This window comes from Bemisia tabaci, chromosome 4, assembly GCF_918797505.1.
Source record: "Bemisia tabaci chromosome 4, PGI_BMITA_v3".
Lineage (NCBI taxonomy): Eukaryota > Metazoa > Arthropoda > Insecta > Hemiptera > Aleyrodidae > Bemisia > Bemisia tabaci.
In genome coordinates this window covers 44,792,478-44,864,566 of record NC_092796.1, presented here as the reverse complement: position 1 = coordinate 44,864,566, position 72,089 = coordinate 44,792,478, and the positions used below count along the sequence as shown (strand labels likewise).

General features: G+C 40.1%; 2 protein-coding genes and 1 long non-coding RNA gene across 6 annotated transcripts in view; 2 read left to right on the top strand and 1 right to left on the bottom strand.

Annotated features, from left to right (window-relative positions):
• Positions 1-25,868: 25,868 nt before the first annotated feature.
• On the top strand, positions 25,869-41,707 carry LOC109037998 (inositol-3-phosphate synthase). Of its 2 annotated transcripts, XM_072299929.1 has the most exons (10): positions 25,869-26,021; positions 27,199-27,392; positions 28,193-28,365; positions 29,500-29,770; positions 30,564-30,668; positions 31,345-31,497; positions 32,570-32,812; positions 35,604-35,712; positions 37,947-38,192; positions 41,107-41,707. In XM_072299929.1, the coding sequence occupies exons 2-10, from the start codon at positions 27,264-27,266 to the stop codon at positions 41,322-41,324; spliced, it is 1,647 nt and encodes a 548-aa protein (XP_072156030.1). In that variant the 5' UTR covers positions 25,869-26,021; positions 27,199-27,263; the 3' UTR covers positions 41,325-41,707. The 2 variants fall into 2 exon arrangements, with proteins under 2 accessions (XP_072156030.1, XP_018908451.2); XM_019052906.2 differs by lacking the exon at positions 25,869-26,021 and having other exon boundaries at positions 26,936-27,392.
• A 12,997-nt stretch (positions 41,708-54,704) lies between these two features.
• Positions 54,705-64,783, top strand: LOC109032085 (uncharacterized). Its single transcript, XM_072299928.1, has 2 exons — positions 54,705-59,151; positions 63,998-64,783. Exon 1 carries the CDS (start codon positions 57,506-57,508, stop codon positions 58,529-58,531), a length of 1,026 nt encoding a protein of 341 aa, XP_072156029.1. The 5' UTR covers positions 54,705-57,505; the 3' UTR covers positions 58,532-59,151; positions 63,998-64,783.
• Positions 64,784-70,335: 5,552 nt separating this feature from the next.
• Positions 70,336-72,089, bottom strand: part of LOC140224507 (uncharacterized) — a 13,128-nt gene continuing 11,374 nt past the window's right edge. For all 3 annotated transcript variants that reach the window (XR_011899778.1, XR_011899777.1, XR_011899779.1), the window contains one exon: positions 70,336-71,751. This is a non-coding gene — a long non-coding RNA (uncharacterized lncRNA). The remainder of the gene's footprint in view (positions 71,752-72,089) is intronic.

Here is a 72,089-nt window from a genome sequence, read left to right as displayed (position 1 = left end):
TGACAGGTCTTTTTTATAGAAGATACGGCTAAAAGAGGGACATTTTTGCTCTGTAACATCTTAACTCGGCGTTATCCATGGAAGGATGCTGTTGTTTAATATTGAAACCTCAAATTTCAACCTGTATCACTTAAGTTGTTTGAGAACCAGGTAAAATTTCGTAGGAATCTTTTTTCCTTGCACGAGGCTACTAATCCGTCCACACTTCAACTTTTCAGACCAGGACCTCCTTCGAATCAGACGATTTAAAACATAAAAAAGACCCTAACAAGGGCATTCTCTTTTAACGAAATTGATGCTTTCCAGTTTGTGTACCTTACATTTGTGTTTTAAATTGAATTTAAGAAACCAGTGATTGTTTGATCAACAAAGGGCAAAGTGGCCATCGATAACAATCATTTCAAAAGGCCAAGGACCATTTTATGGTATGAAGAAATACTTCTGTTCCTCTAACCCACTCACAAACTTCGAAATTTGTCAAGAGACTTCAGCGTAAGGAACACGATTTTTCTTTAATAAACATACTGACATTATTTCAGTGCTCGGTTTGACTCAGGTAGGATTTTGCTATAGGTGAGCGGAAAGTTATTCACCTTCACAAACAACTGTAGTTTTTTACTTATGACTGGAATTAGGAAATTTGTAATGTGTTCACCGTATTTTACAAAACTATTTGATTCGAAATGGATAATAAAACACTTTTTGGATCCTTCATTCTGCTCCTAATCTAGTGATCCATAGCAAAGACGGTCGAAAATTTTCAGATGACAGAGTGTTATGAAATTGAAAAAATATTGACAATTAGTTCAGAGGCCTTATTGCTATACCTTCTCTGATGCTTTTCACGTGGATGACAGCACTGTCTTCACTGTAAAAAAATCAAAATTACTTATTGTTTCAGCACTCAGCTCGCTCTACGTGACTAATATTATCAGGGTGTCTACTAAAACAGGCTGGCCAAAAATCGGCACTTTTCCGGTACTTGTTCAGGACATTCCCAAGAAATTTAGTACCTCCCCAACAGAAAAATTCAGTACTTTTTCAGGCCCTTCATTTGACGAAATTCGAAAAATTTCAAAAATTTGAATTTCTCGCTCGAATTGCGACAAAAATGACAAAATTCCGGACCTCTATGCGGAATTTCCGCACTTTTTCAGTACTCCCGGACCGCCCTCAAAAAGCCAGTATTTTCGGACTTGTAGACAGCTTGGTTATCAATTTCCCTCTCTTTTCCTCCTTGAATGTCGAGACAAAAACGGGAGTAAATGGGTTGAGCAGCGCTGATTCTTTTGTGACATGAACATTTCGGTGGATTAGGAGAGAGGTAGAGCTTCCGCTCGCAACTACCTTCACACAGACTCGTGAGAGCGATAGCCAGTCGTGGAAGCCGGGGAAAATCCGGATCAGAACTAATATATTTTTGAATATTAAATAAAATAAAAAAAATAAAGGGAGATAATCGGAATGCTTGCACTTATCCGGCAGGAAAGCGAATAAATAAATAATAACATGAAAAACCTCCGAGCTGTTAATAGGAAGTCACTCCGCGATAAGCGCCACTTCTCCAGGAAACAGGAAGTCAAAGACAGCGAGCGCAGAGCACGGGCGATTGCATTTATGGATCGGAGCAGGCAAAAAAATGCCGTCGTATTTCTCGTGAATTGGATACGGGAGGGAGAGGTGGCGTGTATCATTGTTAAATTCGTTTTCGTATCAAAGTTAAATACGACAATTTATTCTGACAGATCGTGAAAATGAAATGAAAAAAACCGAGCTGAAAAAGTGGAAAAAGAGGCGGGTCTTTTCTCAACATCGTGAGGTACGTTTTCATTGGGCACACGGATATTGCATGCGTTGCGAGGGGTTGAGGCATTTTTGACGAATGCACGTAAAAATTTTGATGATGTGTAAATACTTAATGGCTTGAATAGAGTTCAATCTTTTAATACTTGTTCGCAAAGTTAAAATAAATCTTGTTCAGGAGGCATTTTTCCATAAAATTTAATTGTACACTGAAAAAAAAAAAGTCGAGCGGCGTAGACAAGATAAACTTGTTTCATCTGTCTTGTCTCGAGAAGAAGAAATTTACTTTGCAAAACAATTCAGTTTGTTTGGGAGACAACACCCGTTTGTTACTGTAACAAGACGAGTCTTGTTCCCCGTGGTAGACTGTCTAGTTACGAAAATCCGTTAGAAATGACGTTACAAGGCCGAGTACTGTGGGAGATTCTCGCTCGCAGCTCGAATCGTCTCACCTAAATAACACACTCTCGTGTCGCTCGTGTTGAAGAGGTGCCGTCATTTTAAATTTCCCACTCCTAATTTGAAATACCCTCCTATTTTTACTCGCAAAAAACGCGGGAACCAACGCAAGGTGGGAGGTATCGCGTGGAACGAGGATTGAGAGGTTAGTCACCGCCATGCATACCGTCTTTCGACTCTTTCGCTGGTCTTTCGTTTCAACTTTCCAAAGTGTACAGTGTGCAGTTGTATTACGGTATTTAGTATTTGTGATGTGTCAGTACTGTCAGTGGATGACCATGGATGAGGGTCTCCAAGACCTCCTAAAGGAATGGGGGCTACCTCCAGCCGTGATTAAGAAATTTGAAGGTAAGCGTGAGTTTACATATACTTGGGTCCCATCATTGTGAACCTTGGTGACAATCCAACTTGCCAGCCAGTAAATTTTCCTTTAAACGAACCGATTTGTAACTCCGAAGTTTGCCCTGACATTATCACTTATTGACTTAATTCAATCAAACTTTATGGCATCAAGAAAGTAGGCTTTTGCCCTTGACTGGCTACCTCAACCACTGTTGAAGCAACAAGTGTAATGATCATTCCTAAGTTGTGCTTACTCATCGCTGAGCTACTTATTGAAACTCAAACACAACCTGGAAACACTCATCAGAATGAGAAACATTTCCAGAAAGGACCGAGAGGAATTTTTTCTCTCCCGGGCAACTAATTTGTGTTTAGGAAAGGATACATTCTTCTCCTAAGCACCAACTAGTAGCTCGAGAAAGAAAACATTTCTCTCCTAAGCATGGACTGGTTGCTTCTTGATACCCAAGTTCCTAACCGGGAACCAACCAATGTTTCAAACCACAGAACGAGCGTTTCTACTCCAGATATATAAGTAGCTGTTAGTCAACAAAATATTGCTGTGTTACAGAGAATAGTTATTGTTCGACAAGGGAGGAATGTATCCACCTGTATAACCGCACCCCATTTCGCGGAACCCCCCCCCCCCCCCCGCCCTCCATTCGTTGAATGAGTAACACCGTTTTTCTTCATTTGAAGGAATGTAAAACAATCTTAACAAGGATACATAGGATCCCATTTTGGAAACTGAATTGGGAGCAGAATACATGCTTTGTCATTTATGCGTAATAATCAATACCATTGATAACCATTACCATCATAATCATTGTCATTTATGTGTCACTTAGATTCGATAATTACAATGAATTTGAAAGAAGGAATGAAGGAAATCATCGCCAACTTTCAAGAATCTCCACAGGCCCGTATTCTATATCAAGAATTGAATTTTATTGCCTGCTTGAGTGACTCTTCCAAAAAGTTATAAATATCGATGTAGCATACCCACAGGTGGAGAGTAGGAGTGTTGGGGCGACAGCCAGAATGATAAGTTGTGGGAACATGCGTTCTGAACAGCGAACGTAAAACGACACGATTAATCTGACCAGAGCAGTATCAAAATACGGAGTTTATGAATGATTACCAAAAAAAAGGTCAATCCACGGCTAGCCGTAAATAACCGGTGAAGATATTCGACGGACGAGGCCTTTGAATGAGGACCACGATGGAAGGGCAGTCTGCAGCGGCGCGGCGGTCCATTGAGAAAGAGCCGTGGTGAAAGAGAGAAATTTTCCACCTGAAATCACACTCGTTGCTATTGATTCGGAGGACAATAACCTACGTAGACGCATTCCCATGGGCTCATCCCTTTTTTATCACTTTGGCCAAGACTTATAAATTAGTACGGTCATCTCGATGATGACACTGAATTGAGCGCCGGGTACCGCAGATTCATTCTACGCCCAGCGGATCCAGCAATGCACACGGATTTTCTCCATTTAAACCTGTGCTAAATAATCGATGCTGTCAGCACTTGGCTCCTCCAAGAATCGATACATTTCCATGGGTTTAAATGGAGAAAAGACGATGTTGCCAAATCCTGGATCCGCCAACGAGCGGCATAGAAGACGTCGGAACGACGGAACGTCGGTAGGTATTCGTGTATACGTCGGAAGTATCGGGATTACTGAAGTGTCTTCAAATTTTGCTGAGATGGATGTCAAATTTGAATCAGTGAGTTTGAAAACACACCAACTCGGGTTTTTTTCGATTTTCACTTTTTTACGGTTTAGTAACACTTATGGATAGAAACATCTGCATGCAATAGGAAATTTCGAGATTGCAATCGGAAGTGCTCGAAACAGCGACGGGAAAACGGAAAAATCGAAGTATTTCATTGGAAATACCGATTTTTGGCCATTTCAAGGAAAACAGGTGACCATCCGATTTTGCGGTATTCTTTTTTTGGTTCAGTATACCTTGTACCGACGATTTATTTAAATATTCAAGCGTTATTCAGGTCGAAAAATATACATTTTTCAGAGCAGACTATGAAAAATCAGTATCTGAAAGGCGGTGAGAACGATAACACACCAGCTCGGAAATTTTTAAACGCTTAATTCTCTGTCATCAAACATAATATATCGATTTAAACTTGGTGCTTTACAAAGTCTCTACGTACTTGTCCTTTGGCACCAAAAAGGTTTTTCTGAATCTAACTTCTTCGTCCGCTGCGCAGTTTTAGGTGTTTCCTGAACAGGTTTTCTTTTTTCTTTTTTTTTCCGAGTTGGTGTGTTTTCGAACTCACTGATTCATTTGTTGTCGATGAGTCTTAAAGCTCATATGCGGCGAAAAAATTTAAGTTACAATTTTAAGGATAGTGTTAGTTCCTTGTGACCGTCAAGGTACTTGCGGATAGTATAATCATAATTTAATTTAAATCCTCAATTAAGACTACCAATCAAGATATTCATAACTATATTGTAGAACGTAATCCGGCCAAAGCCGTTTAAGAAACTCGTTATGGCCACACGAAACCAGAGGTTTCCGGCCAAAATCGGTTTTGACCATCGCTTTATGGTCGAAGGCCGAAATATGAGAAAAAAAGCGTGCGAGGCAAACGGAAATGTTGTTTACCATTATTTCTATTTCCACTTCTCAGTGCGGAATAGGGTGGCCCTTATTTTGGACTTTTCCGAATTTTTGAGGTGCGACCCCCTAAAAGGGTGCCTTTTGGTAAGTAAAGGATGGCAAAAAAAAAAAATTCGCGAAAAAAAATTTTTAAGTGGTGCCCCACGGGCGTTAAAGTTGGGACGCGCGTAAGCGTGATTTCCGCAGATCGCGGTTTTTTACGATTTGACGCCTCGCGCAAGGGATGATGAAATTGACTTAGACTTATGAAAACTTGGTAACTTACTTACTTTTTTACGTACTTTCACGTGGTGACAACAGATTTTTTTTAAAAAATTTAGAAATTCGATTTTTTGCCCCGTAAAGTTGGGGAAAAACACGATTCTTGACCATCGAAACGCGCGAAACGCACATTTCTTCAATTCGGCGCGTCTGTTTTGGCATGATGAAATCGACTTAGACTTATGAAAACTTGATAACTTACTTAACTTTTTACGTACTTTCACGTGGTGACAACAGATTTTTTTTAAAATTTTTAGAAATTCGATTTTTTGCCCCGAAAAGTTGCGAGAAAGCGCGAATCGCACATTCCTGCAATTTTACGCGTCGCCTCAAATATCGTGTAGTTCACGTAGAAATTTGGAATTTCAGTAAGGCATTAATCACTTATTAAGTTACTTGGCGATTATGATACCATGATTTGTGTAAAAAATGTCAAAAATCCGATCTTTTCTATTCAGAAGAGACTGCACTGAGTTGAGAGCGCGAGAAGCAAAACACGTTGAAACGCGTTGAGACACGAATGAACATGAAAAATCTAGATCGACGGATCTCTCATCATTTCAAGAATTTGTCTGATTCAATTCAGTTGCTCGTTTATGTCTCAACGGGAATGTACGTTCGAAGTGCAATGAAAGTCGAAAGTGTTTTTTAATTTTAATTTGAAAAATGTCCCCGCAAACTCGGAGGAACACCGATGTGTATTTAATAGGGAGTTATTTTTCTCAGATAGTTGGGAGCAAGTTGCTTTCAAATGGAGACGCTCTAAAAGTTTTGTTTTTTAATATTCGTGAAGTCAAACATTCTTTACGCGAAAGTGCACATTTAGTCATTGATGAAATTTTATCATTTTGGAATAAAGCTCGTATTCCAACGAAACATCGGAGTGATTGCGTGAAAAAACTTGAAAATGTGTACGGTGAGTGGAGAACTCTTCAGAAACATAAGCATCGAGCAAATAATAAAGAAAAAGAGGCAACTTTCGTTGAAGAATTAAATAATCTTTTTGATATCTCCCACGAAAATGCAATGAACTTAATAAAACTTGAAGAAGACAGAGATTTTTTGAAAGCACAAAAGAAGCCAGGACGAGAGGGTTTTAATTATGTACGGGATTGACTGGGAGCTAGTGAGGAAAGAAGAACGATCAGAAGCTCGCAGGATCAAACGGGAAGAGCAAGTGGAAAAACATCGTCAATCGCTTCAAAATTCCTACTTTTGTAAGTACTCATTTAATGAACAGCATAAATAAATTTAATCTTGTTTTGAATGTGATCTTTCTTCTCTCCTGCTTTTCGTTTCAATGTGTTTAACATTATGTTTTTAATAGCACTTTTTGAAGATCATGTTGGGGTTTTTTCTTTTCATTGAATGGTTCAAAGATACACTCAACAATTTTTACGATATTTGTGCTAAGAATCTAAGTCCCATTTAGGTAGGGAGTAAGGGGGGGGGGGCAGGGGGGGCTACACAAACTCGGTTCGGAAAGAACATAACTTTTGGCAATCTGAAAAAAATCCATTAAAACTCGAAAAGTGCCTTGAGAATTCCCTCTACTCTCTCCCTTTTAGTTATCAATTACCAAATCCCTATTTCTAAATCCGCATGGAATAATTATTCTTGATTGCAGGTGCAACTGATAGTGATGACTTATAGGCATCAGCTGAAAATAGCTCTGATTCTGAAGTTGAAGACGAAGATCTTGATCCCCCACTGAAACGCAAGAGAGGAACGAACAACGTCGTTACCATGAAAGTTGTTGCTGCCTTAGACAAGGCACAACTTACTGATAGAAATGCTGTTCACATAATAATTGCTATCATTGAAGCGTTGGGGTTAGATCCTTCACTTTATGCTATTAACAAAGCTTCGTTTCAGCGAGTGAGAAATAAATTAAGGGAAAAAAGAGCTCTAAAGTTAAAAGAAAATTTTCAAGGTGAAAATTTAGAATTGATAACTTTGCACTGGGATGGCAAATTAATGAAACAACTACTAGGGCCGGACAAATGTGATAGGCTTGCCATCATAATTACTAGTGGTGATATAGAGCAAATTTTGAGCATTCCGGAAGTACTATCATCAACCGGTCGGGATCAGGCCGATGCTATTTTCGAGCATCTCGTTGACTGGAATCTTGACGGCAAGTTTCAGGCTCTATGTTGCGATACAACAAATTCAAATTTAGGCCGGTTTAAAAGAGCTGCTGTTCTGTTGGAACAAAAGCTTGGGCGCGACATTGAATACTTTCCCTGCAGACATCATATTTTTGAGATAGATTTGAAAGGAGTATTTTAATCCAAAATGCCTGCCTCAACTAGTCCGGAAGTTCCGATTTTTAAAAGATTTAGGGAGTCCTGGCCCACAATGGACCATCAAAATTTTGACATAGCAGACCAAGAAGTAATAAAAATTGTAGGAGATGATGTTGAAACTATCATTACATTCACCCAGTCTGTTTTGGAAAAAGATCAAGCTCCTAGGGATGACTACTTGGAGTTTTTGACACTAACTCGAATTTTTCTCGGTAAATTAGATGACATTGTAAAATTTGCTCCACCAGGTCCTATTCATCACGCTAGGTGGATGGCCAAGGCTATCTATTGCCTTAAAATCTATCTATTTAGAGCCCAGTTTGTATTTAAAGATGGCGAGGAGAAAAGTATTCAGGACTTATGTGTATTCATTGTAAAAGTGTATGTCATGGCTTGGTTCACGGCGCCACTGACTATTAAAGCCCCATATCATGATCTTAGGTTACTTACGAAGTTTCATGAGTACCGCCTTATTGATATTACCATATCTGAAGCTAGTATCGCAAAATTTAAAAACCACTTGTGGTATTTAAATCCAAGGATGTGTGCTTCGTCATTTTTTGACCCTCATGTTCCAGATCAGATTACACCTCGAGTTGGGTTACACCTCCGATACGTGAGTCGTAATAGTAAATGTACGTTTTATTCTGTTGCAGATCACGAACGTGACGAGATCGATCCGGAGGTCGGAGGCCAACCGGCGGCTAAGGGTGGCGGTCTCGCCCGCCTGCCTGAACGGGGTCAGCGGAGAGCATTTCTTAGGCCAGACGAAGAGGCTGATGAGGGCCATGCTGACGTCCGGGGACCGGTGTATCCTCCATCTAAGCGTAGAAGGGTAAGTTCTTATGGGAATCCTTTAATTCCTCCTAGGTATATTCTCCCGGGTGAGTGACGAGGACGTTACACAAGACTGAACGGAGGGGCGGTGGTACATTACTGTTGGCGGGAGAGTGATTGTCGGGGAAGAGAAAATCGGGGCCCCGGCCCCGGTGGAGAAGTTCGGGTGGCGGGGAGGATCGATTCGGATCGGATGGGAATTGAAGGATTGGAGGCATGGCTTCTCTTCTTTGACATGATCTTCGTATGGCGTTAATGTTAATAGACGATGGCGACTCGAGGATCATTTATACGAACGAACCTGACGTAACTCGGGGAAGCATGTATCCTTGTGGAATGAGATGTTTCCTTTACCGAAGTAGATGGAACCTCGAAGAGGGTGTCCTTTCGATGATGGTGTCATGTTCGTCGACACGTAAGAAGGTTTGTAAGTTATGAAGTTGTTAAGGAAGTAAGCAGCAGGAAGTGACGGATCGCTGGCGGTCAAATTAAACATTTTCGCACCGTGTTCTGTTTCAGACGAGCGAGAGACGTGATCCCCGTAACGACGCCATGGGCGAACGACGACTCCATCGAAGCGGCCATGGCCGACTTGTCGTTCGACGAAGTGTCGTCGGAGGAGCAGCGACAGGAGCCGGAGGAGCCTCTCGGAGCCGTGAGAGAAGAGCTGCAGGACCTGACCGTTGAGGAAGACTCGAGAGCGTAGGAGCCGTGAGCGGAGAGAAGGGACGGTGTCGCAAGGACGAGCGAGGACGGCCGTAGGAGACGTAAGTAGAGTTTTCGTAGATTTTCGGGTTCGATTTTCGTGGGAAATCTTTTCCGCCGTATTCGCTGGAAAGGGACTTGTTAAATTTCCGGAAACGTCGTGTACCGTGTAAGAGTACCCCGATTTGTCATGACAGTCATCTCGAGTTAACCGATGTAACTTAACTTATTTTGACTATAACTTAGACTATCCTCTAGGAGTATTCTTTCGTAAATTGTTTTCCTGCCCGTAGCACGTTATCATAAGACTGGGACTTACCTTCTTAAAACTTCCGTTCTGTCACGAATAGACCGAGAAGGAGGAGGAAGAGGCTTCCTACCAGGGGGACTGCCGGCGGTGGTTTTCCAAGCGGTACCCTGACATCCTAAGGAACCTGGAACACCTCCTGGAATACCAGGGACACTTCTCGCGTTTTGTTAGAACCAGTGACAGGACGGTTTACGTGAACACTCGCCTGGTGCCCAGGTGCCGCAGAGAGGGGAAGTACCACAAAGGAGACAGCGCGACGTTCGTCGTGAACGTCATGTCCGGCGAGATACGCCAAACGTGCCACGCCCCGAATGCAAGGGTCTGGATGGCAGATCGAGGTTCATCTCGGTGAGTGATCGAAATGTATTGTTGTGGAATTGGATTAGTAATCTTAGTTAACTTTTCAGGACTGTCGGAACCGTCGGAGGATCCTGACATTTAAGCGTGGCTCTGCATGTTGGTTTTTGATAATTTTTTATAAATTTGATAATTATTTTTTGATTAATATTATTATTATTTATTATGATTATGAGGAGTCGGGTAAGCCGAATGAGTGGTAACGTATAATCCTAAGTCCTAAAGGTAACCTAACCTAACTTAACCTAACCTAACTCGAGGTTTTCGTGGGTGCTTACGTTGTTTGTCTCTTTCACCGGCACGGGAACCCTAGGGTGCGTCAAAAAAAATGAAAGTCTGAAATGTTCCGCTCCCCAGGCGGCAATCGATGACGTTTGGTAAGAAAACATGTTTGCCAAAATTTGGGCCAATTTCAACCATTTTAAATGGTGCCAAAGGTCAATTTTGTGATGAAATTATGATATTTTGGTTTAGACCTCGTTTTCGTACAAAAAACTCGATTTTACGCTAAAATCGTGCGTTTACGAGAAAAATGCCACTGAACTCAAGTTGTAGAGGATGAAATTTTACTCTAGAAAGACGTCTTTGTAAACGATAAAAATCAAATTGAAGTAGAAAAACTCCACTCGGTATTTATTTTTTTGGTCCTCAGAATTTCCGAGGTCTTACAAAGTAGCGGTTTAAAAGACTCATTTTTCACGAAAATAAGTCGAAAGAGGGTATAAATGAACTGTAGGCAAGTGTTGAGGATGCAAACGTCATCAGAACTTCCTCAGTTTCAAAAAAAGTTCCAACTATTTTGCACAATCCTCCAAAAAGTGTATGCGGCTCGAGAATCAGGATCGTGCTATAGTAGTAAGGGAGAAGTGCGGTTTGACCGGGAAAAATTGCATAACAAACTTTCCCTATGTAATCGTCATCAGTGGGTCCCCCTAAACGACTTCCTAAAAGTTAAAAATGGTCCGACCCCGGAACACCCCTCAAAGTACTTAAAATTGAAAATGGCGGCCGTAATAAGGAGGTCCGGGAAATCGGTATTTTAAAATTCTCATTCTGTCTCATGTGAGGTATCATTTCCTATGTAACTTTGGTCGTAGGTTTCATAAATGGATTCCACAAGGCCCCCTAGGTCAAAGGGGGCGCTCCAAATCAAAGATGGCGGCGAAATGTGAAAGACAGGAGGTTGCATTTTTCTTATAACATCGAATTTCGGTTTCTTGGCCCTAAATACATGAGAATAGAGTCTCTTCACTTTCCTTACTCCTTCGGTGAATATTTAAAAGAATGCAATCTCCTTCCTCTCACATTTCGCCGCCATCTTTGATTTGGAGCGCCCCCTTTGACCTAGGGGGCCTTGTGGAATCCATTTATGAAACCTACGACCAAAGTTACATAGGAAATGATACCTCACATGAGACAGAATGAGAATTTTAAAATACCGATTTCCTGGACCTCCTTATTACGGCCGCCATTTTCAATTTTAAGTACTTTGAGGGGTGTTCCGGGGTCGGACCATTTTTAACTTTTAGGAAGTCGTTTAGGGGGACCCACTGATGACGATTACATAGGGAAAGTTTGTTATGCAATTTTTCCCGGTCAAACCGCACTTCTCCCTTACTACTATAGCACGATCCTGATTCTCGAGCCGCATACACTTTTTGGAGGATTGTGCAAAATAGTTGGAACTTTTTTTGAAACTGAGGAAGTTCTGATGACGTTTGCATCCTCAACACTTGCCTACAGTTCATTTATACCCTCTTTCGACTTATTTTCGTGAAAAATGAGTCTTTTAAACCGCTACTTTGTAAGACCTCGGAAATTCTGAGGACCAAAAAAATAATTACCGAGTGGAGTTTTTCTACTTCAATTTGATTTTTATCGTTTACAAAGACGTCTTTCCAGAGTAAAATTTCATCCTCTACAACTTGAGTTCAGTGGCATTTTTCTCGTAAACGCACGATTTTAGCGTAAAATCGAGTTTTTTGTACGAAAACGAGGTCTAAACCAAAATATCATAATTTCGTCACAAAATTGACCTTTGGCACCATTTAAAATGGTTGAAATTGGCCCAAATTTTGGCAAACATGTTTTCTTACCAAACGTCATCGATTGCCGCCTGGGGAGCGGAACATTTCAGACTTTCATTTTTTTTGACGCACCCTAGGGAACCCGACTCGACGTGGACTCGGGGGAGTTAAGTTGATGTGATCGATTGCACAGTTTTAATGAAAATATCACTTTTGCACACTTCAAACGTTTTCAGTTCCACACAGTTATTCGGAATTTTAAAGTAGCACCGAACGGCACACTTTTGCGACGCTGCGCAGAATCTCAGCTTGGTGACGAAATGCCGTGAAACCGCATCTCAGTTGAGAAGTTGTATCAGAAACTCCCCTTTTTGGCAAATTAGAGAGAATTTTTATCGGTCTCTAGTTGGGTTCATTTCTATCTTAAAATGTATCAAACTATTTGTTTCGATCCTCATCTCAATGCCTTCATTAAATCATGAAAACCTGAGCGATTGTTTCTGAACTGCTGCCTAACTTTTGATACTCAATATTAAACAACAGATAACTTCTCGTGATACATGCACTGGAAAAAAAAAAAAAAAAAAAAAAAACATTGGATCTAGAGTCCAGACTCTTAAAAACATCGACAAGAAATAAAAACTCTTGATTCAATCGGATTTTTGGTTAGATCAAGAACCAAGCCTCTTAATTTGAACGGATTTCCTTTTGATTTAAGCTTAAATCTGATTGAATCAAGAGTATTTTTTCTTGTCAATGTTTTCAAGAGTCCGGACTCTAGATCCAATGTGTTTTTTTCCCGTGTGGAATGAACATAAAAGTGAATATCCCAGATACAGCCGACTGATGCGCACCAGGCATCTTAGACGATAGCGACAATAACACGGAGCGAATCATGCCAAGAAAAAAAAATCAGAAATATTTGATAAAAATCAGGCGACGACGCTGCGCGGTCGGGCGGACGGTTTCGGGATATTTTTCCCAGGGCAATAAATCTCGGGGAAATATTCAAGTAGCGCAAAGGCACAGGTGTGGGGTCCAACCACCCTCGATAAATGAGATGAGTCTCCGTCGAAACTGCGGCGGGCGTTGCTGGTTCGTGCGAGAAAATTCGCTTTTACCATTGGAAGTTCGGACGTTCCCTTGCGACGTGTCCACGCCGAAACCGAGCCTCCGTTCCGACCCCGCGGCGGCAGGGGCTCCCTTTTGTGGGCTGTTAAATCGATTGATATTAATTGATTAGAGTCAAGTGATGATCTCCTTCCTTTTGACTAAATTTAGGATGCATTTCTCTTGGCATTCGTAACTTGGATTTTTATCGTCCGTGAAAGGAGTGCGGCGGCGGCATATATTAAATTAGTGGATTTTGCAATAAGGGACCACTATCTCTGGCTATTCCGTAAAAGCACCTTACGGCATTGGAAAACCAATGGCACATGTTGCGTCACCATGCATGCATGTTGTGCAAAGCGTGTTGTGCATGTTGTGTTGTGTTGTTGCATGCCATGTATGTTGTGTGCATAGAAATGCAATTTTTGACCATCTTCTCAGTGTGCATCAGAGTGGTAGCTTGAGTGGTTTTTGATTGTCCTTGCTTCGTACATTTTCTACTTCATCATCCCTATGGAGTCAAGATCTCAGTCTGATATGTTCAGTATTTGTCATTTCAGTATCTGTCATTAAACTACGTGTGTTCTGTAAGTCAATTGCATTATTTCTTATGGTATTCAAATATTATATCAAGTCATCAAAAGTTCTAAATGTTCTTGTTCATCACGGCCCTCAAAAAGAGAAGAGAGCTAGAAGGCAATAAAAATTAATTATTTACGCTACTTTTTTTCCCTCGTTTTCAATAAATGTTTCTTTCACAGTGTTCTTGCCTCTTTTGTCGTTCAATGCCCAATGAAATTGGCACAGTGGCCTGATCCACTTGTGAGCAAATATTTGTTCATTCGCCATTAGAAGAAATTTAAGGTGCATATTTCATTAACTGTTTCTTTTCAGGCTAGCAAGATACGATATAGTGTACCAGGTTTGAATCCTGGTCACGGCACCAAGAGGCTGTTAACTAACAAAGAAAGCAACGTCTACGGAAGGAGCGACGCGAAGGGAGGGAAAAACTCATCTCGTTGATAAGTGTAAGCGATGCCAACAATATATTAAAAGAGACGACCGCGAGAGATAAAGAAAATGTTCGCCAAGCCCTGGGAGCGTTGGTTGACATGTCCAAGTGAGAGACGGCACCGTAGCACCCCCGTTGGTCATCTCGGAGCATCCTTGGAAACAGCAAAATTGTCAACAAGCATGTATGACTGACCCCGGCGTGATTGACGGATGGACTGTTTGCGATCGTGTGTTAACCGGAGACATTATAACTTATAGACAGTGGATGGCCTATAAGCTCGATGATTTTTTCTCCCGTCTTCGCAAAGTCATACATCGGTGACGCGCCCCGAATTTGCATCGGGGCTCCGCTCGCACGTAAAAAAGTGGTTATCAAGCGTGTTGCAGCCGCATGAAGTTCGGGTCTCACGAAACAAAGTCAGAAAAACTATGCATAGATCTATTTTATCAGTAGTTTTTGTTATTTTTTAAGTTTTAAAGTTGTTGAAATGCCATTTTGCGTTGTCTTTGGGTGCAGTAACCGAATTAAGTGCAAGTGCATCTAAACGTGTTGCAGCCGTATAATTTGTGGGTTTTGCGAAGCAAAATAAAGAACGAATAATCAAACAGCTATTTTATTGCTCGTTAATGTTATTTTTTATTTAGTTCTAGACTTGTTTAAATTTGGTGGAATGTCATTTTGTGTTGCCATTGTGTGCACTAACCGGACTAAGTGCAACACTCGTTGCAAGCTTTGTCCCAAAGTCTCCCATACTTTAGCTCAATGCGAAAAGTTCATAAATATGACTCCCAAAGATCGACGCGATATAGTGACACAAAATCAGTTCAGCAGGCTGATTATTTACTTTCATGGATCCAGGTCATAGATCTGGAAATCTGATCAATCGCGCATCTATGATAGATCAATGAGCAAACTGTTTGCGATTCTAGACTTAGATCCAATCCGATGGAACGGTCATAGATGAGCGATGGATGAGCAGAAATTGAATACAGCGTTGAACGATTAAGTTGAAAAGAAACTATTCATTTCAACCAATCAGAACACTTGACTTTACGGGCGAAGAAGAAGAAGCGTGTTGTAAACAACCGGCTAAACTCCAAACATGTGATCCTCTGAATTCTGAATCTGAATTTATGGAATTTATGTATGGAATTCTCTAGTCTAAAAGTAATACATTTTCGCGAAAATCAAGTTTTCACCGCCAGTGTCTTTTTCCTTCAGTGTCTTTAGAAAAACATTTTTGCAAGTTTTACTTTGCTGTGAGTTTCTTTTTGGAATCAATTTCGCAATTTTACTCCACTTATAATTTTTAGATTTTCTGCCTTTGATTCCCCCTAAAAATGATATGGACCTAGCTTTACATTGATTGAAGTCATACATTTCTTTTCACCTCTATTCTTAGTTTATACGCCTCCCATTCAATGCGATTTATAAAAACGTGCAGTTCAAATATTTTCAAGTTAAATCAATTCTTCGTGAGCTTACGTCTCGCAGTTATATGGGTCTTTTTCCATCTAGCATTGCACTTTTCTCATGCGTTCACCGTTCCTTTGGGAGTAGTGTATTTCACTACAGTTCGAAGTCTTTCACTCCGGCCTGTAGTTGTATACACTATCCTTTCTAGCTACAGATTTTAACTGTGAATAAACGGCCCATTTCTACCCTTGTATTTTACCAAGTTGTTCATGCTAGTGTCCGTGCCATATTTTGAGTGGTTTCTTTCTTTACTTTTGTGTGTGTCGTGAAGTGTGGTTTAATAAAAGAAAGATGAGCGACAATAAGAGGAAGAGAATCACGATGAGTGAAAAGCAGCGTAGTCTGCTAGTCCAATACATGGCCAAGCACACCAGCTTTGCAAAAAGTGGTGTTAGTCGGCCTGTTGTTGTATACACTGTGGTTTCTAGCTGCAGTATTTAACTGTGAATAAACGGCCCATTTCTACCCTTGTATTTTACCGAGTTGTTAATGCTAGTGTCCGTGCCATATTTTTAGAGGTTTTTTTCTTTACTTTTGTGTGTGTGTTGTGAAGTGTAGTTGTATTAAAGAAAGATGAGTGATATCAAGAGAAACAGAGTCACGATGAGTGTTAGCAGCGCAGTCTGCTCGTTCAATATATGTCAAAACACACCATATTTGCCAAAAGTGGTGCGAGTCCGGGTCAAAATAACGTTAAGAAGACGGTCGATCAGTGGGATCGGCTGATCAAAATCCTCAACGCCAATGGTCCACCTCGGAACAAAGCCTCATGGAAACAGGTAGGTTTCAAGACAAAATTGATAATGCGTATGTTACGGACAGGGTAAAGTCAGTCTTTGCCCGGGCACCGTGTGACTCGGAAGCGATGCTGGCCAATTAGAGGCCATGCGGCTGATTTCTTCGGGAGCAAACGTGTGCTTTCGACTGCCAACGGGCTACGGCAACACATGTATTTTTGTTGTACCATTCATGCTGCGACAGCATATTGTGATAGTTATTTTCCCATTAGTTGCACTGCTAATTGATATGTTCACGAAATTGCGTGGAAAAGTCAGGGCAACGATGTCCCCGCACTAACGGGCAAAGTCATCGCACGTTGAGTTGCTATACAAGCCCTGTATTACAGAGCCCTTTATTGGCAGATTTGACGGCCGACCGCAAGTAATAAGCTCCTCACCAGTAACCACTGGACCGTCCTCCGAAGGTCATATCTTGGTGGATGTTACAGAAGATCTGATGTAAAAAAACGCGCGAAAATTGGTGATAATTCAAAAGGTTTTGAGTTTTTACGAAGATAAGAGATTGGTAAGGGTTGTAAGACTTGTATGAACGTTGTTGAATATTATTAAAGTGATAAATGAGGTATTGCTTACACTTCTGATATTTTTTACAAGTTCGTGTAAAAAATCCGTTTTGTCTTGTTCAGTTTATATTTGCTTGTGTTTGTTGTTAATAGTTGAGTAATGTGTAAACAAAATATAAGCGCACCCAATTTCACGGAGATAAAGAAAGAAGAAATAATAGAGATAGGGATGCACTTTTACGATCTCTTCCATTCTCCGCTGAATAACGTCGTTACGATAGCAGAAAAGAAGAAAGAGTACCAGAGGATGGTAGAGGAGGCCAACTCAACAAGGTTGGCCTCAACCCGAGAACGCCGGCCCGCGAGGTCAGATTATTTAATTTTTCATTGTCAGACCGTCACTTCTGCGTCTGCCTCCGATGGTCAAGGAATGCAAAAATGCGAATGCAAATAAAATTTGACTACAAAACGCTGCTCCTATCGAGCTTAAAATGTACTCGACAATTCACAACCCCGCACCAACAAATAGGCGAGCCCTTCCAACTTCAACTATTCGTCATTTCACTCCTCTTTCTTGTTTGAATGCTGTCCCTTTTTCATTTTACAGTGCGTTGGTTCGATCTTTCGAGTCCAGACACTGCCCAACTTCTTTCCACATTCAACGATGCCCGCTACTCAGTGGGCAATGTCAACGATGTCCCGTCATTCGCTGCTATATCTCGCGATCCCGCACATTGCCCGACCATTTCAGGCATGAGTAGTTTGAATTCTTCAACGAAAATGGGCGTTGAACATACTCTCACATTGAGTCGTTTGAAGGAATCCCCGAAAAGATCCATATGTATTTACACAAAAAGCGCCTTCAATTTGAAATGATACCAGAGCTTTCACATTCGTTTTACTATGGCTCAATACATTGGTTTTATTCGAGATTTTTTTGTTCCATTTACCTTCTATTCTTCATCAACAGAGAAGTAAGTAAATAACTGTCTTGAAATCCTTTGTAAATCCCCGCTAAATCTTGAAAGTTTAAATTCCCAAAATTGCCTCACGTGTGTACATACTGGAGTTATGTTTTTGAGAATGGATCTTCCGTGTCCTAGCCTACGAAAAGACATTATTACAATGAGAGGCAATAAATCCACCCCCCCCCCCCCCCCCTCCTGTTGAATTACCAAACGGCAGACCCGGGCTTCCTGAAAATTTTAAATGAGCATCATTTAGACTTTCACCGTTTATCTTGTACTTTGATCATATTTCTCTGCAATTGTTCCTTTTTCTACTGTTACAAATGTATTTGCTCGCTGTCTCAAAATCTCTTTCGAATTCTTTGTTAAAACTATGTCATCTTTTCTTGTACAAAATCATGAAAATATGTATATGCTTCGCTGAGGAATAAATGAATAAAAATAAAGATAGTCATTTCACAAGGTTCAAATCTACGTTCTGCACGTATCGGTGTAACGAATTGCTGGCCACTTGCGAAACAAATCAAACGCGTCGTGAGGGAAGGTGAATTAAAAGTTATTGGTGATCTTATGTACGAATACTATCATGATCTCAAAAATAAAATGAGGACCGGTTTTGACTGGAAAATATGGAATTAGTCGACGATGAAACCTTTATCAGTTGGTTTACATTCTGTAGGAAGGAATTCCAACAAATCTGCGAATACATTCATCCTTGTGAAACAAAACATGTTGCGGTGCTTTTGTGTGAACTGTGTACCTCTCTTCCAAACGATCAATTGGCTTACCTGTTTTCGGTCAGCAAAAGTATAATTTCAAACTATTTCAAACCACTAGGGAGAACCTCTCCGTAGTATTGCAGTGCCTTAGAACCTACGTTCTGCCCCGGAACTTTGGATTCTAATGTTATTTAAGGGAATTTCTTTTAATACAAAAAGCTTCCATTGCTAGCTTGTTATATGAGGAGCACGACGAAGATTGCCTGCTCGTCATTTGTGAGTACGTACCTACAGCATGAGAAAAGTGCCAATAATGCCTATCAAAGGAAGTCATTCTCTGGACAAAAAAAAAACCCCCCTCTGTCAACCCGATGTCAAACCTGCATGCACATCGAATGGCTTTGTTATCGATCTGGAAGGACCTTTTGGACTTCTGATGCGGAGATCTTGAAAAAATACTCGACGATCCTAACGGATTGGTAACAATTTTAAAGCGAGGCGACGTGTTTATTCTGGATAGAGGATTCAGAGACATGGTTTCGTTTCTAGAGGAACTAGGTTTCACGGATTTAATGCTAGCATTAAAGGGTAAGCGCAAAAAGCTCTCAACTGAGGAGTCGAATGAATCGCGTTTTGTCACGAAACTTCGGTGGGTAGTTGAAGCAGTGCATTGGATTATTCCCAAGAACGTGAGCTTCTTCATAAAATTCATAATATTTTGTACCTACAAGTGAATCTCTAGCCTAGGTACAATATCAAGTAAACCAAGAGAAACTGATTGTTCCCCAAACCTTCATCAAGAATTGTGACTCCAAGAAGTGGATCAAGAAAACTAGCGACGGGGTAAGGTACACCAAGGGCAAAGGGCAACCTCAACATTCTCGTATTCAAAATTCTAGTGATTGAATTCTAGTTTGCTCTAAATTGATAAATAATTAAACTTTGCGTCAAAATTAATTCATTAATTTGTTAGTTAATTTGTATTTTGTAATGTGAAAAGTGTTGGGTGGAGAAAGGTGAGGAATTTATTATTTTGTTTCTTGGAAAGCGGATCACCGTTTAAAGGATAATTAGAAATCGCATATGGGATAATCGAGTTCATAAGAAGAATATATTTAGCACATAGATTGTATTTACCCCCCCCCCCCTTTAACCCCTTTGCCCCCCGGGAAGAAGGTAGACAAAAGTGCTCGATCAGCTTTCGCCGGCTACTACAAAGCAAATGTGCTCAAAATTGTAGGTAAGCTACGCCAATATCTGTGAACTGTGTACCTCTCTTCCAAACGATCAATTGGCTTACCGGTTTTCGGTCAGCAAAAGTATAATTTCAAACTATTTTGAACAGCTAGGGAGAATCTCTCCGTAGATCTGGTCTCATCTGAAGTTCATTAATCGTAATGATTGATCTGTGTTGGTAAACCATAATACACCAATGGCTAGGACACTTCGAAATATTCGAAAATGTATTTTTATTATTTTTGATGCAACTTATCGCTTTGCTCAAAAATCTACCAATTATTCCGGACAAAAAAAAACTGTGAAGCGAACAGAAAATATCATAAACAATGGGCCTGTTGCATGCAAGAGATACAGCCGTGCGAATAGACTTTTTAGAGGTTAAATGACACGAAAATTACGATGGTCACATTAAAAAAGTCTGAAATACACTCCTTACTGCGCAATTTGTGTTGTTAGGAACGCGCTTTTTCAAATTTCCCGCGTCTGGGGGCAGTTTTCTAACGGAAACAATTAACGGCAACTCGCGGCTATTTCCGGTCAATTAAAACTGACAACATAACCTAAAAATCGGAGCTCGTGACATCGTGAAATGAAATGTAGAGGGATTGCGTTGGATATTTAAAAAGTTTATCGATTTGGTTACCGTATAAAGCGTATATGGACCGCTATAGGAGATCACGTTGGGTTTGTAAACAAACTGAAGGAAAAAATAACAACAACAACAACAACGACTCGGCATCTTCCGAAAATCACCGAGCCCGCCGTTTGCTCGTTTCCGGTGATTAGAAAACTGCCCCCAGACGCGGGAAATTTGAAAAAGCGCGTTCCTAACAACGCAAATTGCGCAGTAAGGAGTGTATTTCAGACTTTTTTAAAGTGACCATCGTAATTTTCGTGTCATTTAACCTCTTAAAAGTCTATTCGCGCGGCTGTATCTCTTGCATGCAACAGGCCCATTGTCAAGGATTTTGAGGGTATATCGGGAACGTGCAGACACGGCCAACGCAATCACCTCTGCATCACTAGACGAGTCATTCCCGCGGCAATTCTGAATTTTAAATTTTCACCGTTGCTTGTCATCTAAAGTTGGAGGGTAAATTAAAATGAGACTATACGTGCAAGAGTAAACCGATAGTTTTCTGAAATTGTCTAAATGGGCCAAGCTTACGAGTTTTCGTAATCTAAATCATTGAGAGTTTTAACACTTTTTGATATCGGGACCCACAGTTTGGGGCGTGATTGATGAAGAAACATAAAATTCCAGGACTAGGAAATAATTGCCGAGGTGTGGAAAGAAAGTTCCGAAAATAAAAAAACTGATGCGGCTCATGGCATGATCAATATTTGCTTTGCTGAACGGTACCACACAGCTGTCACCGAACTTAAAAAAGACAAATTGCTAGAATGACAATGAGCGCATCATCAGCTGAATATCGAATAGTCTGAAGCGAAAATGGGCGTTGAACATTCTCTAACATCGAGTCGTTAGACGGAGTCCCCGCAAAGATCCATATGTATTCACACAAAAAGCGCCTTCAATTTGAAATGATACCAAAACTTTTACGTTCGTTTCACCATAGCTCAATACATTGGTTTTATTCGCGATTATTTTGTTCCATTTATCTTCTATTCTCCATCAACAGAGAAGTAAGTAACTGTCGTGAAATCCTGTGTAAATCACCGCCAAATCTTGAACGTTTAAATTCCCAAAATTTCAAGGCAATATGTAACGTAAGAAGGAGTTTTTTTTTTCTTAATTTTTTTCCCCCACTAAGTTTATACTTTTGTGACTATTTCTAGTTTGGATCTTATAACATTATAATTGTATCACAACATTCTATATGTTTTATTCGATGCAATAAGTATCTTGAATCTTGAGTCAGGCCACGTATGATGAGGTTAAGCTGATATTGGTTGCTTCCGTTCTACTAAGGCAATTGGATGCTGTATTTCCACAGGCAGCATTTTTAAAATCAAAATCACCCGCGACTGTTGGAATGTTTTCAGATCAAATGCAGTTCAAGGGAGCTTCTTCCTTATTGCTGTCTAAATAGGATTGCTTATCATGCTGTGTGAGTTATGTTAGAGAGGATTTAATTATTTTCCTGTTCTTAGTTGGGCTTGATCACGGATGAGGTGTCCGAGGTACGGGACAGATTTCGTCTTAAATACGCGATCATCAGCACTTGAAAAAATGGGAAGATTAGCTGGCAATAGGATTAATGTGGGAGTGTAAATTTCAGTCTTATGAATTTCATGACTTAACCCTGTCTTAGTGGTTGGACGTGGGTAAAAATTGATCGCTTTAGTTTCATGCTTTAAGCTGATGTCTAGGATCACTATTGGTATTAGCTCTCTTTCAGCAGATGTGTGCATCCAAGATCCAACAATCAGAAAACACAATACTCACTTCGAAGAGGTTAGCCTTTTGGAGGAAGTGTCACTCACTTTCGTACTTCGTATGAGTGCCATACTGAAGCAGGTCCCGATCGGCGATAATCACAATTGATATCAGGTCGATCGTTAAAGTCTCGTTGCGGATTGTCGAGGGTAGTTCTGACCTCGATACGAGAACTGGTTCCTGGTGTCGTTGCAAGACGAGAGAAATTCGAAAGTCGGCAAACGGAACTGCTGACAAACTCGCGGAGGGTAAGCAACGGGCAGAGAGCTTCCTTTCGAATTCATTTAGCACCTCGCTGCGGCCGGAATTCCCGTGAACACCTCACGCTATAAACACCCATGTACAATTCTGCCGTGTCACCGAAAAAAGCAGCAAGTGCAAAAATAAAGTTTAGAGAGAATGGACTCGCAGTTCGTAGCGTCTGAGCGTTCGCAGCGGATTTTACTGGACGAATCCTCCGGTCTTCCGGAAAATTGTGTATTCTTTACTATAGAATCTTATGAGTAACGAATAACTGGAGCATTCGACCGCGAGTCAGAGAGCGGACCCCCAGTGGTCAAAAATCATCAAAGGAAATTCTAGATACAGTTAGGATGGTGGGAAAAATCCACGAATTTCACTTTCAATTTTAAACAGGGGGTATTTTTAATTTAACGTTCGGCAGGACAGCAGTACCCTGCTTTGTACTGAATGTGACTGAAACTGTTGCCAATGAGTCCATCAATTCAGTATTGCAGTGCCTTAGAACCTACGTTCTGCCCCGGAACTTTGGATTCTGAAGTTATTCAAGGGAATTTCTTTTAGTACAAAAAGCTCCCATTCCTAGCTTGTTGTATGAGGAGTACGACGAGGATTGCCTGCTCGTCATTTGTGATGGTACGTACCTACAGCATGAGAAAAGTGCCAATCATGCCTATCTAAGTAAGTCATTCTCTGGGCAAAAGAAAACCCCTCTCTGCAAACCCTTTACAGTAAGCGCATCGAATGGCTTTCTTATTGATCTGGCAGGACCTTCCGAGGCTAATATGAATGATGCAGAGATCTTGAGAAAATTACTCGACGATCCTAACGGGTTGATAGCAATTTTAAAGCGAGGCGACGTGTTTATTATGGATGGAGGATTCAGAGACGCAGTTTCATTTCTAGTGGAACTTATAGTATGCACATCGAATGGCTCTATTATCGATCTGGCAGGACCTTCCGAGGCTAATATGAATGATGCAGAGATCTTGAGAAAATTACTCGACGATCCTAACGGGTTGATAACAATTTTAAAGCGAGGCGAAGTGTTTATTCTGGATGGAGAATTCAGAGACGTGGTTTCATTTCAAGTGGAACTTACAGTATGCACATCGAATGGCTCTATTCTCGATCTGGCAGGACCTTCCGAGGCTAATATGAATGATGCAGAGATCTTGAGAAAATTACTCGACGATCCTAACGGGTTGATAACAATTTTAAAGCGAGGCGACGTGTTTATTCTAGATAGAGGATTCAGAGACATGGTTTCGTTTCTAGAGGAACCAGGTTTCACGGTTTTAATGCTAGCATTAAAGGATAAGCGCAAATAGCTCTCAACTGAGGAGTCGAATGAATCGCGTTTTGTCACGAAACTTCGGTGGGTAGTTGAAGCAGTGCATTGGATTATTCCCAAGAAATGTGAGCTTCTTCATAAAATTCAGAATAATGTGTTCTTATAAGTGAATCTTTAGCCTTGGTGCAATATCAGGTAGACCAAGAAAGACTGATGGTTCCCCACACCTTCATCGAGAATTTTGACCCCAAGAAGTGGATCCAGAAAACTAGCAACGGGGTAACATCCTCAGGGGACCATAGGGTTTTCTGGAGCCCCGTAAGCTTCTTCACGAAATTCATAATACTTTGTTCCTAAGAGTGAACCTTTCGCCTTGACAATATCAAGGACAAAAAGAGAAACGGTTGGTTCCCCAAGCCTTCATCAATAATTTTGACCCCGAGAAGTGGATCAAGAAAACTAGGGACGGGGTAAGGTACACAAAGGGCAACCTCAAAATTCGCGTATGCAAAATTCTAGTGATTGAATTCTAGTCTACTCTAAATGGATAAATAATTAAACTTTGCGTCAAAATTAATTCATTAATTTGTTAGATAATATGTATTTTGAAATGTGAAAAGTGTTGGGTGGAGAAAGGTGAGGAATTTATTATTTATTAGAATATTTAGAGGAATTATTTATTTTGTTATTTATTATTTTTTCTTTGTTTGTTTCTTAGAAAGCGGAGCACCTTATAAAGGATAATAAGAAATCGCAAATGTGATAATCGAGTTGATAAGAAGAATCCATTTAACACATAGATTGTATTTACCCCCTCCCCCCTTAATCCCTTTGCCCCCCGGGGTAAAGGTAGGCAAAAGTGCTCGATCGGCTTTCGCCGGCTACTAAAAAGCAAATGTGCTCAAAATTGTAGGTAAGCTACGCCAATGTCAGTTACAATAGTCTTATTAACGCTCCATGCACACCAAATCATTCAAGTACTTATTGTGTCAGTGATTCGTACACGCATCAGAGTGATCAGTAATGGTGTTATGGTCTACCAAAGGGTCACCAGATGGCTAACAGAGCATTGTGCATTCGTGATAACCTGAAAACTTGAAAAATTTCAGAGGATGTATTTACCACCTCTGCATTACCTCTGAGAAAGTTTTGAGCACCAAAAAAAAAATAAAAAAAAAATAAAAAAAATAAAATGATTTATGAAAATGACTGAAGCACCTAAAATGTATGTAAAGCATGTTCAAACATGTTTTAATGATTGTTTTAAATTGATACCTCACTTCTTCCAAGGCAGTTTTTCCTGTTCATGTGCGGAAAGTATTGGGGTGCATTTTTTTTCTCTTGATTTATCTCGATGTATACAATGAGTTAGTATAAATTGTGTCATCTCTCCACCTTTGCAGACTCCAAAGCAGCTTTAGAAACTCTAGTTAGAGACAAAAGAGTATCGGTACCTTCTCGTAAGTTTGAAGAATCCAAAGGAGAGTCTTTCAAGTCTGTTAAAAATCAAATTGGTGAGTGTATCACATTCATTTATCGTAACAAGAAAACTTCCTAAAAAGACCTTAACTAAAAATTAAGAAAACTACCGATTCTGAGTAGGACATTTTTTCGATGACTTAGACAAACAACACCTTGGTACCTTCATAGCGGAAACCTGCAAGAGACACCGTGAGTGGTGTGGAATGATTCCACGGTGGAAATTTGCCGTGTTGAACATTTCTCGGGTGAGGTTTTTCGTGTGGAAATGTTCCGTGCCCAATGTTACGTGGTATACACGATTCCGTGGGAAACACCACGGTATTCCGTGGAGAATATTTTTAGCAGGGGAGATGCTAAGTGAATTAATCGAAAGGAAGCTTTCTGTCAATTAATCGCCCTCCGCGAGTTTGACACCAGTTCCGTTAGCTGAATTTCGAATTTCTCTCGTCTTGTAACAACGCCTAGAGCCAATCCTCCTTCCGAGGTCAGAACTATCCTAGACGATCCGCAACGAGGCTTCAACCGCCCACTAGTAGTGATTGTTGCGTATTCTAACTGTGCGGTCATCGGCCGTCGGATCATACAAATCTAAAAGATTCTAACTCTGGAGTGTCTTTTAAGTGCTGTGTTTCTTCTTCTAACACGTAGTCCCGATTAGTGAAAATTTTGTGTTTTGTGAAGACAGGCGGTTCCATCATTTTTTCCGCGTTCTGAGGTATTCATTCAATTTTCTATACCCTTTTCCTCCACATTATTTTTTTCATAGTAATGCGAGATGGTTTGTTTGCATTTAATGTGCTTACCGAAGATTTCCTTTCCCTGACCGAAAGCATTTCGCAACTTAATTTTAGTTCAGGATTTATTTTGGTGGTGTACATCTCGAAAAAAAACTTGCTACCTCACAAAGTTATTAATAAAAGGGTGCAAAAAGGGGACCACAAAACATAGTCCAATCTTTTGCACAGCTTCAATCTGTAATAATTTTAGAATGTAAAAATATTTTCATGAAAAGCTACTGAATCGGATCGAAGGCTGAAGTTGAGAAATGCACACCTTAGATTGCAACGTTGTAAGTCTCCGTTCACGTTTATTTTTTGAAAGGAAAACCGACCGACAGCTTTCATTGACGTTTTTTGTAATGTTCTTCCCTCATTGTGAAAAAAATCACACGAAATTTCACGAAAATGAGGACTTTTCCGTGAAGAAATTTAAACGTTTTAGGAGATTTTTCAAGGCTGCAATAGAGATGCGCACTTTTCTAATTTAGCCATCGATACATTTATGCAAATGAGATAACCATACACTAAATTTGAAACAGAAATGATCAAAAAGTTTTTAATCCATCTCGAAGGTTTTCTCATGGCACAACTTCACATGCATGCCGCAAAGAGCCAAATACACTTATGTCACCATAATTAAACAGCGAGAATAAGATATTTTTCATGATTATGTTGACCTCAGAAGTTAAAATGTACATTTTTTATAGGACGCGGAAAAAATTATTCATGGTTTTTCGATCCAGAATAAGGCAAGTTTTTTTAAGTTGGAACACGGCAGCTCAATTGTTTGTTGATAGTAGCATATTTGATGGGAGCGAGCAGAGCGCATGCAAGAAATTCTAATCTGTCATAGCAGCACTTTTCGTCGTCGCGTCAACCACGTTTGCGAAATTTTCAGTGAAGAATTTTGAGTTTATTTTTAAAATTCTTGTCTCTTCCCACTTCAGCCGTGAACTCTCGCAGTGTCAGGGTGAATCGCCGTTTTATTTCTGTGCACACCGGCAGGTTCCGTCCGTGTTTGTAACCTAATCCTATTAGTGTCCGTGCTTACTCCCGAAAGAGAAATACCCTGAATTTTTAACCGGTTTAAGTAATAATACGAAATTCTTCCAGGTTCTCCAAATCTCAAGTTTGCTTCCTTACGAGATCTTCGCTTCAAAATTCATTGAAAACTTTCTATGATGCACTGCTCCAACTCACCATCGGTCACTGTCAGCAGTGACAAAGTCACTTACACCGACCATTTCATTGAGACATCATTCAACTACACCTCGACTCTCATTGCAAACTCAGTAGATGGTTACAAGGTAATCAGCACCAGTTGATTAAATCGGAAATCTTTTTTACGATTATATACTTCCCATAATTATGTTCTGATGCCAATATACCTTATGCAACTATTGATAGAATAGCAAAATATTAAATTTTGTGCAGTACATGAATAAGAAAACTCACTGAATGAATTTAATTTCTTGATTTAATGACAATGAACTAGCAAAATATTAAATTTTGTGCAGTACATGAATAAGAAAACTCACTGAATGAATTTAATTTCTTGATTTAATGACAATGAACTAGCAAAATATTAAATTTTGTGCAGTACATGAATAAGAAAACTCACTGAATGAATTTAATTTCTTGATTTAATGACAATGAACTTTGATCAGGGCACGAAATGTAGAATTTGGTTCTTTTTAATTTCTCTGCCTAGGACAAAGCAAGCAGAGCTAAAAAATGTTTTGATCAGAAAAAGTCAGTTTTAAACGTAGATCAAGTCTGATACAGTAGCACCATGAGTACACTGCCGTGCTGAGGAAAAACGCCGTATGAACTTTCAGGCGTTGCCAAATTACCTTCGATAAAACGCAAATTTCCTGGTGAACTTATGAATATTTCCCTCCCTATTTTTCAGATAATTTTGTTTACAATATCACCTAAAGATTATGAAAAAAAGGAAAATATTCATAACTTTTCCCAAAAATAAACATTTTATCGGAGGAAATTTGGCAACTCTAGAATGTTCATACGGCGTTCTTCCTTAGCACGGCAGTACATACCTAATCATTATATTGCACAAAAATAAGACAAGTTCTATTATCCATTACAGGTCATCCCGAAGCAAACGGAGTTAATGATTCGGACAGGTCGAATTGTCCCCCGCGTTGGTTTGATGATGGTTGGATGGGGCGGAAATAATGGAACAACACTAACTGCGGCGCTCCTTGCGAATAAACACGGCTTCAAGTGGCGGACCAAGACAGGAGAGCACTCAGCGAATTGGTAGGATTTAAGAGGCATCAGCAGGTCTCTCCTTAGATTACCGATTTTTACCTAAGAGAACGTGTCCCCCCCCCCCCCCCCTTGTATCGTTTTTGCAGGGAGTAATACCCTACCTTTTAACAAGTAAGAATAAAATTTTGTAACGCGTTAAGCTTTCCTCGAACCCCCCTCCCCCCTCCTCCATTCATGGAGCGTTACGTAATATAGGAACGGCCCCAAAATAGAAATAATACATAATCGCCCTAAATGTCCTAACTTAATACCTCTAACCAGAGCCCCTCCATTGGTCTGTGTCACACTATCAAAATACTCCATCAAAACGTCACGGTCAAATGCTGTGATTGGTCCAAGTCATCAAATAAGCCGATCACAACACCTGACCTCGATATTTTGATGGCTAGTTTTGATAGTCTGACACAGGCATATGATTGATAATAGGAGGAACAGAAACTGGGTTTGCCAACGCGACGTTTCGATGGCCAAAGTGAATGTGATACCGTGCACCTTCACTGCAGTCCGTGGCGAGGCGTGAATGATCGATAATCGCCGATACTTCCCCATTAGAAGATGTGCACGGAGAAAAAAACTTGGTGCGTGGGACCCGAAGTTTAGGTCATATGGATCTCTGAAGTTTCAGATTGAGCATCTGAGCACTTTAGATCTAGCTGTCGAGGTTCGGATCACACATCTGAAACATCTGAAGTACTTCAGATGTAAGAACTGAAGTTTCCGATATGTGATCCGAATCTCGACAGCTAGATCTAAAGTGTTCAGATGGTCAATCGGAAAACTTCAGGGATCCATGCGACCGAAACTTTGGGTCCCACGCACGAGGCTTTTTTCTCCGTTTAGCGTACTCGCCTATCGTCGCCGAGACTCGAGTTTGAATCCATGCTGCGCAGTTTCGTTTTTACGTTTGCCTGTCAGATTTTAACTTCCGCCAGGGCGCGAAATTCGCGCCGCATCCATGCACTCAGAGAAACAGGTGGTCAAAATAGCAAGTGAGTAAGCGTGAATTTCGCGCCGGGATTTTTAACAGTGGAGTAGGATGTCTATGAACAGAAGGTTCTGCCGTCAGCACCGACTATTTTATTGCGTTTTTATAACAGGAATTAAAAGATGTCACACTTCTAGGTACGGCTCCATCACTCAAGCTTCAACGGTTCGACTGGGCACCGATAAAGATGGCTCCGAAATATACGCACCAATGTCCAGTCTAGTCCCAATGCTAAATCCAGACAATCTGGTTGTGGATGGTTGGGACATATCCTCTTCGGATCTGGGAACAGCCATGCAAAGAGCATGCGTGCTTGACCAAGCTCTTCAGGAACAGTTGCTTCCTCTTATGTCAAAATACAAGCCAAGGGCCTCAATCTACGTTCCAGATTATATAGCTGCTAACCAGGTATGTCTCCTTTTTTACTGTCTTTTAAGCGCTCAGCCGAAAGGGAGCGCTTTTCGATTTCAACCTTCCTCTTTAATTCTGGTAAAAAGATGGCGAAGAGGGGCCTTTTTTCGCAGGTTTGTTGGCTTACATTCCGTAAGGAGGCTACAGCCATTAAGAGATTGGGACATTCATGCTCCAAGATTTTCTGCATGTTTTAAAGGATTAAGGCCGCGTACACCGGGAAAAAAAGAATCCTAAAATTGCCGCCAAGAAGTATTTCTCCTTAAATCAAGAATTTTTCTGCTTAATATAAGCTACTTTTTTGCTTAACCCAAGCCTTATTTGTCTTGTTTCAAGAAAAAGTCAGCTTAAAGCAAGATAAAAAAATTTTTTGCGGCTAATTCAAGAATTATCATGCTTGATTCAAGCTACTTTTTTTTCCAGTGTAGAATTTGTTTCAGCAGATCCACTCGTCAGTTCCGTGACGACTGCAAAAATAATTTGCAAATTTGCAAATCAATTGCACGATAAAGTCGCAATTTATCGCAAAATTTTATCCAATAATATTGCAATGAATCGATGTCAATAAAATCGTGATCATTCTTCAAACAAAACGGAACTTATTGCAATCACTGCTATTTAGGATTAAAAATATTTTCCAGTATTTTATTTTAAAATGTTTAAATAGCTGCAGGCAGATAAATTACAATCATTTTAAGATTGAAATGGTTGGCAAATAAAATATCTTACCAATGTAAACATTTTAAGTACAGACTGTTTCAAATGGAGTTTCTGTTTTTATTTTATGCAGTCAGAGCGAGCAGATAATGTCATACAAGTGACAAATAAGCAAGAAGCAGTTGATAAAATACGGTTAGACATCCGTGATTTCAAAAATAAGAACAATCTTGACAAGGTCAGTATTTAATTGTGTTTTAAATCATTTTACCTAAGATCAATACACAAATATTCGAAATATTTTGAAAATAGAGAATATTAGAGTGAGAGCCAATACGCTATGATAATACAGAATAGGCCAAAACCGGAACTGTAACCGGAAGGCTTCGGCATTTACTATAACCAAATGTGAATAATAATGAATTCAAATTACGTATTATCATAGCGTATTTGCTCTCACTCTAATATTCTCAATTTATATTGCTATTAGCAGCACAACATGTTCAAATAATTTAAGGAAACGAACACAAAAGCATTGGAAAACAAGGCTGAAATACGTGGCAAAATAAAAAAGAAATTGGATACTTTCGTCTTAAATTCCTTTTCTTCAAAGAGAAAGGTGTTTCTGCATCTAATTACTTCAATCCATAATCATTCAGTGCTAACCTAATCTTCTTGGAGAGAAAATCTACACTGTAGTACTTTTCTACAATTGAGTCCGTTGCGGCCATTTTTTTCTTCTTCTTTTTTAAAGTTAGGAGATCAGACTCACAATGCTCCCCAAAAACCATTTTTTGCTCCGATTCAATTTAATACTCCAGCACAGAAATAAAGCCGAAAATCATGTGTTGCTTTCTTGCAACGGTATGCAATAAAGGATCAGTGCTCTGAATTTTTTTCTTACTTGCTTCCAGGTCATAATTTTATGGACTGCTAACACTGAAAGGTTCAGTGATATAGTGGCTGGATTAAACGACACAAGTGAGAATTTATTAGCATCAATTGCCAAGAATGCGTCTGAAGTAGCACCCTCAACTTTATTTGCTGTGGCTAGTATCTTAGAAAATGTAAGTCAATTTAAAAAAAAAGCTCTCTAATGTAGTGAAGATGCAAATTTCAAAAATCATGAGCCGCGTTATCTAAACACCCCGCATAGAAATTACAAAAAAAAAAAAAAAAAAAATTCAGTTTAAGAAATATTGGACGTATTTCTGCTGAACGGAATTAAGCGCCAATTTGAGTTTTTTGTGAGGATTTTAGAATCTCAGATAGCGCGTTCTGTCAGACGGAACTAAGCGCCATGGAAAAGCATTGTGAGCATAAGGTCGGAATGAGCTCCGTGGCCCACATAACACCCAGTGGCGTGGCGTGAAGGATCGATTATCGATTTATCGCCATTTGAAGCTGTGGTAAAGAATCGATTACTAAGGTGTTCGCTGCGAACGCCCTGATAATCGATCTTTTTTCATAGGTTTGAATGGCGAATCAATCGATATATCGCAAAGCACGCCACGCCACTGATAACACCCGCTAATCCAACCCGCATCTCCTACGGCGCTTAGTTCCGTTTCGCAGAAATACGACCTAATAAGCGTTTGAGTTCTAATTGGACTGCATTTTGCAATTTGGAACTACAAATTCTGGCTCTTCTGGAAAAACACTTGTGTGCGTAGGGAACTAATGGAACATACGTCGTTTTGCAACCAGGCTAGAGTTTATAGTTCCAAATTGCAAAATGTAGTCCAATTATTGATCGTAATTTTTTATCATCATGCGGAAAAAAACATTTTAGTATTGAGCTGAATTTTGGAGTCGATGAGACTTGTAGGAGGATTATAGCGCCTTGTCACCAAGGGACTTATCACGAGATTTTTCCGAAGTTCGAAACGCAGGAATAAAACTTCTGGGCTTTTTCCCCGTTATACAAGGCAACAAAATTTCTTCTTCTTCTTTTTGAGTCATTCTTGGAACTCCACAAGGACGCTTGGTTGGTATTACGATTAGTGTTTACTATAACTCAATATATTTCCCAACTTCGGAAGTGAGTTTTTCCCTGGGACAAATCCCATAAAACGTCCAATGGAGACAAGGTCTATGCCATGCTGATCATTCTTGTAATTCTCAGTTCTCATGTTTCAGTGTTCCTTTATTAACGGCTCTCCGCAAAACACTTTTGTTCCTGGTTGTATTGAACTGGCTGAAAAACATGGCGTTTTCATCGGCGGCGATGATTTCAAGTCGGGACAGACAAAAATCAAATCGGTTCTTGTTGATTTCCTTGTTTCTGCTGGCATCAAGCCTGTCTCTATTGTCTCTTACAATCATCTCGGAAATAACGATGGGAAAAATCTGTCTGCTCCTCAACAGTTTAGGTCTAAAGAGGTACATCATTTATGTCTCCACACATTAATTTTCGACTATCAACTAACCCGTGCTTCGCAATCGCAGCCCCTAATATTAGCGCGCTTTGATCCGATGACGATAAAGAGATAGGTACTCGGGGATTCAAAAATTGTATTATGCCTTATACATTACTTGATTAGCCTTACGTGTTCACGTTTGGAGCCTGGACGATTTGATTTAAGAGCGAGAAATACCTACAATTTACCTTCAATTCTATTGATATGCAATGTTAGCTACTCGGAAGTTGAAATTGTTGCATCATTCATTTTGGTGCTAATACAGGTTTCAATGGAAAACGAGGTGAGTACTGGTGCGTAGAGATCATCGGTTTGGAGTCGAACTCTCCGTTGGTTCTGATTTAAGTCACAATTGCAAGTTTAACCTAAAGATCTCTTTTCCCACGCGTGAGAACCAATTTTAGACAAAAATAAGTAGCATTATCATGTTTCTTGGGATTGATTTGGCCGTGAACTACATACAAGCAGGTGCCCTACACGGATAAAAATATCCGTTTTATACGTCACTCTGTGTTACTTTCTTAAGTCAGGACAACCTAAAGGACTTGGTTGCTTAACTCAGTTTTGTGTTAAATCATGGGCTACTCGGAGACATCGGGGCAGGAAGAGATTGTCCTACCAAACTTAGAACACTCTCGTTTTTTTGCCCATACTCAAGAGGTCGCGACATACAACTGGATAGCGCATTGAATTTTCACCGATGCAAACCAGTTTCGATCCTGGAGACTGATTCTTGACGAGCTCGCAGATTTTCAACACAAAAATTTGGTTGATTTGATACAGAGAAACCTAGCACGAAAAGTCAACCCACAGCTTCACTAGAAAAAAAAAAAAAACACATTGGAGCTTGAGTCCAGACTCTTGAAAACATTAACAAGAAAAAATACTCCTGATTCAATAGGATTTTTGCTTGAATCAAAACGAAATCCGCTTAAATTAAGAGGCTTGGTTCTTGATTTAAGCTAGATTCTGACTGAATCAAGAGTACTTTTTCTTGTCGATATTTTAAAGAGTCTGGACTCTAGATCCAATGTGGTTTTGTTTCTCCAGTGTTCTGTTACTTCGTGTTTTAGCTCCGATATTAACATAAGGCTTAAGTTACTTCCTCTTACAGGGTGTCTACGAAAACAGACTGACCAGAAATCAGTACTTCTTCAGTACTTTTCCAGTACATTCCCAAGAAATTCAATACCTAAACAGAAAAATTCAGTACTTTTTCAGTACCTCCAATTGACGAAATTCGAAAAATTTCAATTTCTCGCACAATTTGCGACAAAAATGACAAAAAATGAAAAAAATTCCGGACCTTTTTGCGGAATTTCCGCACTTTTTCAGTACTTCCGGACCGCCCTTAAAAAATCAGTACTATTTCTGGACTTGTAGACACCCTGACTACGTAGACCACTCGTGCGCGTGCCAGGCTTTTACCGGTTGATGACCGAGAACGGATGGTTAAATGAGGGCGCAAGGAAGGCAGAAGGACTTCAAGACCATAAGAGTAATATTCCTGCCGGTCGATTGTTGACTCGCTATCGAATGACCTTGATCGATATATAGCATTGTCAAGATAGGGATTTATCGATCAAGCTCATTCGATAACGACTCAACAATCGACCCGCTGGGGTCCATTTCCCATTTAACTCCTCTGTTCCGAAAATCATCCAACCTATAACAACCGAGGAAAAAGCCCGAATTGGGTGGTCTCATGGTCTGGGGCACCTTGTAAAAACTTTGCAACGCTGTATCATGACTGATCGCTGGATCGCAGTGACAACAGAATTAATACCCGAGTGACATCGACTGTGGACAAAGTATACCGTAACAGAAAAGAGGACCAATTTAACTAGTTTTTCGACCGAAAAACTTCTAAATATAACCATGTTTTAATGGTCTCATTTCACGCTTTAATTTTTCAAACAACACGTAGAGTGAAACAAGGAGGGGCTTTTTCAGCTAAAATCTTGTTCAACATAAGCAACGCAGTCAGTGATGTTAATACTAGCTCTTTGATTCAACTATTCGCACTCTATGGACACGCGTGTTGCGTACGGAAAAATGGAAGGCGCTCTGGTTCCTCTAATCCGTGCAGTAGCGCACAAAGCTGCAACGTTTGGCGCGCCGCGCCCTTACCAATATATTGGTTGAATTTGCGGGCCCTCACTTGTGCCACGGAGAAAAAACTATGGCTATAGGAACCTATTGGTGATTCATATGGAACACCACTAATTGGCACTAACAGTCGTAAGTGAACTGATGATTCTCGGTCTGGGAACCGTGCTACGGTATTTTGCGCCATACTGAGGTACCTCACCACCAGCACTAAGGTATATACCGACGGTGTAAGTCCGCATCTGGGTTTGCGACATTGCAGACTTCCCGTCATACTTTTTTTTTCAAACGGAAAACTACTCAACGGAAATTCTTTCATACTGCCGCTTTTTTTTTTTCTCTATGCGCAGAAAATTCTGCAAAAACTTCAAGGAATAATGTCGATTTGAACTCCTTCAAAGAAATAATATGGAGGCGGAGATTTTCAAACACCGCAAACGAGATACAAGGTTGCGGACTTACGCCGTCGATATGTGCTATTACTATTATTAGTGGTGTTCTGTATGAACCACTAATTGGTTTATGAGCCATAGCTTTTTCTCAGTGTATGAAAAGTATACATTATAATGCATTTACGAATCAGTCTTATTTGTTTTTTATCGATCCTTTCATTTTGAATTCTCTTTTCTCTCATGTTTTCGTAGATTTCTAAGAGCAGTGTCGTTGACGACATGGTTGCATCAAATCGTATTCTGTACAAAGAGGGTGAGAAGCCTGATCACTGCGTTGTGATCAAATACGTGCCTTATGTCAGTAAGTATCAATCTCTTAGCACCCAAGTAGCACGGATCGCATTAAAATGCAATCAAACGGTAAGATAATTGCGTCGGGATTGGAGTGCTGTGTATGTTGCCTATCTACTGATTAAAGGCACACGGCTTATTGAAATTTACTGCGATTACACAGAAACAAGTTGCAATTTTCTATTGAACTGCATACTGCCTATTTGTCTGACAAGTGAAAATCACTTAGTTGATTTTTCAAAATCGTCATTCATTGACCACAAGATATAAAAGTATGGCAATGTCTGATTTGAAAATGTCAATTTTATTGCATTAATCGCAATTTTATTTCAATATTTTCATTGCACTGTGCCACTAAGGCGGAGCTATCTGCAAACGTTTATTTTACCTGATGATTTTTCTTAAAAATTTCCAACAGTGCTAGGTTTTTAAAAGTTAATTAAATAGGAGCCAAAATATTCGTACATGAGTGCGACAATTTTCCTCTTTCTACTGCATGGCTAGAGCATTAGGAGTCTTCCCTCTCACCATGTAATGTACTCATGCGGAGTAATTGCAAATGAAAGACATTTAATGATTTTTGTTCAGAAACTTTGATCCTTAATTCGATAGACAAGTTTTGGGTAAATGTTTTGGGAACTTTGAATTCGTGTTAATCCATAGGTTGAACCTGGATCTGTAGAAAATGTTACAACGATTGCAATAATTTTCCGAGTAGCTGTCCTGATTTTCTTACCATGCTACCTCAGATACTCATCTATTTCATTAAATGCTGTCACATTATAAATATCTATATGGTTTGAGGTTTTCATTACGCAGTTATTAGTAGAAAAAAATGGGCCACTATAGACACGGTATGAATAACAGTACGTTAAACACATCAAAATTTTACGCGGAAAACGAACTTAACGACAGAAAATATGGAAATCAACTTCTAGACAAATGTAAGTGTTTACACAGGCCTGTTGCAACCTTTTGCTAGAGCAAACATAAGATTTGTTCTTTACAAATAATGTCTTAAAAATCACGATGAGCGCATCGGCAAACTCTAAAGTGCACTCCTACCTTCACTACCTGCGTAAGAAATTTGCGTTTTTTTTTAAGCCTCCCGCTTCAAAATGGATACTAGAGAACAGGTGAACATTTCGTTAGAGGAGTCGTTCCATTCAATCCGTGCTCGACATGGCCGACACTTCCGCGCGCAAGTTGAGTAGAGTATCTATATTGAGAGAGTATGGCCACTGGGGTTACCACCTCTGATTGGCTAAGCCATCTTAGGCTAAATGGAGCCCTTAGGACCCAAAAATGGTGGACGCCATAAATTAATGTAATGCAAAATGACTCAAAATGTAGTTTTCTTTGCTTATCGTAACGAGAAATTTACTCAAATGCTTTATTGCGACGTCTTTACATATTTTTAAGAATAATCGTGTGCAATTTTTGAGAAAAATTATCTTAGATGTAGTAAGGTTGGCAGCAAGTGCGGTTGGTGATAACCGTCAAAAGTTGGCAATGACCCCCCTCCCATCCACAAAAACCAAAACAAAGCACCGCCATTTTTGGGTCCTAAGCCTCTCCATGGGGCCCAGTGGCCATACTCTCTCAATATAGGTACTCTAAAGTTGAGGAGAGCACGGGGTCAATCAAAGTTGATATCTATCAACGCGAGAGAAATGTGAATGTAAACACGCCGATTGTTATCGGGTATTTAGAATCATTGGCGGATTGGGGTCGGCCATGTTGAATATTGCGCAATATCCTTGTGAGCATGGGTTGGATGGAATGACTCCTCTAGCGTATGTTCATTGTTCATCTGTGGCGTGGTATCGTGTTTGAAGCGGGAAGCTCGAAAAAACGAAAATTTCTTACGAAAATTGCGCAGCAAGGAGTGTATTTCAGACTTTGCCGATGCGCTCATCATGATTTTTGAAACTCTTTCTAAGAGCATCATCTCTTATTTATGCTCTAGCAAAAGTTTGCAACAGGCCCATTAATAATGCAAAAGTTAAGGAGGGACTTTACTTACGCCTTCAAATTGATCTGCGACAAAAATACTTGTTCATGTCTTTTTTGGGAGCTGATCTCAGCAACTTTCTGTTGTGAGAATCGTTTCCTCGGTAAGTTTTAGGACAGAAAACATAAGACATTTTTTTAAGACGCATATTTATATAGTAGTGAATTCCACTTCATGCGAAAAGCAAAACGATCGGAGGAACCACTAATCTTTTGTTGGTTTGTTTGCAGAGGATAGCAAGCGTGCGATGGATGAATACATCTCAGAAATCATGATGGGCGGTCACAACACTTTGGTGATTCACAATACGTGCGAAGATTCATTGCTGGCTGCTCCCATCATGTTGGATTTGGTTATTTTGACAGAACTCTGCACAAGGATCCAGTTCAAATCCTCAGGATGCACTACTTACTCGTCCTTTGATACGGTCTTATCAGTGCTAAGTTACTTGTGCAAGGCTCCTCTTGTGCCGCAAGGTAAAAATGGGGTTTTCCCCCTTTTGTTAATATCAACATGGTGTGGAGAATTTTTCGGTGCTCGAAATTTGATTAACTTCAATCGCTCAAATATTGATGATCCTAGCGATCACTGGTAAAAAGACCTCTTGGACCAATGCCGCGGTGCATTGACTTAAGAGTGCAGTTTCTTGTCGCCGGATTTAAGAGTCTTGAACTCTTGTTTCAAGCGGATTTTGCATTGATTCAAGCGGATTTTACATTGAAACAAGAGTCCAGACTCTTAGATCCGGCGACAAGAAACTGCACTCTTGAACCAAGAGGTTTTTTTTACTAGTGATTTATACACCAACAAGTCGCGATTTAATTTTAAAATATCGCTAATTTTCCGTTGAAAAATGCTACCTGGGATGGACACTCCCGGACGACTTGAATACATGGACGTCCTCCAGTTTGATATTGCAGGAATTTCAAAGAAAATATCAATGGCTAATAAAAAGGAAAGTGCGCGTCTCCAGGGGCAACAATGCAAATCCATAATTGTGTTTTACTTCTTTTAAAGTAGCCAAAGTTTTTCTTAAAATTTGTATCACTCACTCACGTTTTTTCATAGAAAATTTCACGCGCGAGTATATTTGTGTGGGCTTCTCTTGAGCCATAATGCATGTCATGTCACAACTCACGAGTAAGGCATAAGACCATGCAAAAAGTAGAAAAAGTGAGCTTTTAAGCGTGACTGACTCAAGAAGAGTTGCCGCCTTTTCGTTCAAAGACAAGAGATTCAATATACAGGGTTATCCAAAAGTCACTGACCACCCCTGTAACTTTTTTTCAAATTGAGATAGAAGTTTGAAACTTTGGGAATGTTCCTCGGTCTAAGGTAGCAACTTTTTGGTCCCCCCAAAATTTTGGGGGGCAGCCCCCCTTAAGGGGGGCGGGGGCTAACTTTTTTTTTTCAAATGGCAACCCCCCCTTTGTGATACCTCATTCGAAAGATAATAAAAAAAGAGAATATTTGGCGCAAACCGCAGGTCAAAATGTTCATTTTTGACAAAATGGCGGCCGGTCAAAGTTCAAAATGGCGGAAATTTGGCATCTCCGTTGTTTATAGACGGATTGGTGTGAAACTCGGAATCCTAGGGTTTTTTGAGATGAGAAAAAGATTCTGGCATTGGTTTTCCAGAAAAGTCAGTCCTTTTCAAAATGGTGGCGATCAAAGTGGCGGCCTAGAGTGGGAAGTGGATATTTAGGCTGCATATCGTTGGATTTGCAGGAAACTTGGTTTCTGGGGGTGTTTCGGCACGAAAAGAACGAATCTTTCATTGGATATCTGAAATTTTGAAAAATTCCAAAATGGCGGCGGAAAAATGGCGGGAAATCAGTTTTACGGCTCTTTACCAATGGATTAGCATGAAATTATTTGATATTTCAAGAATCTAATGAAAGATTCCTTTTAATCCAGCCGAAAACCGCCAGAATATCGAATTTCATGGTAATCCATAGGTAAAGAGCCGTAAAACTGATTTCCCGCCATTTTGGAATTTTTTAAAATTTGAGATATCCAATGAAAGATTCGTTCTTCTCGTGCCGAAACACCCCCAGAAACCAAGTTCCTTGCAAATCCAACGATATGCAGCCTAAATATCCACTTCCCACTCTAGGCCGCCATTTTGATCGCCACCATTTTGAAAAGGACTGACTTTTCTGGAAAACCAATGCCAGAATCTTTTTTCTCATCTCAAAAAACCCTAGGTTTCCGAGTTTCACACCAATCCGTCAATAAACAACGGAGATGCCAAATTTCCGCCATTTTGAACTTTGACCGGCCGCCATTTTGTCAAAAATGAACATTTTGACCTGCGGTTTGCGCCAAATATTTTCTTTTTTTATTTTCTTTCGAATGAGGTATCACAAAGGGGGGGTTGCCATTTGAAAAAAAAAAGTTAGCCCCCGCCTCCCTTAAGGGGGACCGCCCCCAAAATTTTGGGGGGACCAAAAAGTTGCTACCTTAGACCGAGGAACATTCTCAAAGTTTCAAACTTCTATCTCAATTTGGAAAAAAGTTACAGGGGTGGTCAGTGACTTTTGGATAACCCTGTGCATACTAAGACATAATGGAAATCGTGAAAACCTGACACGCAACAAATGAAGGACGCTTGGTTCATCGTCAACGATAAAAATTGTTCTAAACTCGTACTTGCTCTATTTGACAGGAAATTAATATGGACAAGAAGACAGATGTTTCATCTGGCAAGTGTGAAATTCCTTTCAAACATTTATATAACTTTGAATGATTGTTGGTTACTTATGTCTTTTTCAATCAGCGTGATTTAGGAGTGGCTGGGGGGAATTTTGATTTTTAAGGAAGGTAGCCAGCAATTTTTCGAGCAGGAAATAATTTACATGATGACACTTTATGTTTCACCGCTTCAGCTACTAGTACAAATGGGTCGGCTGCGCTGGTCACAAAATCGTCTTTTGCTGCTTGGATAATATAGATTAGCTGAAATTAATAAGATCTGTCCAAACATCAACTCTCCACGTTCAGTTTTAATGGAGATATCGCGCTTTGAAAAATTCGTTTAATCACGTCATCCACCGCGAAAGTAACACCCTTGATTTCTTCCACCTTTCTCTTATCAATTAAAGAGACGCATATTTGCGACGTTAAAATCGGATGAAAGCCAGGTGGAAGAAACCAAGAGTGTCACTTCCGCGGTTGATGACGTCTTTAAACGAATTTTTCAAAGCGCGTTCTTTCGGTCAATATTGAACGTAGAAAGTTGCTGTTTCGACGGATCATATTTTTTTCACCTGATCTATAAGAATCAAGCGTCAAAACACGATTCTGAGACCAGCGGAACTGACCCACTTAAACCACAAGTTCGTAAAATTAATCATTCCTGATTTTCCGTGTGTTTCATTCGTGTTCTAGGTGCACCAGTCACCAATTCTTTGTACCGTCAGCGATCTTGTATTGAAAACCTATTAAAAGCTTGTGTTGGCCTACCCCCAGAAGATAACCTCAACTTTGAACATCGATTGCCGAAATCTTTGTTTGGTACAGTTTCTTCAGATGATGCAAATCCAAAACAGAGTTCGGAGAGTTACATAAATGGCGATACACTTCTGAATTGCGGAGTCAACAAATAAATTTTTAGTTATTGTTCAAATTACGAACAATACCTTTGAGTATTCCCTTGGTTCCTTTCTAGAATTATACTTATGCATTTTTTTGTTTGTTCTTGCATTTCGAAAAGCGCTCAGCCTATATCTCTTAAATTTTTTGTATATGCCTGTTGCATTAAGTCAACGAGGTAGCATTTCAATTAGATCTCTGAAGTGTACATGTCGTATGTAAAAGAGAAATCCTCATTTAGATCATACACGTGTATTAGATTTTAAGTTAGGTATGTCAAAATTCAAGCTCCGAAGTCTACAAATTTTACACTTTAATTAAAGCATGCTGCTAATTTTATTATGTGATAATATGGTTTACGCAAACCATAAAATAAAGAGGTTTTTTTCACTTCCAACTTATCATTTTCGTACTGATTGATATGCTGTATTTTGAATCGACTTTTACATACATATGTATAAGTCGCTTTATAACACTCACTCGCGCTCTACGACTCCTAACCTCCACTGCTCTCTGTCGAACCGCAAACCTTGGGGCATTGAGCACCTTAACATTTCTGCTTCAATCCCCTCCCTCCAACCTCTCATTTGACTCCCTTTGCGCCTTCTCCCAGGAGGAACCCAATCAAGATCCTTCTTTGGCAACCGGTCTCCTGTCATTCTCTGAACATGACCATACCAAATTAGTTGTTTCGTCATAATCGACTTGAATAGACATTAGTGTAACGCAACATTGTTACGGAGCATCTCAATTTTTCAACAAGTAGCCGGTATTTCTGAATCGTAAAAAATATAAAACCTTGAAACCACTCACTTGCATAAATCGTGAGGCTACTCGAGGCTACTTTGAGGCCCCTTAAAAGTTTTTTTTTACCTTTTAACATGTCTCAAACATCTCATCTATCAAAATGGATTTATTTTAGCATAAGTCTACTCGGCAGAAGAAAACGAGTTTAAACGGTTGATCGGTGGGACTTGAAAGTAAGGCTCCCGAGCGATGAAATCGTCTTGGGAAGCCACTTTGAGGTCCCGTTAAAGTTTTTTTTTGACGTTTACCCATGTTTCAAACACACAGTCTATCAAAATGGATATACAGGGTGTCCCAAAAGTCCGTACCCCCCCCCCCCCCTCGTAACTTTTGAACGGTTAGAGATAGAAAAACGAATCTTTGGGAATGCTTCTATCTTGAAGGGGTCCATCTTTTAAGGGGGTCAAAATTTTTGTCCCCTCCCCCCTCAGGGAGGGCGCGGGGGCCCCCAACTTTTTTTTTCAAATAGTAACCCCTATCTTGTGATACATCATTAGAAAGAGCATAAGAAAACTAAGAATTTTGGCGCAAACCGCAAATCAATATCTTAATTTTTGACCGAGTTATGATAGGTCAAAGGTCAAATTTGACCTATTTTCAAAAAATCATATTTCCGGTTCAAATCATCGTAAAGAAAAAAATAAAACGGGAAAATTTACCAAATTGTAAGCACTTTCAAGTAAAAATCACAGAAATTAATTCAAACTAATTTCAAGGGGGGTTTCGGACCCCCAAATACGTCATTTTAAAGGTCATACGATATTCTCGCGAAATGAGCCAATTTCCCCTTACTTTTCCTCAACATTATCTTAGTAAGTTCAAAATTAGTTCAACATTACGTTTTCAAGTCCCCAAATTTCGAGCAAAGTTCAAACAACGAAATTTAAGGTGATTCAATTCAACCATTTAAATTTCATTTTTTTTAAAAACTTTGTTCGAAATTTGGGGACTTGAAAACGCAATGTTGAACTAATTTTGAACTTACTAAGATAATGTTGAGGAAAAGTAAGGGGAAATTGGCTCATTTCGCGAGAATATCGTATGACCTTTAAAATGACGTATTTGGGGGTCCGAAACCCCCCTTGAAATTAGTTTGAATTAATTTCTGTGATTTTTACTTGAAAGTGCTTACAATTTGGTAAATTTTCCCGTTTTATTTTTTTCTTTACGATGATTTGAACCGGAAATATGATTTTTTGAAAATAGGTCAAATTTGACCTTTGACCTATCATAACTCGGTCAAAAATTAAGATATTGATTTGCGGTTTGCGCCAAAATTCTTAGTTTCTTATGCTCTTTCTAATGATGTATCACAAGATAGGGGTTACTATTTGAAAAAAAAAGTTGGGGGCCCCCGCGCCCTCCCTGAGGGGGGGGGGACAAAAATTTTGACCCCCTTAAAAGATGGACCCCTTCAAGGTAGAAGCATTCCCAAAGATTCGTTTTACTATCTCTAACCGTTCAAAAGTTACGAGGGGGGGGGGGGGGGTACGGACTTTTGGGACACCCTGTATTTCAGCTTAAGTTTAGCTTGGCAGACGAAAACGAGTTCAAACGGCCGATCGGTGGGACTTAAAAGTAAGCCTCTGGAGCCATGAAACGTTGAAGTATTACCCTGAGCTGTCTTTTTCAAGTTCCCTTGACAGTAGTGTTTGACGAAGTTCAACTATTAGCTCCTTATAGTCCATCCAATGCAAAATTTAATTTTTTAGCTAAAAAAAAAAAAAAAAAAAAAAAAAAAAAAATCCTCCCGAGAATCGAACCCGGGACCTTCAATGGATGAAGGCTTACAAAGTCGAACTTTTATTTGTCTCCTTCAAATCAGGTGCTCCTTGAGCAGCGGGAGACATGGTGCTGTTGGTGAGAAGAGTCTCCTTTTTATCTTTCTCGTGTATCTCCCTGCATTTTAAGCGCTCAGCCGATAGGCAGCGCTTTTTGGTTTCGACTTGCCTCTGAGTACTAGTATACTAGTGCTAATGCGTTTAAATGGCGCACCAGCTCATCGATGTGTAGGCTTTTGGGGGGGGGGGGGGGTCCATTTTTAAAATAAATAAAGCTGTGAAAACTATATTTTATGCTTTTAACGTAATGCGCAGGTAGTTTCGATCGTTTGTCTATAAGAAAATTTCTTAGCGGTAGAGTAATTCTTATCGAAATTGATCGTTGAACTCAAACGAAGCCTAAAAAAAACGCGCCTGATGAGCTCAACGGTGAGCTTATTTTCGGGAAACAAAAATACGCGTTTACGGTTTTCTTAGTAACCTTTCTTTGCTATCAGCTGATGTTTTATTTCCATTTCCCAGCCGAGTCGACGGAGTTTATACGTCCTTTCTTCATTAAATACATTTACTAACACCTGAGCGCTTTTCTAATACGACAGTATTAGAACTTTCCCGCTTGTTAATCAATCTACGGAAATGCTTCTGCCCAGGTATTAAGATCTAAACGATGGTGTACAGCAAGAAAGACTTATTAGCCGCGATTGATGCTGTACAAAATGGAGCTTCTGTAAAAAGAGCTGCTTTAGATCACAATGACCCCAGAACGACTCTGTCTGACAAACTACATGGCATTAGCAGAATCGATGAAAGAAAAGGTCCTTGCTCTATCTTTACCCCTGAAGAAGAGGCTAAGCTTGTAAATTGGGTCTTCACTTGTAGTAAACCCGGTTTTCCTGTCAATGATGAACAACTTCTCATCAGTGCTGGAAAATATATCGAAGAATTGAAAAGAGAAAATCCTTTCACCAACAATGTTGCTTTGAATTGAAAAAAAAAAAAAAAAAAAAAAAAACTTTTTTTTCAGTGCAGCTATACGACCGAATATCCAAATTAGAGTAGTCCCATTTTAAGAGACTAAAAGGTAGGTAATTTCTGTTTAATAAATATTTTGTTTCGTTCCTCCTCGTTCAAGTTCAATTTCTTATTTTTTCGTCTTTTCCGCTGATATTTCAAAAATCCCGCCGAAAAATTGCGGTTAGATTGATGTAAACAAATGGGTGACGGATACTGGGGTCAGGATGACGGGAGATAGGCAAGAAGTGCCGGAAACGGGTACTTTTCGGCATTTTTTCGTTTTTCTTCCGTGGTTGAGTTAATACTTGACCGATTTTAATGAACTTGGTCACAAATGAAAGCCAAAGTAATTCTACACACAGATAATACAACAAATTGTATGTACAGGTATACAAACAGGTATTTACAGGCTCTCGAAGTTTGCAAGATGCTTATTAAGGTGACGGGTACTGGGTGGTTTACCTTGATAAGTGCCTCATTTGTGATGGAAGACATTAATATAGCAGATCTAGTACTCTTATACCCATCATACGACAATCTCATTGACGCAACGCACAGTGCTTATGCTGACTGTATAGGGTCACATTATATATTCGGTATTAGCCTGTTCATGACCATGATAGGTAAGCACCTGGTGACAAACAATTACCCACATTGGATGAAGCGCCGTCGTTCCTCTTTCGCCCAGCCACTTGGCCTACCTTGCGGATGATCCCAATACTTTATTCATTCCGACAATACAGGTTTGCCAATACTTTTACCGAGAGGCTAGAGCACTCTGGCAAATAAGACGAGAAATATTTTGCGAGGTGTGGACACAGAGCAAAGGTTCTTCATTCCTAGCGAGAGGTTTCCAGGTCACAATTATTTTGCTACGTTTTGCTGAGTTCGCCAATTTTCAATTCCCCTATAATTGGATTGTGATATTGAACCCAGTGCTCTTGATGTGGGCAGAATTAAACAGAGTTCTGCCGTGTCTGACTGAGGCTAGAGCACTCTGGCAAATAAGACGAGAAATATTTTGCGAGGTGTGGACACAGAGCAAAGGTTCTTCATTCCTAGCGAGAGGTTTCCAGGTCACAATTATTTTGCTACGTTTTGCGGAGTTCGCCAATTTTCAATTCCCGTGTAATTGGATTGTCATATTGAATCCAGTTCTCTTGATGTGGGCAGAATTAAACAGAGATCTGCCCTATCTGACTGAGGCTAGAGCACTCTGGCAAATAAGACGAGAAATATTTTGCGAGGTGTGGACACAGAGCAAAGGTTCTTCATTCCTAGCGAGAGGTTTCCAGGTCACAATTATTTAGCTACGTTTTGCTGAATTCACCAATTTCCAGTTCCCCTGTAATTGGATTGTGGTATTGAACCCAGTGCTCTTGATGTGGGCAGAATTAAACAGAGATCTGCCCTATCTGACTGAGGCTAGAGCACTCTGGCAAATAAGACGAGAAATATTTTGCGAGGTGTGCACACAGAGCGAAGGTTCTTCATTCCTAGCGAGAGGTTTCCAGGTCACAATTATTTAGCTACGTTTTGCTGAATTCACCAATTTCCAGTTCCCTGTAATTGGATTGTGGTATTGAACCCAGTGCTCTTGATGTGGGCAGAATTAAACAGAGATCTGCCCTATCTGACTGAGGCTAGAGCACTCTGGCAAATAAGACGAGAAATATTTTGCGAGGTGTGACACAGAGCAAAGGTTCTTCATTCCTAGCGAGAGGTTTCCAGGTCACAATTATTTTGCTACGTTTTGCTGAATTCACCAATTTCCAGTTCCCCTGTAATTGGATTGTGGTATTGAACCCAGTGCTCTTGATGTGGGCAGAATTAAACAGAGATCTGCCGTGTCTGACTGAGGCTAGAGCACTCTGGCAAGTAAGACGAGAAATATTTTGCGAGGAATGGACACAGAGCAAAGGTTCTTCATTCCTAGCGAGAGGTTTCCAGGTCACAATTATTTTGCTACGTTTTGCGGAGTTCGCCAATTTTCAATTCCCGTGTAATTGGATTGTCATACTGAATCCAGTTCTCTTGATGTGGGCAGAATTAAACAGAGATCTGCCCTATCTGACTGAGGCTAGAGCACTCTGGCAAATAAGACGAGAAATATTTTGCGAGGTGTGGACACAGAGCAAAGGTTCTTCATTCCTAGCGAGAGGTTTCCAGGTCACAATTATTTAGCTACGTTTTGCTGAATTCACCAATTTCCAGTTCCCCTGTAATTGGATTGTGGTATTGAACCCAGTGCTCTTGATGTGGGCAGAATTAAACAGAGATCTGCCCTATCTGACTGAGGCTAGAGCACTCTGGCAAATAAGACGAGAAATATTTTGCGAGGTGTGGACACAGAGCAAAGGTTCTTCATTCCTAGCGAGAGGTTTCCAGGTCACAATTATTTTGCTACGTTTTGCTGAATTCACCAATTTCCAGTTCCCCTGTAATTGGATTGTGGTATTGAACCCAGTGCTCTTGATGTGGGCAGAATTAAACAGAGATCTGCCGTGTCTGACTGAGGCTAGAGCACTCTGGCAAGTAAGACGAGAAATATTTTGCGAGGAATGGACACAGAGCAAAGGTTCTTCATTCCTAGCGAGAGGTTTCCAGGTCACAATTATTTTGCTACGTTTTGCGGAGTTCGCCAATTTTCAATTCCCGTGTAATTGGATTGTCATATGAATCCAGTTCTCTTGATGTGGGCAGAATTAAACAGAGATCTGCCCTATCTGACTGAGGCTAGAGCACTCTGGCAAATAAGACGAGAAATATTTTGCGAGGTGTGGACACAGAGCAAAGGTTCTTCATTCCTAGCGAGAGGTTTCCAGGTCACAATTATTTTGCTACGTTTTGCTGAATTCACCAATTTCCAGTTCCCCTGTAATTGGATTGTGGTATTGAACCCAGTGCTCTTGATGTGGGCAGAATTAAACAGAGATCTGCCCTATCTGACTGAGGCTAGAGCACTCTGGCAAATAAGACGAGAAATATTTTGCGAGGTGTGGACACAGAGCAAAGGTTCTTCATTCCTAGCGAGAGGTTTCCAGGTCACAATTATTTTGCTACGTTTTGCTGAATTCACCAATTTCCAGTTCCCCTGTAATTGGATTGTGGTATTGAACCCAGTGCTCTTGATGTGGGCAGAATTAAACAGAGATCTGCCGTGTCTGACTGAGGCTAGAGCACTCTGGCAAGTAAGACGAGAAATATTTTGCGAGGAATGGACACAGAGCAAAGGTTCTTCATTCCTAGCGAGAGGTTTCCAGGTCACAATTATTTTGCTACGTTTTGCGGAGTTCGCCAATTTTCAATTCCCGTGTAATTGGATTGTCATACTGAATCCAGTTCTCTTGATGTGGGCAGAATTAAACAGAGATCTGCCCTATCTGACTGAGGCTAGAGCACTCTGGCAAATAAGACGAGAAATATTTTGCGAGGTGTGGACACAGAGCAAAGGTTCTTCATTCCTAGCGAGAGGTTTCCAGGTCACAATTATTTTGCTACGTTTTGCTGAATTCACCAATTTCCAGTTCCCCTGTAATTGGATTGTGGTATTGAACCCAGTGCTCTTGATGTGGGCAGAATTAAACAGAGATCTGCCCTATCTGACTGAGGCTAGAGCACTCTGGCAAATAAGACGAGAAATATTTTGCGAGGTGTGGACACAGAGCGAAGGTTCTTCATTCCTAGCGAGAGGTTTCCAGGTCACAATTATTTTGCTACGTTTTAGCTGAATTCACCAATTTCCAGTTCCCCTGTAATTGGATTGTGGTATTGAACCCAGTGCTCTTGATGTGGGCAGAATTAAACAGAGATCTGCCGTGTCTGACTGAGGCTAGAGCACTCTGGCAAGTAAGACGAGAAATATTTTGCGAGGAATGGACACAGAGCAAAGGTTCTTCATTCCTAGCGAGAGGTTTCCAGGTCACAATTATTTTGCTACGTTTTGCGGAGTTCGCCAATTTTCAATTCCCGTGTAATTGGATTGTCATACTGAATCCAGTTCTCTTGATGTGGGCAGAATTAAACAGAAATCTGCCCTATCTGACTGAGGCTAGAGCACTCTGGCAAATAAGACGAGAAATACTTTGCGAGGTGTGGACACAGAGCAAAGGTTCTTCATTCCTAGCGAGAGGTTTCCAGGTCACAATTATTTTGCTACGTTTTGCGGAGTTCGCCAATTTTCAATTCCCGTGTAATTGGATTGTCGTATTAAATCCAGTTCTCTTGATGTGGGCAGAATTAAACAGAAATCTGCCCTATCTGACTGAGGCTAGAGCACTCTGGCAAATAAGACGAGAAATATTTTGCGAGGTGTGCACACAGAGCAAAGGTTCTTCATTCCTAGCGAGAGGTTTCCAGGTCACAATTATTTTGCTACGTTTTGCTGAATTCACCAATTTCCAGTTCCCCTGTAATTGGATTGTGGTATTGAACCCAGTGCTCTTGATGTGGGCAGAATTGAACAGAGATCTGCCGTATCTGACTGCTGCCTTTGCTAAATATTATTCTATAGGGAAATGGACCCTTCGGCAAAAGTAATTCTTCCTCCTGAGCAGCTCGAAGAATTCGCTGGCCCCAAATTAAATAACCTATACCAAGTAGCTAAAGCGATAGCGGGAGAATATGGACCACAAAGTATAAATCAAATCGTGAGCAACTCACATACTGGGTATCTCCAGGATTTGTGTGACAAGGCACTTGTTATTGTAAAGGCTGCTGGCACGGCTAGGACGGTTGATGCCGCTGCCTTAATCAGATGGAAGTACGGAAATAATGAAAACACAGAGTTGATGAATGAACTTGCCAAGGGAATGGCAGGTAGTCGTTCAAGAGATGGGGACTCTGATGATGATCTCGGGCTAAGAGTAGATCAATAAGGCACAATAATGAATTCTCAGCTGACTAACTAACTGCCTTACTTGTACCATAAAATATGAGCATAACATAGCATCTTTATTATTATCGAAAAAAAAGAAAAAAAGAAGAAAAAAACGAGTTCAATTCCTAGTATTTCACCATGTAACGCCGTTTGCTGGTTTTTATTTTTATTTTAATTTATTTTTTATTTTTAATTTTAGCAGTTAATAATGGTGCCGTAAGGTACCGAAGCGTCCTGCCTTTGTATTTTGTATTTTAGCCTTGTTTCCGCATTTTCCTGTGTTTTCGATTGTCGTTTCCAATTCGGGCTGCTTTTACATTCTCTTTGTTTTCCACTACATAGATAAGAAGTCTCAGATTCCTAGCACTAGTCAATTTCCGCCCCAAACTGTTAGATCTGTCATTACATTCAATTGCGGAGAAAACTGTTTTTTGGTGCCGGGAAAAGGTCACCTTGAATGATAAGAGGCAACAAACACACCAAGTTTTGACATCTGATCAAGATTTTGATCGGAAAATTGGAAAGGCTTGTGGAGAGAGAAAAGACAGGTGGTCTTCTGATGTTTCGAGTGGTGAGTTCGAGCAGCAATAGGTAGCTTTACCACGCAATTTTCCCACCATTTTTCCCCACTGTACTGCTAGACTTCATCAAGTATTACAACCATTTGGTCTTGGACGTTTAGGGGTCGGCAGCTTTTCAGATGCTGATTGTCTCCATAATATTCTCAATTTTCCTTTTTTCATAATTTTTCAAACGAAATTATATTTTCTTATAGGACAAGGGCTCCGAACGTTGGAACGCCGCTGCTTCGAAAGAAAAAGGCTATCAAGTGTCAATCCCCTGTCTCCGGAAAGACAATAACCAATTAACATCGTTTGAAGCAAATACGTCCCGATTATGCACAAAGCAAAGATGGGTAGTGGAATGGGTTAATAGCAGTCTTAAAAGGTTCTAAAATTTGAAAAGAGCTGTTATTACTGTGTAAGTTCCTCATCTGTGTGAGGACGGACCCATTGCTACTGCTTTACACAGCGCGGTTTCCTCACGAAAATGTAGTGACGAGGATGATCAGGAGGTAGCTTTTAGAACGCTCGCTGATTGAAAGAAGGAGATTTTGGCGCAAACTTTAATGCTAACAGTCACAGGCCCCCCACATGGGGGGAGGGGGGGGGGACTGGGCCCTGGTGTGTGCCGGGGCCCGTGACACATTACTATGAATTCACATGTAACGTTAACTTTACGTTAACTTCACGCAATTTTCCAGGTAAATGGCTAAAAACAACTGTTTTGTCACCCTCCGACACCTGCCAAACGGCCATTTCTAGTTAGTGCTAATCCTACAGGCATGATGCAGAAACAGATATCTTTGGCCACTTTTTCCCGGTTTTACACACTGGATTTTGTAATCAGTGATATTCGTGTTCGTTTCAAAGCACACCAGAGACTCATTGACGTGTTTAAATCAGTCTTGAAGTACATTGACCTGGCAGAGGAGGATGTGAAAAAATCATGCTCAACTTTGGTGGAAAAATACTCAACCGATTTACAAATTGATATATTTGACGAATTGATGCATCTTCGAGAAATTCAGAACTCGGTTTTCCAACAAGGAGCCGAGCTCGAGCCTCTCGCTTTGCTAAATAAAATATACGAAAAACAATTGCAAGCTACTTTTTATGAATGTTGTTGTCGCTCTTCGTATATTTAGCACGCTAGTGTCCGTCACTGTCACGGAAGGAGAGAGGTATTTCAGTGCGCTAAGAAATCGGCTGAAGACCTGGGATAGGGTCTCAACTCCCTTAAGAACCAGGAAACTTGGTGAAGTTAGGGATGACGAAAGGAACAGTAAAGTGTCCAGGAGAGAGTACATTAGGGACGGAGGAAGCCAATGATTTACCTGGGTTACTGAAAATAAGTACACGAGCAATCTAGGGGATGAATTAAAAGGATGGACAGACCCAAAATTATATAATTCCCTTGCGCAACTTGCCATAAACCACGACGTTGCTGCATGCAGATGTTGATTTCTCTTCGTTCATCAACAGCTTGCCCTTTTAAAAGCAAGAAAAGCCCAAATCACTGTGTAAATGTAAGTAAAATTCTCTCCTTCAATGTAATGAGCATTTATTTACTTCATCTTTTAATTAACTCCTCCTTAAATAATAACGCCATCCACGATCTCACAGTGTGGTTTTCTTAAATTTACCATCACAAAGCGATCCCTGAACTCCTGTAAGTGGCTTCAATTGGACACGTCAATTATTGCTGCTTTCGTGTGAAGCAGGATTGCGTGCAGTCAAATTGAAGGCGTTTTCTCTCTCTTTTCTTGTGTTTGTCTTTTTGTTTATTACGTGTTCATCTGACGCCTTCAATATTACGTGATACATCTAATCATACTCTTAACTCTGTATTGTTGCTTGTCTGTCGGTTTTAAGGTTTTTTTTCTTTATTGCCGTCCGCGCCTCTATCGAGCGCTATAATGTTCGGACTATGTTTGTGTGCTTTATTGTATCATTTCAATGTATATCTTTAGTATTGTAATTCGCATAGTATTTGATTGCCTTAGATACTCATAATAATGTATAGAATGCATTTATTTTCTATACTCATTATAATGTATAGAATGTATTTATTTTCTATCTGTTAATCATGTATGTTTTCATTGAAGGCAGTCAAACGCTTCGGCTAAATAGACTCTTTCCAATGAAGGATAGCATGTCATTAGCAATTAGTGGTGCTTCTGTCTCACAGCTCCCGACAAATCCCTGGTTGAAAGGCGTTCTTCGGGATCATGCAAAACAGAATCCTTATTGTACGGAGGTCATACCAGAAAAATAATTCGCGTGGAATCTAACATTGATTCGATGAACCGTCTAGTTGTAAAATCAGATCCGCGTGTAACTAGTTTTCGCTCTAGTGCATAAAAAAAGAAAAATAATCAGGGTGATGATCTAACGCATTATTTCATTGGACACTGCACTGTGGGGCCCGTTAAAATCAATTTCGTAGCCCTACTCGATTTCGCTCGTAGGCATTTTGGACGAATTGTAGTCGCCAAAATTCCACCCATTATTCGTCTTCCGCACCGTGTTAATGATCTTAAAATCAATTTCGTAGCCCTACTCGATTTCGCTCGTAGGCATTTTGGACGAATTGTAGTCGCCAAAATTCCACCCATTATTCGTCTTCCGCACCGTGTTAATGATCTTAAAATCAATTTCGTAGCCCTACTCGATTTCGCTCGTAGACATTTTGGACGAATTGTAGTCGCCAAAATTCCACCCATTATTCGTCTTCCGCACCGTGTTAATGATCTTAAAATCGATTTCGTAGCTCTACTCGATTTCGCTCGTAGACATTTTGGACGAATTAAAGTCGCCAAAATTCCACCCATTATTCGTCTTCCGCACCGTGTTAATTAGGAGACGTTTCGGCACGTTTTTAAGCCCATTAAACCGAATGAAATGACCGTATTCGGTACAAGTACGATTATTTCAAGAAGCTCACTGAGTTTTTGGGTAGGACTATCCATTCTTGCAGGAGAACCGGCAGCATTTGCCGCTTGACCACGATATCGCGAGAATGGCATGCACTGTTTTCGAAGGTTTGAGTATCTGGTGCATTGGCGTCAAAATATGAACTTTGTCCTGGGGCCTGGCGGTGTGCAGGAGTTCCCCAGCGATCGTTGAAGCTTTCACAATCAGTTCGACTTGTTTATCCATGCAGGAGGGAACTTCGATCGAGATTAATTGTCAACGCCTTAACGTTGTAACGCATGCACTTACCTTATTTAACGCGGTTTCAAATAAATTGTCCGGTTAATTAAATGGAGTTTATGTTTCAACGCAATTTTACAGAGTTTTGAAGTGTTTCAACGCAATTATTGTTCCCAGCAGTGATAATATGATGTTGCCGCTTTCATTTTGGCTGGAGGACGTCTGCCGCCCACGAGGACCCGAAGTCATCCTCATTAACTTCTCTGATCCATTCATTGGTTCAAATCCCGGTCATGTCAAGACAGCTTTCTTCGAGAATCGTTACTGGCATGGCAAGAACCAGGCAACACCGACTCTTCGTCGGGATTTCAACTCAGCTCCTTTTTGATCATTTTGCGTCCAGATATCTATCAACCATCTTCCGATGAGTTTTGTCGTGTAAGTTTCTGTTAATTTGTCAGAATTTTGGTTTCCCTTGTGTTTCTTTTTATTTTTTTGAAACATTTAGTAACATGTCGTCAATGCTCGGGGCTCGCTTGTCCCCCGTAATCCATCGACAGACGCTCTCGATGAATAGAGAAATTTTCCCATGCACAGGCTACACGCCCGTGCATGTGAATTTTTATTCATCGAAAGTCGAGATCGTCTGTATGAGAAAATTACGTTGGGCAAGGTCCTAGACCTTGGTTACCTTTCCCGCGCGTTTTCACCAAAGACATTGGTTTTCTTTCACGTCGCCTCCTCACCTCTTATGTCTTAAGTGCGTCAATTTTCAATTACTTATTATGGCTCCCATGAAACAAAAAAAATTTGTACCCCTAAGAAATTTTCACCTGTTGACTATAGAAAAGGGGCACAAGAAGGCTTCAAGTGCCATTGATTTTGCCTTCACAGTCATGGGACAACTAAGCAGCGACCTTCAAAAGAGAGTATCCGTGGCTCATATCCTTGCAATTGCAGTCGAAAAGAAGTCAGCGACCGAAACGGCAAATATAAGGTCCTAGACCTTCACGATCCTGATCACATTAAGGTAACCCGCCTCCAGGCCTCTAACACACTGTCTGGGGTTTGCTTACATGATTCCAGCGGTTCTCTCATTTCCTTATGCGTGGAAGTTCCGTATAAGGAATACTTGTTGCCGACCCCAGGGCAGGGACCAGGTCCCTGGTCCCCCTAGCCCGATGAAGTGTATCATATTTTTCCACTGTCAAGTTTATAATCGAAAATACATTAGAAAAATGAAATAAGCAATAGAAAATCTAATGTAATATATAAAATGCGCTAGTACACCGGTGAGTCTACTTGTTCTTTGTCATTAAATAACGACAAAACTTAATAATATACCATCAAGTCTTTCGATTCTTTAGTTACTAGAAAAAATCATAAAAGAGCAGGCTCTAAATAGTTTCAGCCACTTGAATAATCCGTATTAATTAAATGTTGTCGAGTTCTTAAAACAATAAGTTGTGAAAAATATTAATTAATTTATAAGTCACTTATAGGAGCAATGCATTTAAAAGCAAAAATTTTTATGAATACATACATTCTACCGTGGAGAGAAAATGAAACAAAAACTGAGCGACACATCTACATTGAGAAGTGTTTGCCTGCATCTAATTTCCTTCTTTCATATTGTGGAGGAAATTCGCACAGCAAAAAATTGCACTCTCCCTTTAAATCGCAAATTAACGTGTGTGAGCCTTACTTATTTGGCAACTTGTCGTTGATCAGAGCCGATGAGATCGCTGAAGAGTGTTTATTTTTGAGCGTTAAATACTTTTTCTTCAGCGGGACTGGCCTAACAGCCCATGAAATTACTTTCCGACACAACGCCATTAATGTTCTTCGAACCGAAAGAAATGTACCAACCTTTTTCGACGAGATTAAATAAACTTAATAATCACCCTGACGTCATGTCAAAATACCTACACACACAGTCATTACACAGTGAACGATCGGAAACACAGTAAGGACGATCGTCGTTTACCATATAAAATGAGGCACTTCTAGGATGACACAGATGTGCTTATATATTACGACGGTCTTTCTTCAGTGTGACGATAGTGCATTGCACAGTACACGATTTGAAACACGGGAATGACGATTATCTTGTACCCTACAAAATGAGGCAATTCTAAAATGATTCATCGATGGAGGATGGCAGACACCCTTAACATAACCCCTATATCAATCATAGCCGAGTATCGTATACATTCGTATAAGTTTCAAAATTGATTAAATACCGATTCCGCACTTTGTGTTTCAGGTGTCCATACAAGCGACGCGATCCCGCACATGGCGAGGAGCCCAACATCGTTCCTTTTTGTTCGCCAATACGACGTTAGTATGTATGCTAATGTATGAATGTTGAAAATAATGAAGAATTGTAACTGAGAAGCGTAGGTCAAGGACTGAGTGTGGTTTATTAATTAAAAATAGAATCTTGTAACATTAGTTTGTAAATTATCCCTAAGTTTAAACTAAACACCTATGCAATTGATGCCCCGTAAGAGACAGTAGTACATTTTTATTTTACATAAAAAAAAATACGACGTGGCCGAGAATCGGGCCTTGTTTGTTGTATTTGGAGCTGAACGAATTTTGTAAGGCAGTCGCAAACAAGACCTACTTTTACCCGCGTGCCTTCCCCCGTTTCTTTAAGGTAATTCCCCACGTAAGACTATGTAAACTGTCTGGTTGTATGGGATAAGATCTAGACGGAAGCGACGGATTTTTACGTCACCGAAATGGAGACAGTCCTACGGGAACGTTGCCGTGATAAGGAAGAACGCCGTATGAGCCATCAGGCGTTGCCAAATTTCCTTTGATAAAACACGAATTTCCCGGTAAACTTATGAATATTTTTCTTCCAATTTTTCAGATAATTTCGTTCGCAATTTCACCTGAAGATTCTGAAAATTGAAAGGAAAAATATTCAGATCTTTCCTCAAAAATAAGCATTTTATCGAAGGAAATTTGGCAACTCTCGAATGTTCATACGGCGATCTTCCTTGGCAAGGCAGAACGGGTCATGCACACGTGCGGAGGCGAAGCGACCCTTCAGGTACTGCTGGTCAAGGGTGAAAAGTAAGATGGAAAGCGAATTATTTGTTTCTGTTACCTGCATCATTACAGACGGGTATGTTCCCGCCAATGAGGAATATCAGCTTCGCCCGGTCAAAAAACGGGCAACGTGCTTCCGCAATTTTGATCATGGTGATACAGACACCACGATGTATTGTGAATCGCTCCATAATAAAATTAAAACTGTGTATCTAGGTCGTAAGTTTAATAGAAGAGCGGATGATCTTGTAAATATTATGTTAAAATTAGATGATGATATACATTTAGCGTTACTGTACAAAAGGCTGACAGAAGAGCCACCCTTTGGTAAAAGACATGAGGAAAATACACGCCATATGAAAGGCAGTTTAATTTTAGACGAAGACGTCTCTTGTCTGTCAGGAAGTGAATATTTAATTAAATCCCAGTCACAAAAGGACACTCGTTATATAAAATCACTGGAAGCTGAAATTGGCGAAAATGAGCTCAAAGTTTGACAGAGCTTGGGGCGAAGAGGAGGAGAGGACATATATAAGATTGGAATTCTCTCCCCAGTAGAATGTTTTTTTACTCACATAGTGTAAAATAAACCAAACGAACTGCATGGATTTACATTCCATTCCTCCTATCACACCCGCAAAATTACGTCGCATATTGACTGCCACGCCTTTACCTTGAACTAATTTCGCGGAGGAATGCTGCATTACCTTGAACTATTTACTCGTAGCAAAAATACTGCATCTATGCAATCGGACAACTCTCCCCACCTAAACAGGGTGTCGTTCAAACTGCTTATCCAGAGATCAAAGGACCTTACGACCCTAAGTTTAGGGAAGGACTCCACCTTTGATGGCGAAACGATTCATAGGCTTTTTTTTGCGAAGAAAAAAAAATTTTCATCTGCACTGATGTAGATTTATTTCCGGATCCTCCTGATGACTCTGGTGATCTTGATCAAACCTCTCAAATCTATGACGTTGAAGAAACGACTCAAAGTTGTGATGTTGATGAAACGATTCAAATCTGCCATGTTCATGAAGAGAATGACAACCATGTGGATGTTATATCACGTACTGAGCCTGAGGTTACACTCAAATCGTTATGTTATGGAAACATCCGCCTATCTTCTTTCAACGTATGAGAAAACAAATTGGATAAATGACAGGAGGAATCCGTTTAAGAATGCTGCCAGAGGGATGCGAAAGAAGTCTTTCAATGTACACCTCCCTTTACGCATAACTTTCACGGACAGTTTGTGGTTGAAAATTGACGGAGCAGAGCAACCAGAACTTGGTAGAAAGGAGGAAGGTTACGACTTAGGGGGCCTTCGCAGAGAGTTTTTTACTCTTGTGCTGGGCAAGTGCCTGCCTTTATACAATTTTGATCATGGTGATACAGACACCACAATGTATTGTGAATCGCTCCATAATAAAATTAAAACTGTGTATCTAGGTCGTAAGTTTAATAGAAGAGCGGATGATCTTGTAAATATTATGTTAAAATTAGATGATGATATACATTTAGCGTTACTGTACAAAAGGCTGCCAGAAGAGCCACCCTTAGGTAAAATACATGAGGAAAATACACGCCATATGAAAGGCAGTTTAATTTTAGACGAAGACGTCTCTTGTCTGTCAGGAAGTGAATATTTAATTAAATCCCAGTCACAAAAGGACACTCGTTATACCGTTCATGTAATTTCTCCTGTTTGCACTGAGCCTGCAGTATGTTACATCAAATGTGATAAAACACCTTGCACACATCTTCGTTGTCACATGTACACCCCCTCTTGCGATGATGTCAATGCTTTGTGTAAACACATAAATGAAGTCCATTCGGTTATAATGATGAAAAATAATTGTTGTGATAATGAAGATATTCACACTCCTGGTGATCCCTTAGACAATGATTATGTTTTAAATGTTATTATATGTATGGTATGTATTTGTTGTGTTATGTAATTTATGTTTATTTGATCCGCCACCTCTAGAGAATTCCTCCCGAAATGAGAATACTTCAGAACAATTGCTTTCGTCCTGTACAAAACAAATGTCTGAATTACAATTAATACTAAATGATGAACGGGTCCATTCGTTGGTACCTCATGTGGAGAAAACGTTGAAGTTACTTGTTTCCGAATGTAAAGGACTAATATCAAGTACAGCATCATTCCCTCCTCCTCCAACAATGACTCAGAATTCTGTTGCACCAAATTAAAAATTTAAGACCCAAGAGAGTCCAAGAGAGAATCCAAGAGAGTCAAATCAGAGAGAGAGTATAATTTTAGATGAAGACGTCTCTCGTCCATCAGAAACTGAATATTGCGTAAAATCCCAGTCCGAAAAGGACACTTGTTATGCTGTTTGCGGTGAGCCTGCAGAATGTTACATTAAGTGCGATAAGTTGTAACGTTTTGCGTATCGCAACCCTGGTTTCCCGCCCTATATTCGAAGTTAACAGGTTGGCAGTTCCGACTACCTCAGTCAATACCCTGGCGGAGGTGGTCGAAACTGCAACGGTTGCTGTATGGACACTGGACTTGTGTTTTCGCGTCGCGCTCCGCATCCCCCTCGCGATAAATGTGAGTATTTCGGTAAAAAGCCACCCCTTTTGGGGGTGGTAGTTCTTGTTTTCTTCGTTATGTGAGTTGTGGTGGCCGGCAAGCCACGAAGCCATACCAAACTTCGTTTTCTTCTCTTGTGAGCTCTTGGGGGTAGGCATTGTGCACGCGATGGCCTACCCCACGCGTTTCCCTTTTTTGGCTTCTTTTGGTATATCATGTTGTTGAGAGTCTCGTCACGCTTCAAAGTCACCATGCATACATCTGTGCTGTCACATGTACACATGTTCTTGCGATGACGTCAATGCTTTGTGTAAACCCTTACACTAAGTCCATTCCTGTATAATGATGAAAAACTGTTGTGATAATGAAGATGTTTACAATCCTGATGACCCTTCAGACCCTGATTATGTTTCAGATGAACTCGACTAGCTAACGATCAACGGGAAATTCGTCGTTGAAGAGATGGTCTATTCCAAAACCTAGCAATTCAGACCCAGTCTCGGTAGATGTCACTCATCTCTCAGTAGATATTACCTGACCTAGATGTCACCTAATTTTTAGGTGATGTCACCATTTTTTGTGTATACAACTCCATAGGTTCATCGGAAGACGAACATTTTGGAATGGAGGCAAACGAAGGGGTACCGAGGATAGCTGCGCGGCGCAGCTGTAGAAACACTCTTTTCAGGGCTAGCCTTCATTTTGTCGCCCCTCAGATCAAGCATAGCACCAGACCTGCTCGATAGCATACTGCTACTGAGGTCCATTTGAATCATTTCTTTTTATTTTTTCAAAATAAAACTTATGTTGCTCCACTCAACGGAAATTTTTCCCCGTTTGGGCAATGGATACTTCCTCGTCCGAAAGGTACCAAGTAATGCGCCCACCCTACACTTCACACCACCTGAAGGGTGTACCATTGCAGTGCTGCCCCAGACCCACGTCACGACCAAGCCTGGCGATATAGTACCTCCACCCCCTCAGATGCAGACACAAAGTGCTGTTGTAAATGCTGTAGGTCAACTAGAGGGTCCAACCCACCCAAACTGATTTGGGTGGACAGTGGGCCTCAGCCACCCAATTATATTTGTCAAAATTCTTGTGTTGAATAGTTGCCTACTGTACTGTTCCGCCATATCCTGCTTTCTTTCGGCTCTGAGTTTTCAAATTTCTTCAAATGTTTTATCTATAAACCACCTAATTCCTGTTGTGACCTTCGTGGTTGCTGGCGGAGTTATGTTGTAGACCTCCTCAAGTTCAAATCTGTGTACCGAAGGTTACCTATGAGGCGCGTTGCCCAATTATTGCGCAGTCTCAAGGATTTTCACATCAGACTTCAAATGTTTAGCAGCAGCATTTAATTGAGTTATACTTTTCACTCCAAGGCGTAGGCACCCAAACCCGCGACCCTCCCCGCGGCGCCGTCCTGTCCGAGGCAACCCTGACCACCGTGGGCGCTCCCACCACCAACAATCTGGAAGAAGATGCTGAACTTTGTACGTATGTTCATTGAAGCTTGTTCACCAATATTTCGCTTCTGTGTCACCTAAGTTCTTTCGCAGGCTTGGAGTTAGGCGTCCGAAGATCGAGACAATATTAACCACCCAGAGGAATATCCCTAGTTGCCGAGGAAAGTTCGTCTTAGATTGACAACTTGAATAACGTGTATTTCTGATGGGACAGTTCCTGCTTGAATGGAATTGGCCTCAACTTCAAACCCATTTTTAAACGGGTTTTGGGAGGGGGGAAACAGGAAAAACAATACGCTCGAGCCAGAAAATGGCCCTGATGACGAATACCGTGACAATGTTTGGAAAATTTGAAAGTCCATTTTCGACTTTTGTGTATTGCTGTGCGTTGTGCCGATCCGGACTCGGTCGGTATCGGCGGAACCTTCCCGGTCGCCCTTGGCGGGAAAAATGGAGAGATCGCGCGGCGGGCACCGCGCCCCTTACATTTTGCAATTTGGAACTATAAATTCTAGCCCGGTTTAAAAACAACGTATGTGCCATTAATTTCCCTATGCATATAAGAGTTTTTACAGAGGAGCCAGAATTTATAGTTCCAAATTGCAAAATGCAGTCCAAGTCTCCCATTATCTTTCCCGCGGGGGAGATGCGCGGGTTTTTTTCGGGCGGCTGATGATTCGGTTGCGCTGCCCAGCGCGTTTGTCGTCATGGAAATTGCTGTGTACAACGGATTGTCGACGAAAGCATGATGCATTATCGCATCGTCGTCCTGTAACGATTTTGATGACGTCAGAGAGCATAATTCTGTTGGAGGATCCGCGGTTTCACCGTGCTCCACGTGAGGTCCAATCCTTTTTGGGCTAATTGACTTTTGGACGACCACAAAATCGTAACCCTTCTGGGCGAGTAATTATGGGCTTTTTGGAGATTCCAACGATTACGTCGGACTTTTCCCGCAGTTGCCCCGGGCACATTGCGGTAGTCAAGTACCTACAGTTTCACGATGAACATACAAATAAGTGCGGTTTACGAAACTTCTAGAGAAAAACCAAGTATCGTTGTCGATAGTTTTAAGTTCACGCAATCAAACATATTGAAAGATGGATCAAAGAGATTTCGGTGTGCGAATAAAAACGCGGTGCGAGTTTATTGGTGGATTCGGCTTTGAAATATGTTATACAGAGTAACAACGTGGAAAATGTACCTTCTGTAGATAGTCTTGAACCTATTGGAATCGCTTCATAGTCGATTCCTCAAGTGTGAAGGGAAATTGTTTGCCACGTTGTACAGAATAATAACAAAATAATCTCATTTTCCCCTAAAAGGGCCCGCCCAAAACGTCCACTGTTTTCGGACCAAAACGGCTCTCTTTTTCTCGGTTAAGCCCAAAACGCCCATAATCCCACGTGAGGCCATCTCCGCCTGACTCGCTTATTAGCAAACACCATGCATGTAATTAGGGGCCGTCCCTAAATTCCATAACGCACTTTTCCCGCATTTACCCCCCCCCCCTTGTATTACGCAAAAAAAAGCGCATGGCGTCACTCCTCCCGCGGTTGTTATTTTCCAGATGATCTGCTCGGCAATGTTACACGTCTAGGTTACCGAGTCACTCGTTAAGGTAACAATGCTACGCGCATAGGTGTATCCTGAGCGTGTAGCAATTGGAGCATTAGTACCTATGCGCGTAGCATAGTTACCTGAACGAGGGACTTGGTCACCTAGACGTATAACATTGCCGAGCAGGATCAACGAAACACTAAAACGGTCGCATGCTCAACGGTCCACCCCTGCCAAAAAGGCAAAAAAGTCTTCAGAATTTTTGGTTATTGAAGAGTTGATATTATTGAAAGACCCAATATGCGGAAACCTCCCACAGGAGAAGATTATCAGAATCACTGCAAGCTGAAATTGGCGAAGTTTCTTAAGGATGCTAATCGAAACGTGTGCTTCGTATTTGAAGAAGCCCGCTGTATACCCACGTGGGGTGTAAAGTTTCGCGGTAGGTTACTTGAGACGCCACGATGGATTTTTGATCTGACGCAAAGACAGACAATCCTCGTTTCGGCTACGTTGTCTAACGTTGACATGTTATTCATTGAAGGAACGCTTTCCATAAAAATAGAGAGTATTGTAAGTTGTTTGGCACCACGTCCAAATATAAGATACGAAGTGGTACAAATTAATACGGTGTCCGAAGTTGCATCGCTCCGGCAGCTAGTTAAGGATGAGCATTTAATAGTTAATCTGCTAAATAATTGTTTTATGAATGAAAAGCACCTGATTGTTTTCCTCGAGAATCGAAGAGGTATTGAAACTTTATAGGAATTTTCAAATCGAGGAGGCATTACTGCGACACACCCCTGCCAAGAAGGCAAAAAAGTGTTCAGATTTTTTAGTTATTGAAGAGCTGATATTATTGAAAGACCCAATATGCGGAAACCTCCCACAGAAGAAGATTATCAGAATCACTGGAAGCTGAAATTGGCGAAAATGAGCTCAAAGTTTGACAGAGCTTGGGGCGAAGAGGATGTGAGAACACATGTAAGATTGGAATCCTCTCCCCATCTAAACAGGGTGTCGTTCCAACTGCTTATCCAAAAATCAAAGGATCTTACTACCCTAAGTTTAGGGAAGGACTCCACTTTCGATGGAGAAACAATTCATAGGCTTTTTTTTGCGAAGAAAAAAAATTTTCATCTGCACTGATGTAGATTTATTTTCGGATCCTCCTGATGACTCTGGTGATCTTGATCAAACGTCTCAAACCTACGAAGTTGAAGAAACGACTCAAAGTTGTGATGTTGATGAAACGATTCAAATCTGCCATGTTCATAAAGAGAAAGACAACCATGTGGATGTCATACCACGTGCTGAGCCTGAGGTTACACTCAAATCATTATTGAAACATCCGCCTGTCTTCTTTCAACGGTTGAAAAAACAAATTGGATTATTGACGGGAGCAATCCGTTTAAGAATGCTGCCAGAGGGATGCGAAAGAAGTCTTTCAATGTACACCTCCCTTTACGCATGCATAACTTTCACTGACAGTTCGTGGTTGAAAATTGACGGAGCAGAGAGGAAGGTTACGACTTAGGGGGCCTTCGCAGAGAGTTTTTTACTCTTGTGCTGGGCAGGTACTTACCTTTTTACAAAATGCCCATGCAAGAAGCGCTTTGTTTTATACCAGATCCATCGCGACATTTTCCCTTAGTACCTTGACGACAATTTTAAATTGATGCGCTTCCCGCCACTCGTGATATCTCGTATAATCTATATTTTCTCCATTAATTGTTGAAAGATTGATATCCATTGGCTAACTGATATTTGAAATGTTTACTACTTCGTCGTTAAATTTTGCGCGTTACTAATATGTGATTTATATTCAATTGCAGCTCTGCTTCAACGACTACTACTTCTTCAACTGCCGTCAGCAGTAAGTCTAAGAACAGACTCGTGTCGAACGATTCCGCTGACAGTGGTCCAAGCAGAAAACAGCAGTCGCAAGGAGGCGCACAAAGGATTCCATCCGACGATGAAGACCTATTGGCCAATATGCAGTTGACCGATGATACCCCTCGATCAGATGACTCTACGTCAAACTTACAAGGCGACGGATCATCTAACGCGTCTGCTTCGAATTTCCAAGCTGCAGTGCCCCCCAATAGGTAAATATGGATGTGTAATTTGTGTGTGTGTTTTTTTTTAAAAAATTTGTTTGTTCGACTGTTGATCGATTCTCCCGTCGCACGGAGAAGCATGGAGGCCTCGGTGTATCATTGCGAATATTGCGAAAGTTTTAATTAAATATTTGCAGTGATCTGACTACACCTAAAAGAGCTTCCTAAACCATACTGTAAACATGCGTCTATTCCGAATCGACTTACACAGCGAAATGTAAAAGTATACTGTATGTTGTGCACATTTGCACCTTCACAACATTGAACAGGTCATTAGTTTGGTGCATGACTGGTCGTTAAACAGAATAATACGTACTTGTATTAACACACGTTCAATTGTGTAACATGCCATAAAATAACAATAATTAACGATTTTTACCGTGCCAGTAGAAAGTTACGATTGCGGGGAAGAGAAAAATTTCTGCGATCAAATGTGTGTCGAAGTTCAAACTGCGCAAAATTATACATGCCTCTTTTAATGGCTCAGAAACATTCCAAATTACATACAGGGTGTACCAAAAGTCCGTCCCACCCCTGCTAACTTTTGAACGAATTGAGCTAGGGTAATGAAACTTTGGGAATGTTCTTATCTCAAAGGGGACCATCTTTTAGGGGGGTCAAAAGTTTGGTCCCCCCCCCAGGGGGGGCGCGGGGGGCCCCCAACTTTTTTTTTTTCAAATGACAACCCCTATCTTGTGATCTATCATTCGAAAGAACATAAAAAACTAAGAATTTTGGCGCAAACCGCAGATCAATATCTTAATTTTTGACCGAGTTATGATAGGTCAAAGGTCAAATTTGACCTATTTTCAAAAAATCATAACTCCGGTTCAAATTATCGTAAAGAAAAAAATAAAACGGGAAAATTTACCAAATTGTGTCCGCTTTTAAGTAAAAGTTGCAGAAATCACTTCGATGTAATTTTAAGGGGGGGCTCGGACCCCCAAATGCGTCAATTCAAAGGTCATTCAATTTTCCCGCGAAAAAAGGCAGTTTCCCCCAGATTTGCCTCCACATTATCTCAGTAAGGTCAAAATCAGTTCAACATTACGTTGGCAAGTCCCCAAATTTCGGGAAAAGTTAAAAAAAACGAAATTTAAATGGTCAAATTTAATGACCTTACATTTCGTTTTTTCTTAACTTTTCCCGAAATTTGGGGACTTGCCAACGTAATGTTGAACTGATTTTGACCTTACTGAGATAATGTGGAGGCAAATCTGGGGGAAACTGCCTTTTTTCGCGGGAAAATTGAATGACCTTTGAATTGACGCATTTGGGGGTCCGAGCCCCCCCTTAAAATTACATCGAAGTGATTTCTGCAATTTCTACTTAAAAGCGGACACAATTTGGTAAATTTTCCCGTTTTATTTTTTTCTTTACGATAATTTGAACCGGAGTTATGATTTTTTGAAAATAGGTCAAATTTGACCTTTGACCTATCATAACTCGGTCAAAAATTAAGATATTGATCTGCGGTTTGCGCCAAAATTCTTAGTTTTTTATGTTCTTTCGAATGATGTATCACAAGATAGGGGTTGCCATTTGAAAAAAAAAAGTTGGGGGCCCCCCGCGCCCCCCTGAGGGGGGACCAAACTTTTGACCCCCCTAAAAGATGGTCCCCTTTGAGATAGGAACATTCCCAAAGTTTTATTACCCTAGCTCAATTCGTTCAAAAGTTAGCAGGGGTGGGACGGACTTTTGGTACACCCTGTACTAAGCGGCAGTGTTTTCAGGGCAGGAAAATTCAATATTCCGATTCAATATTTTAGTGAGACAAATTGGATGTACTTCTGTCAAACGGATATAAGCTTTAAGACACGATCCGTGACGCGCACATGACGAGACAGGCGGCCGATCTGTGCGGAACGCGCATTAGCGCCTACAAACCTAAGGGGACACTTCAAGCATTGCGCAGTGCTTGAAGTATCCCCTTGGGTTTGTAGGCGCTGGCCGGCTGCTCACCGCGCCGCAACGTGCCACGGCGCCTCAAGCAACTATTTCACAACAGAGGTGTTGCACAGTATCATACGAAATTGAAGGCGCTCCGACATATTAAGAATGACAATCATCCTCTATTAGTACGTAGCTTCCCCCGCAAAATAAATCAAGGTACTGTGGAACAAAAAGAGAGCGGCAGTCCAAAAAGTCACTGAGTCCTAGCATCCGTATTTAATAATGTTGAGTATCCCTGTAGGTTTGTAGACGCCAGTGCGCGTTTCGCGCCGGCAGCACGCCGCTCCGCTCTGTGTTTGAGTTCTATCATTTAAACTCGTGGAGTCAGCGTTTTTCAACACACGATTTTGAAATTTTTGCACACTCTGCATGGATTATTCACAATTTAATTGATGGGGAAAAAATGGACCGCGTTTTGCAGAAAGGAACCAAGCCACATCATGCCAAATTTAACTGGGCAATTTAATTTATTACATAAAAACGGTGGAGCGGATTTGTTTGAAAATTTCAGTGAATTTTCTGCCTGTTACAAGGCAGATCGCATAAAATTTTCAAAAAAATTCGCACAAACGTTCTTTCGTAGAAAATTAAAAACCTCAGTTAAATGTGGCAACAGCCAATGTGGCTTGGTTCTTTTCTGATAAATGCGGGCCAAATATATATCAAAGTAAAATATAATGTGTGTTCTGTAAATATTAAGGTGGTTCCGGGTCAAATTTAATGATTCCCAAAGCACTATAATTTTTTCTTTGATATTTTGTACTTTTGATGTGATGCGTCGTGTTAACGCAACCAAACCTTCAAAACTGGACGTATTGGTATTCGGGACGCAGCAAAGTTTGAGAAAATTATCCGCGTTTCTGAAACTTTGTTTTCCGCGACGAGGCCCCTCGCGGAAGGACCAGCTGTCCATTACAAAATTTCGATCTGAATTCGACTTGATATATATATTGATAACTCAGCTGATTTTATTTCTTTTAAGCAAAAGCTTCTTTTTTTCAGTTTTTGTACACGACTAACTAGAAAAGCGCAGGTATTCTACCTCACTGTAACTAAAAATGTAGCATGGAAGCACCTGTTTGTCAGCTTTGTATATTAATGTGACCCTCTGCGAGAAGATGGACCTTCCATTCATTGTTGCCGGATTGTGCAGAAAATTCAGCACATTTCTCTGTTCAACTCAATGTTAAATATTCATATCTGTTCACACAATATGGTGATTGATTAAAAAAAAGTTGAGTTACAAGCCAAAAATAAATTAAACAAGTAATATTTCAAACTACATGGAGATGAGAAATAATAAAAACTTACAAGAACTTTCTCATCTCCATGTAGTTGGAAATATTACTTGTTTAATTTATTTGTGGCTTTTGGCTATCTAGCCAAATTTGGCATTAAAATGTCTTTTCACACAATCTGGCAACCTTGCTTTCACTTCAGTGCCCAGAGCCAAATTTTGAGTATGTTGTCGAAAAGTCTAAATTCGTACCCTTCCCTCCCCCACGCGCCCTCCCTCACACACAAAATTACACTTTTCAGAGTCGCATGATACAAATGATTTGTGGGTGACTCAGCCCAATTTTGTACCAAAAACAAACATCAAGTTGCATTATAATCCAACAATTTTGAGTTCCAGGCAAGCCACAATAAATATAAAAACTTTCAATTTATAAAAACAACCACTTCGTTTTCGAAGATCTTGTTTGATGGGAAAACTTGGAGCAAGCTAACAATCTGACATTTCAGGAATTTATTCCTTTTAAGAGTAGATTTGTACAACAAGTAATACCTTACGCATTCTGGCAAGATTCAAAATTTTCCAATTCATAAAATAAAAAAAAATAGAAAAAAAAAAACTTACTTGGATACTTTTTGACACCTGGAGATGTATTTTCAGAGGTCTGAACATTAATGAATACAGCCATCCCCAAAAAACTTTAAGTTGAGTATTCTGTAATCGCTCATGTCGGATTTTGCTGAGAATTTGTTTATGCATTCTCTGGAAGCTACAGGAAATTTTACGTAGTTTCTTTGGTCATGGCATGGCAATTGAGTGATTTCTTGAAGATATATCACTGTGCAGTTTTACATTCCCTTATGCGACAGTGGTAAAACAGAGGGCGCTGGAAGCGATTGTGTCACCGGGTGAAGCAGTGACAATACAAGGCAAACCTAGAAGAGTGGTTCGCTTCGACCTCGACAGTCGATGAAATTGTTCAGTGTTTGATCTTTCGAAAATCATGATTCAGCACTTCTCTTTTCTGTTAAAAGGCTGGATACGCAACTGGATGCTTACAGCTAAAAACGAGGCTTGACACAGCTCATTCTGTGTTAAGTTTTTTTAGTTACTTTATAGTTTTTTGTACTTATTTATTTTTGTAACTTGACAATGCTGCCCAGTCTCCAAACTGGAGTGCAGTGGCGTGGCGTGAATAATCGATTATCGATATCTCGCCATTTGAAACTATGGTAAAGAATCGATTACTAAGGTGTTCGCTGCGAAACACCCTGATAATCGATCTTTTTTCATAGGTTTAAATGGCATAACAATCGATATATCGCAATTCACGCCACGCCACTGCTGGAGTGTATTGTATTTTGAGTTTTTATTTTGAATACAAATTATAGGTATCTTAGGAGATGTTTTCATGAATTGGACTGAACGATTGTCACACTTGTTCAAAAGGAATTCGTGGTGTTTCTTTGATAGTCAGTTTTTACTTTAAAATTGTGTCAGGGAACTATGTTATTTGTGATCAAACTTTTAAATACAGGCCTAAAATCGCAGTTTTTCCGTTGATCTTTCAGGGACTTCAAGTTGCCAGTTAAAAGTTTCTTTTCTGATGATTCGTTGGTTTAGTTTCTTCTTGTTGGTAGCTTTAGTTTTACTCAACCTTTTCCGACTCTTTGTTCGTTTTTCAGGGATTGTTCTTAATGTTGATGAAAATTATTTCTATGGATAAATTAGATAAATACATAGATTTCTTAGATTTTTCCTGAACGATTTTCCTTAATGGTAAATTTTAGCAAGTTTTACAAACCTGATTTCTTGGGATTAATTTGAATTTTATCTATCTCTGGATGAGATAAAAATTGACAACATGGCTGAAACCAATGAAGATGATGCGTAAGAACTGATGATGATGAAGGTTGAATTGACATCGAAATTCCATTCATCACGGGGTCAGAAGCTCTCGCTGCCGTTGAAACACTCCAAAATATTGCAGAGCAGAAGAGCTCATCTGCGCAGTTCTTTGACAAATGGATGGACCTTAATAAGGAGATTCTAAAATTGTTATTTGAAGGGGCTGCCCAAAACCAAAGTCACAGACTTTTTAAAAAAAATTGTAGGGAACGTATTCTTGTGCATGTACATACTCAGAAATTTAAAAAATAAAATCATTTCCTCTTTTTTTCATGCATTTTCTGTTTCATTTCTATGGCCGCTCGAAGAATTCTTCCTCAGCCTTGTCACCATCGGGTACGCAACCAATAAAGTATTCACCCGCGCCCCCGTGCTACTGATAAGGGATGGTGGATGGTGTTTCCATTGTATTGAGTTCTTGGAATAACCATCTGACAAAAAATTTAATAAGATCCCAAACTTGTTTGCTGTTATAAGCGGTTTTCCGATTTACGCGTTTCCAATATACATATGCAAGAATTTTTTACACTGTGCCAATGGGCAAAAAACAGGACCATGCAAAAATAGAGAAACAAGCGGTTTTCTGCAATAAACATGGGTTGTTATATCAGGGTTTTTCTTTATAGATAAAAAATCAAAGGGAATCCCGACATCGATGAAATCTGATGATAAAATATCTCATATCGGTGTTGAAATCACTACCTGTTTGGCACGTTCTTCGGAAGCGATTACTCTCAGTCTTAATTCGTTGAATATAATTTGGAAGACATATCCCATGTCCATATTCATCTAAATTGACACTTTCTAAACATAGAGATTCTGTGGTCTCTAGTAGAGCAAATAGAAAACTTTACTTCATACACAGGGCATCCATGCGCTTTTGAAGTGTTTGGATGTTCATCAGCTCAACAAAGCACTTTTCAAGATAGTAATTCAAATAATGATACCTTGATAATTTGGAACATATTTAAGCACTGTGTATTTAGTAACAAAAGAAAAAGAAACAAACCTGCATCACAGATTATCCGGCATCAACCAGTACCGGCTGCACATTTGGGGCATTCAAAATTCAGTTCATTTTACAATTAGTTTAGAGATAATCAGTGTTTCAAGCCCTAACAATGGAGCTTTTAACTCTGAAAACCTTCCTTGAAGGTATGTTTTAATGAGATAGCATAGGCCTTGGTCAAGACTTAAATTAATCAATAACTCAGTTAAAATCAACTGGATTGAGCCTTAGACTTTAATTGTCTTCTAACAGCTTGATCAACACTTGATATCCTAGCCTTACGAGAGAAAAAGTTAACGAGAAAACCGATCAGATTGCTCCCAACTTTCTGCGTTATGTGTTAAACGGAGATACAAACATTCAAATTTACCGAGGTCATGACTTTGTTCCGAATGACGCTGGGAAGAGGCGTCTATTTTGTGGTAGTTTCGGAAGCAAAAATTTTATCTTGGCCCTTTAAAGTCTTCAGAGCATCTGAGAACTCTTTATTTAAGTCCTTTTAGGTGTTAAATATCCATATTTAAAAAAATAAAAAAAGCTCACAGTTGACCCTTATGAATATTTAAAGGCATCTCACAGATAATCCACACCGAGAGAAATTTCTAGTAGTTTCAAAAGCAAAAATTTTATCCTGGCCAGTTGAAGTCTTTCTGAAGACTCCTGATTCAAGTCCTTAGAATTTTTTCAAATCCATTTTTCACGAAAAAAAAGTTTATAGTTGAACATCTTGAATTTTTTCGGCATCTCACAAAACCTAAAATTTTGGAGAAAAATTCACAGTAGTTTTGGGAGCAATAATTGTAGATTAAGCAGTTAAAATTTATGCATAATTTTCAACTCCCAATTTCTTAGAATGCAATGAATTCCGTAAAATATTCTGAATTTCTGCGATGATCTCCTACTAAGAAGGTAATCATTTAATATTAAAATTGGTTCTTGGTTGTATAAGGCTCTGATATTGTTTGTTTGTCTTTTAAAATATATTATTTTATTCAGTCACACTCTAAATATAATACCTACAACTTTGATGGTATTTTTTCAAAAGGAAATTTTCAAGCTTACCAGTCACAGTAGCAGGTACTGAAAGAGACATGCTGACTATATTCGTAGAGGGGGCTAACAAAATGAGCCTCATTCGTGATTCATAGAAAATTATGTTATTAACACCGTTTAGCAACTTTCGTTGCCAACTTTTTAAGAATCATCTTTAGAATAATTGTGTTGTTTTAGATTTACCAATTTTCGCCGTTTAACCCTCTTTTCTGCAAGTTTTCTTCAGCTGGCAACCGCAAAACGAACTAGATTGGCCACTCTTCTTCCTCAGAATCCAACATAAATTTCACCGTTGAGTACATAAATCTCCTTCAAAAAAAAAAAAAATTATAAGATTAAATGTTTATTCGACAAAATAAAACAAAAGAACAAAACAAAAGAGAAGATCAAGCTTCTTCTACAATAGTGACTAGATAGGAAAGTCATAGTTTAAAGCTTCAAGAGAAAAAATAATTTACTTTTTGAAGAATTTCCCAGCACTATCCAAGACATTGACTGTATTGTTTTCCCAGATACTAAATCGTCACCCTATTTTGTGACTGTAAACAATATCAGTTTAATTTTTTCTCCTTTCTGCTTCTTTTTCATCATGATTATCGAAGTAAATAAAAACTTGAAGCTATCTGTGTTTAGGAAAGATTAGTACA

Coding starts and splice junctions, on each gene's coding strand:
- LOC109032085 (XM_072299928.1), top strand. CDS start 57,506: ATGACTCTGGTGATCTTGATCAAACCTCTCAAATCTATGACGTTGAAG.
- LOC109037998 (XM_072299929.1), top strand. CDS start 27,264: ATGATGCACTGCTCCAACTCACCATCGGTCACTGTCAGCAGTGACAAA. Junction 30,669..31,344: donor ATAAGAACAATCTTGACAAG/GTCAGTATTTAA, acceptor ACTTGCTTCCAG/GTCATAATTTTATGGACTGC. Junction 31,498..32,569: donor TGGCTAGTATCTTAGAAAAT/GTAAGTCAATTT, acceptor CTCATGTTTCAG/TGTTCCTTTATTAACGGCTC.